Source organism: Erythrolamprus reginae, chromosome 11, assembly GCF_031021105.1.
Source record: "Erythrolamprus reginae isolate rEryReg1 chromosome 11, rEryReg1.hap1, whole genome shotgun sequence".
Lineage (NCBI taxonomy): Eukaryota > Metazoa > Chordata > Lepidosauria > Squamata > Dipsadidae > Erythrolamprus > Erythrolamprus reginae.
This window is the reverse complement of record NC_091960.1, coordinates 1,027,501-1,082,901: the sequence shown is the minus strand read 5'-3', so window position 1 is coordinate 1,082,901 and position 55,401 is coordinate 1,027,501. Positions and strand designations below refer to the sequence as shown.

General features: G+C 50.2%; 2 protein-coding genes across 4 annotated transcripts; both read right to left on the bottom strand.

Moving 5' to 3' along the window:
* Positions 1-2,206: 2,206 nt before the first annotated feature.
* On the bottom strand, positions 2,207-25,344 carry TIMM50 (translocase of inner mitochondrial membrane 50). The gene is made up of 11 exons (XM_070764488.1): positions 25,056-25,344; positions 24,041-24,182; positions 23,466-23,497; positions 13,474-13,495; positions 9,037-9,095; positions 8,550-8,669; positions 8,071-8,175; positions 6,692-6,790; positions 3,993-4,149; positions 3,425-3,531; positions 2,207-2,755 (listed from the first exon to the last, which is right to left on the bottom strand). The coding sequence occupies exons 1-11, from the start codon at positions 25,302-25,304 to the stop codon at positions 2,654-2,656; spliced, it is 1,194 nt and encodes a 397-aa protein (XP_070620589.1). The 5' UTR covers positions 25,305-25,344; the 3' UTR covers positions 2,207-2,653.
* Positions 25,345-26,381: 1,037 nt separating this feature from the next.
* On the bottom strand, positions 26,382-46,505 carry SUPT5H (SPT5 homolog, DSIF elongation factor subunit). 3 transcript variants are annotated; one of them, XM_070763934.1, is made up of 31 exons: positions 46,398-46,498; positions 44,865-45,060; positions 43,078-43,184; positions 42,804-42,957; positions 42,296-42,361; positions 41,541-41,552; positions 40,749-40,818; positions 40,189-40,257; positions 40,008-40,073; positions 39,812-39,842; positions 39,620-39,688; positions 38,750-39,001; positions 38,471-38,560; positions 38,210-38,280; positions 37,625-37,730; positions 36,113-36,206; positions 35,791-35,927; positions 34,893-35,048; positions 34,506-34,652; positions 34,016-34,162; positions 33,682-33,807; positions 32,687-32,771; positions 32,120-32,224; positions 31,549-31,651; positions 31,295-31,413; positions 30,582-30,678; positions 30,345-30,503; positions 29,925-30,093; positions 27,838-28,041; positions 27,413-27,508; positions 26,382-26,858 (listed from the first exon to the last, which is right to left on the bottom strand). In XM_070763934.1, exons 2-31 carry the CDS (start codon positions 44,866-44,868, stop codon positions 26,715-26,717), a joined length of 3,255 nt encoding a protein of 1,084 aa, XP_070620035.1. In that variant the 5' UTR covers positions 44,869-45,060; positions 46,398-46,498; the 3' UTR covers positions 26,382-26,714. The 3 variants fall into 3 exon arrangements, with proteins under 3 accessions (XP_070620035.1, XP_070620038.1, XP_070620037.1); XM_070763937.1 differs by lacking the exon at positions 44,865-45,060 and having other exon boundaries at positions 46,398-46,505; XM_070763936.1 differs by lacking the exon at positions 41,541-41,552.
* Positions 46,506-55,401: the final 8,896 nt, after the last annotated feature.

Here is a 55,401-nt window from a genome sequence, read left to right as displayed (position 1 = left end):
GATGTTTCCATACCCAACTCAGGAACAGCATCAGTTCACTGCACTCCTTAACTAGCCTGGATGTTGTTCCCTAGTTGGGTCATGAAACGTTTGCAAGGAAAGAAGCCAGCTCAGAGACCCCTGAGGGCCCCATAGCCCTCCTCCCCTCCTCCACAAGCCCATCTCCTCCAAACCTCGGGGTGATGTTAGCGAGTTGGGTCAGGAAACACCTGCAAGGAACACCCCCCCCCTTCTCTGAGCACCAAAGACCCCACGATTCAAGGCTCTCATTGGGCTGCTTTAAGGGACTTCGCCTGCACAGCTGGTCCTCGGACGTACGACCGTTGCTGAGCAAGCCAGTGGTTTTAAATGAGCTGCCCCTGACTTTGCAATGGTATTTAAGCAGTTGGCTGAAAGGACCTTTGGTCCTTCAGGCGTTGGGTGGCATAAAAGTCCACATAATCAATCAACCAAGGGGGCACAACCTGAGGTTAGTTGGGGGAAAGATCAGAAGCAACAAGAGAACATGTTATTTGGCTGAAAAAGTAGTAGATGCTTGGAACAAACCTCCAGCAGATGTGGTTGGTCAATCCACAGTCACTGAATTGAAACCTGCCTGGGATCAACACAGATCCATCCTGAGATAAAATACAGGAAATAGTATAAGGGCAGACTAGATGGACCAGGAGGTCTTTTTCTGCCATCAATCTTCTATGTTTTTATGTTTCTAATCAACCAATCAGTCTCTGAAGCTGGTCCAGCAAAGATCTGGTCAACTCAGTGGTGAAATCCATTTTTTTAAACTACTGGATCTAAGGCCGTGGGAGGCTTGGTGGCCGTGGCAGGGGAAGGACTTTGCAAAATCCCCACTCTCTCCGCACTGCTGGGCCCGGTCAGAGGTGGCATTGGCTGGACCTCCAAACTACTCAACATTTACGCTACGGGTTGTCCGGAACCTGCTGGATTTCACCAGAGTCAACTCCTCAGGCCTTGGCTACTTCGGAGACCTGGACTTTACAGGGTGGTCCAAATTCCTGAAGGGCAGCTGGGCTCCCAGTAGATCCCAAGAGAGCCATCTTCAGTGGCTGGACCTCTGGACGGTCCCCTCTTCTGGTGACTTATGCAGGGCAGCAACAGGGGACCTCCAGGGGATCTGGGAAGCTTGGAGAAGACCCAGTCCTGCCCCACCCAGGATAGGAACCGCCCCACACTCCAGCACAACCCCCCAGGCTCTGCTCGAAGGTCATTCCCAGCAGCTTGTATGACACCTGCCCAGCATCCGAGGGGGGAGAGGCCCCGGGTTTCGCCGTCCTTCTTTTGCAAAGGGGACTCTCTGCAGCAGCCCCTCACCCTGCCGCCCTCGGCCCCCTGGTCTCCGCTTCCTGGAGTGGAGGGGAAGGGTGAGGTCATGTCAAAAGGTCCAGGAAGCAGATCTGTTATCCAGGCCAAACAGGAAGCAATGAGACCAACCTTGGCAACCTTGGGATTGACTTGTTGACTCCAAGGGGGGAGGAGAAGGAGGAAGGAGAAGGGAAGAACAGAGAGGGGAAAAGAAGGAAAGAAGGCAGAAGGATGAGGAGGATGAGGGGGCCTCCCTCCCTCCCAATCTACTGCCAAGACCTCCCCACCCGAAACCGCTCCAAGCGAAAACTCTGCTGCAATGTTGATGCCCCCTTGGAAAACACGGCCCCCTCGGAGGCCTGGCCTTCTCCCCCCCCCCTCTGGGCAAGCACATTCCAGCTGCTGGCCTTTCCTGTTCACATCTGGTCTCCGTTTCCAGGCAAAGAGCTGCCACTGGGGTTACACTGGGGGGGATCTTGAGGATGGGGGGAGGGGGCAGGAAGGGAGGGGGAGCAGATACGGGCACTCAACTCACAGGGCAAGGAAATACAGCTGCCAGGCCAATGGTCCAGCCCTGCCTGCCGTGTTCCTCCTCCTCCTCCTCCTCCTCCTCTTCTTCCCCCCGGCTGGTGCAGAAACAAGGCCCCCACCCCCTTCTAGCACTGATGATGTTATCTAGCTGGGAAGGAAAATGTCTGCAAGAACGCAGCCCAGTGCAGAGAGTTCCAAGGACCCCACCACCGTTTCCTTCCTCCTCCTCTCCACAAGCCTCCCTCCCTTCTAGGACCAGGGATGTTCACAACGAATCATGAAGGGAAAACACACCCCCCCCCAGCTCAGGGAGCCCCCAGAGGCCCCACAGAAGACCGACGTGGCAGAAGCACCCTTCTTATAAAGATGGCCATTTATTTGGGGTGCACCCAACATTCCTTTCCGTTCACCCCAACAGGCTGACCAATGGCACCGTCTGTCGCCCGATGGGAACATGATAACAAGGGATGAGGGACACTGGAGTGGCCCCCTCTTCCTCCTCCTCTCCTGGCTGGAGTTCTTCCTCCTTTCCAGTGACGTCAGGCTCAGGAGGGGGGGCTTGGCTGCCCGTCCTTGAAGCGCCCCCCCCCAGGGTGGAGAGGCAGGCCCCCATTCACCCACCAAAGTCTGGGTCTGCTGGAGGGGCAGGCCGCAGCCCACGATCCGTGTCCGGGTCGACCCAAAGTCTGCCCCCCCCTCCTGCTGCAGCCTCCCCATCCGGCCGGGATTCCGAGGGGCAGGAGCGGCTGAGAAGTCCATCGGCAGATGGTGGGGGGGCGGCTGGTCCTGAGGGGGTCCGGGGTCACTGCTGCTTGGAGCGAGGCCACAGCCGGCTGGCCAGGGAGCCCAGGAAGAGCTGCTGCTTCTTGTGCTGGGTCAGGTCCGAGAGGCGCTGCTGCTCCTCCTGCCAAGGGCCACAGACACGGCCATCAGCCCCCGAGGCAGCCCCCTCCTCGGCCCAGAGGGACTCAGACAGAGGCGCCCAAGCGTGGCCCCTTTAAGACCCCGGCCAGTCCCCTCCGAGAATTCCCCCCCCTCTGGCAGGTTCCATACAGGGAGCCCTTCAGTGACCAACGTTTATTTAGTGACCATTCCAAGTTACAACGGGACAGGAAAAAGAGGCCCATGACTGTTTCTCAGAGTGGGGACCGCTGCAGTCGCCCCGGGGTCACAGGATCAAAATTTGGACGCCACAGGCACACCTGCATGTCCGCAGGCAATTTCACTACCTGCCCAGGTGCAGTGGCAAAATTGCGCTGGACTCCACGGTTCCTACACCGAACACATATGCACCTGCGTGTCCGCACACGATTTCACTACCTGCCTAGGTTCAGTAGCATAATTGCGCTGGACTCCACGGTTACCGCGCCAAAACACGGGCGCACCTGTGTGACTGCGCGCGATTTTGCTACCTGCCCAGGTGCAGGAGCAGGATTGCGCTGGACTCCGCTAGCACTCAGAGCCACAGGGGGCGAGCACATGTCACACTATCCCACCTGAGCAGCAGCCCCCCCCCCTGTCTGTGGGCCAAGGCCGTCCCGCCCCCCCTCCCGCCCCCCCCCCTCCCCCTCACCTGCTCCAGCTGGGACTGCCGGCGCTTGAAAGCCTCCAGCGGATCCTCCTCCAAGGAGTAGTTCTCCAGCACCGAGCGCACGTCCTCCACGCCACTCATGGCGATGGCTGTGGGCGAGAAGAGCCGGGCGTGATTCTTGGCCGGCCGACCCTCTCCCCACTCACACCCTCCGTCTCTGCCCTCAGCGCAGGGGATTCCCCAGGCCAAAGCCTGGCCAGACCAGGGCCCACAGCTCCCTCTGGACCTTCAGGGAAAAACAGCTGAGCAGGGAGGCAGCCAAGGGCGGCTCTCCTTGGAACTGGGGCCTCTGCCTGGTTTCTGAATATAAATGGGAATTAAGAAATAGGGAAATGGAGAAGGGGGGAGAAGGGAGGGGTTGGTGTAAGGGGGAAGAAAAAGGGTCCATTCCCCAATTTTTTCAGGGCAGTAAAACACAAAATAAAATACCCCCCCCCCCATTTTTTTGGTAAATTTCCCAACGTGACACATGCGAGACGTTGCTATAACCACAAATGGCGTTAACCATTGAAACCCAACGTCCAACGTTTGTGCCTTGCCCCGGGCTCACTTTTGAGGAAGGCGGACAGGTCGAAGAGGGTGCGGTCATCAGAGTTCCCGTCCCACTTCTTGAGGGCCAGGCCGTTGAAGGGCTGCAGGCGGAAGGCCTCCTTCTTGCAGTCCACCACCACCACCTTGGCCGCGTCCCGGTTCAGGCAGGAGATGTCCTGGGGGAGCAAGGAGACTGGCAGGTGGGACCTCTGGCCGTCTAGGCTCCATCCGTCCGATTCATCAACCTTTATGTCTTCTCCCTATGTCCATCCCTCATCCATCTATCAATCCATCCAATCAATCAATTAATGTCATCTGTCTGTCCAGCCATCGAACTTATGTCATCTGTCTGTCTGTCCATCTGCCCATCTATCTTTCTACATCCATCCATCCATTGAATCAATCAATCTGTCATCTATCTGTCCATTCGTCCATTCAACCTATGTCATCTGTCCATCTATCCATCTATCTTTCTATCATTTATTCAACCAACCAACCAACCAACCAACCAACCAACCAACCAACCAACCTATCATCTGTCTGTCTGTCCATCTATTCATCCATTTCTCCTTCCACCATCTTTCAAACAAACAACCTTGGTAACTATAAGATGAGTGGATTTCAACTCCCAGAATTACAAAACTGACCTCTCTCTCTCTCTCATCTGCCTCTCTCTCTACTTTTAAAACTGCCCACCTGCTTCCTAGGGGCCTCTTTTATCTCTGCACAGATAAAACATCAAAGCATAAACAGGCAATGCACAACTGAGAGTGGAAAGGACACATTAAACGGATTGGGAAAATTAACTAAAAAAGGCTCATAATCATCATAATAAATGACAGATTCTTCACAGTGGTCAGTAACTGAAAGTTAAGCAGTTCAATCAACTAGTTTTCTGTGGGGGTTCCCCCCCCCCTTTTCATTCACTCTGGCTTCCATGCTGGATTAGAGCAGCCGTCTTGTTTTCTAGACAAATCTTTCAGTACAAAGACAATCTGAAGGAATTGGGCAGAAACCTGCTCCCCCGGCACAGTTAAAAACACCTTCTTTAAGGGTTAGGTTTAATTGCCTGGACGGCTTCTCCCTTTTGTATTATTTATTGCTTTATTCATAAAAGATAAAATGCAAAACAGAAAAACAAACAGAGTGAAACAAAAGCAGGCCTTCAACATTAACAGCAGGAAATAAAAGAGGAAAAAACAGCATAAAAACCCAGAAAAAAAGTGATCAAACAAATTTAACATTTAGTGTGTAGGCTATACCCTGGCTGGGAGAAGAGGAGAGAAGAAAGGGGGGGGGGGGAAGAACAAGAGAAGACGTGTCTCCCCAGAGAGAGCCTTCCTTGAGGACTGGGGCTGAAGTGGGCCTGCGCTCTTTCCCCACCTCTAATGCAACGCCATGGGCCCCTCAAAATGCTTCCTTGGAGAAGGGGGAAGAATCCAAACAATTAAGGTAGGGAGAAGGCCCCCCACCAGGAGCAGATGGGAGGTGGGGGGGAGGCAGCGCAGAAGACAGACAGAAGGCAGCTCCCCCCCAGCTAAGCCATCCTCCCTCTATTGTGGACAGCTGGCCCAGGGGACTCGCCTGGTGGAGCGCGTGGCTAAGGCAGCTGCTGGCTTGTCCAGAGAGGCAACAGGTAGTGGAGGGGGCCGAGGAAGGAGACGTTCTGGGATGCCAAGAGAGGGCCCACGGGGGGGGGGGGGGGGGCGCTCCGAAGGGCAAAAGGCCAGGGGGGTCCTCAGGGAGCTTTGGGGTCCTGTACTCTTTTTCTTCAAGGACCCCACGGAAGCCAAATCCTCCAACTGTGCGTTTGGGAGACGGACCAGCTGAGCTCCTAGTCAAGCAGGCAGGTCTGGCGGTTCAGGTGCCAGGACAGAAAGTGGGAGGGGGCGAGTTCTAGTCCGGCCTTAGGCATGGAAGCCGGCTGGGTGTCCTTGTGCCAATGACCAAAAGCAGCCGAGAACCAATTAAATAACAGCAAAAGGCAAAGAAACGGGGAGAGCAGTGGGGGCTTGGGGGCCACAACAAAGCTTTGCCTCTCCTTGTTTCCCAGGCTTAATATTCTTTTCAAGGGGCACATCTGTCTCACAAGCATCCTTTGGGCCCCTAATCTGGAGGACAGAAGGGAAAGGGGGGACACGATCGAAGCATTTAAATACATCAAAGGGTTAAATAAGGTTCAGGAGGGAAGTGTTTTCAATAGGAAAGTGAACACGAGAAGAAGGGGGCACAATCTGAGAGGTGAGTTGGGGGAAAGATCAGAAGCAACATGAGAAAATATGATTTGACTGGAAGAGCAGTAGAGGCTTGGAACAAACCTGAACCTATGATTACAACACAGGAAGGAAGTGTTTTTAATAGGAAAGTGAACACGAGAACAAGGGGCCACAATCTGAGGTTAGTTGGGGGAAAGATCAGAAGCAATGTGAGTGAGACTGAAAGAGTCGTAGATGCTTGCAACAAACTTCCAGCAGACGTGGTTGGTCAATCCACAGTCACTGAATGTAAACCTGCCTGGGATAAACACAGATCCACCCTAAGATAAAACACAGGAAATAGTATAAGGGCAGACGAGATGGACCAGGAGGCCTTTTTCTGCCATCATCAATCGTCCACTTTCCTATTCCCCCCTTCAGGTGCCACTCTAAAGCCCCCCCCTACAAAGGACCCCTGAGCCCCTCCCACATGGGCCCCCTCCCGACCGCGCTGCAGCCCTACCTTAACGTGATGCCCATCCATGTAGCGAGTGGCGTCTCGGAAGAGCCGGTAGGAGATGAAGCCGTGGGGGTCCACGCTGTCGATGAGGGGGAAGGCTGTCTGGGAGAGGAGAGAGAAGGCGGGGGGAATTTCCCAGCCTGGAATAACTCTAAAAGGACTTTAAAAGGAGTGACGGCCTCACGAATCGGTGAAATTGATGGTCAATCAGTGTTGCTTCCTCAGTGGACAGTTTGATTTCACAGAGCTTTGACTTACTTGGAGTTATATTGTGTTGTTTAAGTGTTCCCTTTATTTTTTTGAGCAGTGTATTTTCTTGACTATGTACTTTTTCTTGAGGGGTCAACAGTCCTTAAACAAGGAGCTGTTGTGAATTGTGATGCTGCGTCTGCCCGTTTTAGGGCCACCGCTCTGGATTTGACCTAGCTGGACCCCACGAGTTAACTAAGTGCCCAGAAGGCAGAGGTGGATGGCCGCAGCCTCCGCTGACCTTTGGGGTGAAGGCTGGGGTGCTGCTTTCTCCCCAAAGACAGGCCCACTCAATTAGCACAGCAATGCTTCGGATTCAAGAGGCTGCAAGGCACCGGGAGGGGGCCATTCACATTCAAATGAGCCGTGGCACGCTCCCTGGGAGAGACCCCACGGCCACCACTCAAGCGTGAGGAAGGAGGAGCGTGGAAGGGAGGAGAGGGCCAGGGGCACGGGCTAGCCAGCTGGGCCAACCTTCCCCTCCACCCCCTCTCTCTGATTGATCTAAGGCAGTGTTTCCCAACCTTGGCAACTTGAAGATATCTGGACTTCAACTCCCAGAATTCCCCAGCCAGCGAATGCAAATGCTGGCTAGGGAATTCTGGGAGTTGAAGTCCAAATATCTTCAAGCTGCCAAGGTTGGGAAACACTGGTCTAAGGTTATCCCCTGCCATCCCAGGGCATCTGTGTGTCCAGCATGGGCATCGGACACAAAGTCCAGGACGGCTGGAGGAAAGCTGGATCGCCCTTTCCTTCCTCCTTTGCTGGAACACTCATTTCCAAAGCTCCCGGTCAAGGACAAAGCTCAGCTCAGCCACACCTGGAGCAGTGTTTGCTGGTCCCGAAACTATCAGGGAGTTTTAGCTAAAAGGGCTACTTTAAGACTTGGGGGCTTCAACTCCCAGAATCTCCCCACCGGCCAGGATTCTGGGGATATGAAGCCCACAAGTCTTGAAAGTTGCCCAGTGTGGAGGCTTCGGAGCTAAAAGAACCTCTTCAGGGCTCCCTAATGGGATTTAATTTCAACCGAAGGGGCCAGGCTCATTCTGCATAATCAAAGCCTCTTCCAAATGGGGGGGAAGAGAGGAGCCAAGCCCTCTGCCTCCTCCCAGGGCCCCCCCTGCACCACTCACCATGCCCGTCTCCGAGGTGAAAATGACAATTTCATAGAGAGGAGCCAACTGCTGGAAGAGGTTGTCGATGCCCGGCCTCTTTTTGAAGCGCCAGCCGGTCACTAACTGGGGACAGGATGCAGAGAGAGAGAGAGAGAGAGAAAGAAAGAGCGTCCATGAGAGAAAGCTAAGACCAGGGAGGCAGAAGGGACGATGACCCACTAACCCCCGTCGGTCCTGGTGGACATTCTGCTCCTTTCCTTGCAGACGTTCCATTATCCACAACTCGGACTAGGTGAAATCATCCTGCTCCCTTCCAACACTGATGATGTGACCCAGTCTGGTAATGAAACGTCTGCAAGAACAGCACCAAGCTCAGAGAGCACCAAGGACCCCACACGACTCAAGGGGGCAACTAAAGGCACATCCTGCCCCCTGGCTCTGACGGGGGGGGGGGGATCACGCTGCCCCCATCCCCAATTCTTGGAAAGGATACAGACCGACCATTCAGGGTGCAGCAGGACATCGGTCAGTTCGATGACCAGGGTGTAAGGGGGCTGGTAATACGGCTCCTTCAAGGGATCTGGCAGCAACTTAGGGCTGGTGGGCTCCATGATCATCTGGAAAAAGAAAGCGAGGCCATCAGAGTTTGGGGGGGGGGGAGTGGGAAGCAGGAGGGGAGATGCTATATTTTATCCCTAGTTTGAACGGGGGGGGGGGGGGATCATCTTGACTGGATGGGAAACCACAAAGTTTTAAAGCCAACTTGGTTATAAATTCATTATGGTGCAGTTCTTCATTTGGGAAAATATTCTAAAAACAGTGCTGTCCAATCTTGGCCATTTTAAGACCTGTGGACTTCCACTCCCAGAATTCCCTAGGCAGCACAGGCTGGCTGGGGGATTCTGGTAACTGAGGTCCACAAGTCTTAAAGTCCCCAGGCTTGGACACTCCTGTTCCCTAAAATAGATGAGAGAGGAGACTCACCTGGCTATAATCTTTGAAATACTTGTATGACCTTCGCAGCTGCTGAATGACCACCACATCTGTAAGCCAAATGGAAGACAACACGTTGCAGAACCCACTGCAGATGGGATCCAGGCCCCTGGACTCTGCAATGTCCAAGTATGACGTGACATGCACCCAGTCCGATAGGCCTTTCGCTCCTGGGCGCTGGCCATGGGCCACCAAAGCCGGTTCTTCCAATCCTGCGAAACTACAAGAAATCAAAAACCACAAGTCCAATTTCTACTTTTTCAGTGGGCATTGTTCTGGGCAGGGAATGAGGGAGTGGCTGTATTTAAGGTTACTTCCACCCATCAAACTTTATGCTTTGAGGTCTCAAGTGGAATAAATCCCCAGTGGTCGATGTTTAGTGGCCATTCATTTAGTGGCCACTCCAAGTTACAAGGGTGCTTAAAGAAGGGGGGGGGGACTTATGGCCAGTTCTGGCATTTAAGACTCTTGCAGCCCCCCAGAGGTCATGTGAACAGAATTCAGGAGCTTGGCAATTGATGCGTGTATTGATGCGCGTTTACAACTGTTGCAGCGTCCCAGGTTGTGCAATCACTATTTGTGACCATCCCTGAGAAGCAAAGCAGAGGCGGGAAGCTGGATTCGTTTAAGGACTGCTTGGCCCACTTAAACTGCAGCGATTCGCTTAACAACCATGGGGGAAAAGGTTGCAAAGTCAGGAGCAACTCACTTAACACCCTCCTCGCTTAGCAAAGGGAATAACGCTCCCAACGGTGGCTTATTTATTTTATTTAATTTGAAGGACTCAGGGCGGCTTACAACAGTGTAAATTACAAGTAAGAATAACAATAGCAAACTAATTTCTAAAACCCTAATTAAAATTCAGAATAACAGTTCAGTGACACACGTACTAGCCATTCATACCGATTCATACACACGGACAAGCTGGTGGTTGATTTAGGGCCCCCAGGCCTGCTGGCATAGCCAGGCCTTCGTGGGGATCTCGGGGGGGAGTTGATTCCATAAAGCCGGAGCAGCAACAGAAAAGGCCCTCCCCCATGGTTGCAGAGGACTGCCTGCGAGTCCCCAAAAGGAAGGAGGGGAAAAAGAAAGAGTATTGGATTGTAGTTTCTGAGCTGAACACGGACTCTAACCTGGCTTCATCGCTGGGCCTCCCCCCCCCCCCTCGACCCCTCCCCAACCACCTGATGTTGCTGGAACATATGTGGGGCTGCAGCGCTCTCCCCCCCCAACCCTAGAAGGGATTCTCGGAGGACCAGCTTGCTTAAGCAGAGGTCAGTCTGGGGAAGAAAGAGCGTGTGAGCGAGAGGGCCGCCTCCCCGCCCGCCCCGTTAACTGTCCCTCCGAGACCCCAGCCTCCGCGTTGTAGCCGCCAGGGTTATTCAAACAGAAGCTCTAAGTTAATCAATCAAAGGCAGGCCTGTTGAATGGGCTGTAATTTGGGGCACATTGTTATGGTAATGGGAGCGGAGCAGCTGGGCCAGGGAGGGTGAGGCAGGCCCAGGATTCCTGTCAACTGGAGGGGGCCACGGTGGAATCCCAGGAAGAGGCTCCCTGTGGCTGCCCCCCCTCCTCAAATGATGTTGATGATGAATCAATGGGAAGAGAGCAGGAAGGGGCCTTGGAGGTCTTCTAGTCCAACCCTCTGCTCAAGCAGGAGGCCCTGGACTCTCTCAAACAGGTGGCTGTCATAAAAACCTCCAGTCTTGGAGCACCCACAGCTTCTGGAGGCACGCAGTTCCACTGGTTCATTGTCCTCCCTGTTAGGACATTCCTCCTTAATTCCAGGTTTTTTCCTTGATTAGTTTCCATCCAATGTTTCTTGTCCTGCCTGCTGGTGCTTTGGAGAAGAGGTTGACCCCCTCTTTTTCTTTGGGGCGGCCCCTCAAACCCTCCTGGGAAGACTGCTGTCCTATCGCGGCCCATCCCTGGAGTCTTCGGAGAGGGGCGGCATACAAGTCTAATAAATTATTATTATTTAAAGACAGGCTTGGCAGCCCCCTGTCTGAAATGGTAGAGGTTCTCCTGGGCTGGACTAGAAGACCTCCAAGGTCCCTCCCAGCCCCATTCGGACGACATCTGACTTTTGCAGGCAAAGCGACATAACCTCCCGGCTAAGGGGCTCTTTCCTCCTCCCCTGCAAGCCTCCATAAATTAAACAACCCAGGAAGGAAGCGAGAGAGAGAGACAGAGAGAGAGTGAGTGTCTGTGTGTGTGTGTGTGAGAGAGAGAGGCTGGGCAGATACGGTGAAACAAACCAGGCTTCCCCACCACGTGTGCAGTTTTTTCCACCCAGGTGGGATGAGGTAGCTAGAAATCTGGAAGGAAGGGAAAAGGGGGGGGGGGGCAGAAGGAGGAATTTCTTTTGTGTGGGGTGGGTGGGACAATGGGGCTACTGCTTTTAATCTGTCAGCACATATGCCTGGGTGGCCCCTCCCTCCGGGGACTCCCCTCCCCACTCTTGTCCCAAGCGTTCCACCACAATCTGCTTTGGGGAAGCTGCGGCCAGGCCCCATCTGCCCCTCTGCCCCACATGGCAGCCCCCTCCTCCTCCTCCTCCCCCCTTTCCAAAGCTCAGATCCTCAAGAATGAAGGCCGGATCTACGTCTCCCAGGATAACGTTGCAGGATCGAAGCTGGGTCGCTCACTGGGACCAGGGCTTTTCTGTTCTGGACATTCGGGCCGGGTCCCCTGGGTCCTGATGACCAACCCAGATTGGAGTCTTCCATAAAGTTGGAATTCTCCAACGGGGGCTTTGGAATTATGAAAAGAGCCGTTGCCTTTATACTATTCATATAATTACAAGAAGAAATAACGGATGGAATCTGGAGGAGAAACTTTCAGACAGAACAATTAAACAGCGGAACGGCTTGCCACTGGAAGCTGTGGGTGCTCCGTCATTTGCAAGAATAGACTAGGCCACCGTTTGACTGAGATGGAATAAGGGCTGGACTGCCCAATACTGCCGAGGTCCTTTCCGGCTCTACAATTCCACCCTTCAACTTTGATACTGCTCCTCTCCCACCTTTTAGATGGCTGGACTCCAGCGGCCAGAATCCTTATCTAAGGGGGTCACCAGGTCAACCTGGCTTATAAAGCAGGGGTCTCCCAACATGTCCACTTTAAGACTTTATGGACGTCGATGTCAGAAATAAGATTATTTCTGGAGGTAATATTACAATGCAAGAAAATGGTCTGTAGCCATAGTTGTAATATTACTTGATGTGAGCCATAACCAGTATGTAATCATGGGTTGGCTAATTGTGCTGCAACCTGATTGGCTGTCACCTATATATAAGGAGTCGCAGCCTTGCATGGGTGTAGTTCCATGAGATAGTGGCTTGTTATAGAGTGGTTTGAGTTAGTGGTTTGTTATAGTGGTTGGTGGTTTCGTGGTTTGTGGGTGGTTGCAGTGGTGGATGTAATAGCAGTGTATGATAGTATCATGATAAGTTTATTTAGAGAAACATTTTGCTAAGAAGACTTCGACTAGGTATAGTTGGGGACTGTGGCTAGTTGTTGGGGTCCCCTTCCGCCTGCACAAAACTCTCCCCCATCATTCAACCCCCATGGCTGGCTGAGGAAGCCCACAAGTCTTGTGTTAAAGAACAACCCCACATGCAGGGGGGGGGAGCGATTGGGTCAAGCCATGGCAGAACCTGCTGCAAAAGCAGAGACTGGTCAACCTCAGAAGCAACCCAAAGATGTCAAGACCCCAAACCGGCTTCCACAGCTGCCTCGCTCGTCAGAGGGACATCTGGAATGCTCGTGACACGCTTGAGCCACCCTGGGGACGCGCCACCCTGCCCCCCCCCCAAAGCCTCCGTCCGTCCCTATTATGTGAGCACCAGGGACGTTGGCCTCCAGCTATGTGCAAGGGGGGAGGGAGGGGGGAGGCCCTAGAGGGTCCGAGGAAGGGAGCACGGTGGAGGCTGCCTTCCTGTCCTGCAAAGTCCTGCCCCCTCCCCCGCCTGCTTTTGAAAAAAACGTGCCTGGTGCTTTGGGGGAGGGGGACAGAAACCCCCCCCCCCCCGGCAGCCGACAGCCAAGGGGGGAAAGCGATTGGGGTTGGAACCTTCGCTTTTTGAAAAGGTGATTAAGAGCCGAGGAGGAGGAGGGCACCGGGTCACAGCTGTAGCAGCGTAATCCCTTCCCAGCTTCTAGGGCAGTTCAGCGGAGGCCGGACTCAGCCGAGGCCTGGACAGGGAAACGTATGGATGAGCTGAATCAATTCACTTCCCTTTTTGCTCTCAAGAAACGCAGAAAGAAGACCATGCAGTCAGCATTCCAGTGGGGGTTTCTGTGCACCAGGGGGCCAACTCCAGATTTGCTTTGGAAGCCCCCACGCTCCCATTCCTGACCCTCAAATCAACCTGCTGACCGGAGCCCATCAAGGACCTTTTCAAAACCCCGGTCTTGTCTACTTACCGTCATCAAATTCGTCAGGAATCTGGGGAAAAGAGAGAGAGAGAGAACAATATATCTGTGAGGATTCTCAGTCACCCAGGTCACAGCTGCCCCAAAGGGGCTTTTGAGAGGAAATGGGGTGTTTGTCTGGATTCCAAGGGACCCCTTCCTAATTCCAAATGGGGGCTGGGAGGGGGGGGCATCACGGACACACAGCAACACAAGTCTTGTCAATCTGTTTATTTGTATCCCACCTTTATTCTACAAATAATTATCCAAGGAGGTGAACATACCTTAATACTCCATCCTCCTCTTCCTTCCTCCAGTATAACTACCTTGGGAGGTGGGCTGGGCTGAGAGAACTGGCCAGATTACCCGGCTGGACTAGACCTCCCAGTCACCTGGAGACTAGCCCAAAGTCACCTTAGGTCAGTGTTTCCCAACCTTGGTAACTTGAAGATATTTGGACTTCCCCAGCCAGCATTCGCTGGGAGTTGAAGTCCAGATATCTTCAAGTGGCCAAAGTTGGGAAACACTGACCTAGGCGACCAAGGCAGGACTAGAACTCAATGTCTCCTGATAATTGACCCAAAGTCACCCAGCTGGCTTTCATGCCTATGATTGTTCTTTTCCCCACTTTCAGGTTTACAAAACATTTGTTTGTTTATTTATTTAATCGTTCATTCGTTCATTTATTTATTCATTCATTAGATTTGTATGTATTTGTTTCTTGGAGAAGCATCAGGCTGTAAGCCAGAGTTCAGGCTGGTCAGGTAAACAGGTCAGCGGAAGACCGGCCGGGTCAAAACAGATGGCAGGAAGGAAGGAGGGATGCGGAAGGACATGGTTAATTTGGGGATCGTATCATTCCCATGCTCGGCGCCATTCCAGGAGCAGAGACTTTTAATTGAAAGGAAAAGAAAGGAAACCCAGGATATGATGGAGACTCAGACACTGAGGGAAGAGAGGAGAACAAAGGCTTCATGAGAGAGAGGAGCTTTGGGGGGGGGGGTTTCTCCCCCAGACCTCCTTGGAAACAGATGAACGTGTGAATGCATCAAGAGAGGGGAATAACACTTTGAGGCAGAGGCATCCACGCTTGGCCACTTTAAGACTTCTGGACTTCAACTCCCAGAATTCCCCACAGCTTCTGGGAGTTGAAATCCACAGAGACCTTGCTGTGGTTCACTTAACATCGGTGGCAAGAAAGGGTGTGAAAAGGGGCAAAATTGACTGGACTAATGTTTCACTTAGAAACCGAAACTTTGGGTTCTCTTGTGGCCATAAGCCAAAGGCTACCTGAACTGAATGCTCTGGGGGAAAAGACAGTTTGTCCAGGTGAGTCCTGACCGGGGGCTCCTGAGTAGCCCCTCTTAGAGGCCTCCTGGTGAGCAAGCCGAGGAGGCCTGGGGCAGCTGGGAGTGTTGGGAGCTCGGAGCCTTGGGCGTCACCATCTGACAAAGGGAGAACATGGATTGAAACCTAGAAACATAGAAGGTGGACGGCAGAAAAATCCCTTTTGCGCCATTAAAAAACACACGCAGGCCACAACTTGGATGTTTGCACAAGCCCTGAGTTTTGGGGCACTAGCCAAATGGCCCTCACACCTCTGAGTTGGATGGTTGTGGCAAAGGGGTAGGAAGCGGCTCTCCCGTGTTCCCCGCCAGCAAGCGGAGACCCCGCAGGACCCTGGGCCCTAGACCCTCCAGAGCCAAAGCAGCTTTGGCAGGGGAAGAAGGCTCAATTCTGGGAGCCTCCTTCCATAGACTGCATCAACATCATCAGCCTAGAGAGGAACCGGGAGGGAAACTACTCAAGGAGAGGAGCCACCTGGAATTAAGGAGGAATTTCCTGGCAGGACAATTAACTGGTGGCACAGAGCGTGGCCACTCCATCCCTGGAGGTTTTTAAGAGGAGACCGGGCACTCACTTCCCTGAAGTGGTACAGGTTCTTCTACCTGGGCAGGAGGCTGGGCTAGAAGACCTCCACGGTCCCTTCCAGCTCTATTCTATTCAATATCACTTCTTTTTTCCTAGCCTGCCTTAAACGCAAGGCTGATTTTCAGTTCAGCTTAAAACCTAAGGCTAAGAATAAGAACCGCTCAGGAATTCCGGTCTCAAATCCCCAAAGGTCCAAAGGCTGCCGAAACAGAGGTCGTTTGTATTTCTCACCACCACAGCCTGAATGGTTAATGGCACCTATGTGGCCAATCACCAAACAATATACAGCTAAAAATGGCAAAATGAGAGCACGCAAGCAAGCAAACCACAGCCACCATAGTAAACGGGTGACATCATTCCATTCTTCCCAGGGCCTCCCAAACAATTCACGTTTTTAAAAAGGCTCAGGGGAAGCCAGGAGCAGGGAGCCAATCGTGTTTTTGCAGGGGGGTGGGGGTGGTCCCACTGTAGAGGACCCTTTCTAACGTTCAGCACCGCAAGCCCCAGTCCCACCAAAGTGGGGAACCAAAAGGAGCTTAAACCTTGGCAACTTTAGGACCTGTGGGCTTCAATTTCCAGAAGTCCATAAATCTTAAACGTTGCTGGCTGGGGAGTTCTGGGAGCTGAAGTCCACCAGTCTTAAAGTGATTAAGCTTGGAGACCCCTGCCCAAGAGGAATGAACAAGTGGGGGGAGCAGGAAGAAGAGACACAATATTTTTTTAAAAACTGGGCAGTCCTTTTTATAACAGGCCTGGGTCCCTCATTCCTCTTACTGATTTCCGCAGACAACTCAGCTAGAGCTGCATTTCAGGTTTGTATTTCTGTTTCTTATCTTTGGGTCAAAATAATTGCACTCTTAACATTCTGAAATAAGGCTGAACCAGCTCCCCCCACCCACCCACCGAAGCCTCTCTGGCCAAAGCAGCCCTGTTCCACTCTGCCTGTTTTTGAAAGCACCAGCTGTTTGAGCCCCAAAGAAACACCCACACAAAGTGACAATAGCTCTTAATAGATCTTAAAACAACAATGGTGTGTGCCCCCCCCCCCCGTCCCCCCCCACAAATACCCCATCTGACTGTGCATGAGTGCGTGAATACAGAGCCATCCTACCAGGACAGCAAGAAGTTTATTCTTTTCAGCTACAGGTGCAGAAGGGAAGCAGCTGTTGGCTTAAACTGCAAAACCCTTTCAAGAAATCCCGGTGGGTTCTACAACTCCTCCGCTCCAACCCCGGCGGCAGGGCTAGGATCAATCCCACGGCGGATAATTTTTACGAAAAGACAGACAGGGCAATGGTATGAATCCTCTGGGCTCTTCCTGGACCGAAGGCCACGTGAAACCGAGCTAATCCCTGGCGGAGGGGCACACGCCAGCTCACGAGCCATTGTTCTGTTTTACTTCTTTGGCTGAGAAATTTGGGATTATGTAAAGCGAGGCGGAAGGAAGAGGCCGAGTGAAGAGGCGGTAAAAGGCACCAGTAAGAACCCGAGGCCTGGTCTGCTTTGTTCCAGGCAACGGAGCAGCGTCAACTTGTCAGGGCAGGAAACTGAGGCTGACAATGGAGAACAGGCAGTGCCCTGCCTCACAATGGCAGCTGCCTGGGGGTCTTTCCCCTCCCACCCCCCTTAAGCAAATCCAGCCTCCGCTGCCAGATTTACCCAACTGACCGTGTCCAATGTTGGGTTTATCTGCAAACTTGTTAACCAGAGGAAATTTGCAGAGGGAAACCAAGGCCCTCGGTTGGGTGAGAATTTAAGATTTCCGATTTCTCTGCCGGTCTAAAGCCAGAAAGACTCGGGAAAGTTCCCTGCGGGGACTCGCTCGACTTACAACCATTTGTTTGGGCACTGAAAAAAGGGGCTTGGGACCGTGTTTCACACTTATGACCGTGGCAGCTTCCCTGTGGCCACATGATCTGGAACGCAGGGACAGTGCAGGGACAGTGGGCCACAGCCGGCAAGGGATTCCATGCAGCTGGGAGGAATTTCAACAGGGGGAAGGAAAAACGCCTCCCGTCTCTGCAAACACTGAGCCCTGGAAGCAAGGCCATGGTCTGCCCCCACTGCCCACCCCCCAATCCGGCACACAGGACCCAGCCGGAGAAAACGGTCTTCCGACGCCCGTGGACTGGGAAGCCCAGAGAGGCCTGCTTGGATCCAGGGGGGAGGCAGCCGTGTGGAAAGCCAACATCCCTGGCAAAACTGCTTTGATTTCAAGGGCAGGCAAGTCCCTGCTTTCTAACCAATGTTTCAGTCAGAATTTGGAAGGGCTGGGACATCTACACGCCTGAGATACCAAACAGACTCTGGAACACGGGGGTTTCTGAGAGGGCGGGAAAAGGATCACATGGGGATTGTGGCTAAGTCGTGTTCGACTCTTTGCAAGCCGTGGACCGCATGTCCCCGCCCCCCCCGGCCTCCCGGAGTTTGCCCAAATCCATGTTCATTGCGTGGATGGACACTATTCTGACGCCTCCTGCTCTATATAGAGTGCAGTACTGCAGGCCACTAAAGCTGACTGCTAGATCTGCAGATCAGCAGTTCAAATCTCACCACCGGCTCCAGGTTGACTCAGCCTTCCATCCTTCCGAGGTGGGTCAAATGAGGACCCGGATTGTGGGGGCAACAGGCTGGCTTTGTTAAAAAAAAGAAGTGCTATTGCTGACATGTTGTAAGTTGCCCTGAGTCCAAGGAAAAGGGTGGCCTAAAATCAATGGATACACACACACACACACTCCCCTTCACATTTTGCCTTCCAACTTTCCCAACCTCAGCAGGGTCCTTTCCAAGATGCCTTCTCTTCTCATTTGGTGGCAACGTATTTTGAGCTTTGGCCTTCGAAAGGACAGTCAGGGTTGACTTCTTTTTGGATGGACTGATTGGATCTCCTTGAAGATCAGGGGAGTTTTCTCCAACAACCAGAAAGGTTCCAAAACTCCAGCCCCAAATAAAAGAAAGTCAGCAACACACCACAAAACAGGATCTGAATAGAGCTGGAAGGGACCGGGGGGGTCTTCGAGTCCAGTCCCCTGATTAAAGCAGGAGATCCTGTACCCTTTCAGACAGGGCTCTCCAATCTCTTCTTAAAAACCTCCACTGATGAGGCACCTACAACTTCTAGAGGCAAGCTGTTCCACTGGTTATTATTTCACTGAAAGAGTAGTAGATCCTTGGAACAAACTTCCAGCAGACGTGGTTGGTAAATCCACAGTCACTGAATTTAAACATGCCTGGGATAAACATAGATCCATCCTAAGATAAAATACAGGAAATAGTATTAGGGCAGACTAGATGGACCACGAGGTCTTTTTCTGCCGTCAGTCTTCTATGTCCTCACTGTTTCTCCTTAATGGCTTCTCTCCTTGAGAACAATACCAAGGAGTTCTGCCCAAATGTCCAAGAGGCAACGAGGAGGGGACCCAGAAGCAGACGGCTCTTCAAGATTTTCCCAGGGTGGCTGCCCCAAGCACAGCTCTTCAGAAGTTTCCCAACATTTTGTGTCCGAGACGGAGGCTGGGAGGTTAATGCAGATGGGAAGAGTGAGGAAGGAAATTTGTAATAAAAAAAGATCAAGCAGCCCCTGTGAGGGGACCCACACTTCTCAGGCCACGGAGGCCGAAGGAAAGTGTGGGAAAGAAAGGAAGATCAAAGCCCGGGAGCCTCTTTCACAGCCACTTAGGCCGCGCGATGGGCCAGGCGATGCCAGGCGACTTGCAGGAAGTTGTCAAGTGTGCCAGCCGGTGGCTTCAGACCAGGCACATTTGCCCTCAGGCCTCACGAGGGTGGCCATTCGCATGAATGCGACAGGCAGCCTGGAAAAGGGTCATTAGCACAACCAAAGGGGTCTTTCTTATTATGGGCCCAGAGCAGGACGGAAAGAAAGGGGCAGGCGGGGAGAGGCAGGGAGCGACTTCAAAGCAAGGCCATTTGTAAGGGTCCTAGACATCCTGTGCCCCCCCCCCCGCTTTCCCCCCAAACAGGGGCTCAGGTTTGAGGCAAATGTATAGACACCCAACTTATACTATCTGAGATAACCTACCAATGGAAGGGAATATTGTTATTATTATTATATTATTATTTATTAGACTTGTATGGGGACCTGGGGCTGCATACAAGTCTATTCGACATCCCCTCCTATAACAGAGAACCTTAGGGAACTTCTTTGGTTACTCTAGCCACCACTCTAGGATAACTATCTCTCATATTAATAACATCATTCGAGGGCTATCGTACCATATAACTGCTAATTATCAAAGATATATGGGAGACACAGAAGCTGAAAAACAGAGGATTCACAAGAACAGGTTATGACACAGGTCTCCCTGCTTCAAATTTAATTTTTAAACTGGGTAGGTGGGGGAGGAGAACGTCCCCTTAAAAGACAAACATTTATGACTCTCATTGATAATGGTTTGGGCCACCACAGCATGAGAATATAAGGCCCCAGGCTGGAAAGTAGGAGAAAGCAAGACCAGGTCCTGTGCCTGAGCCAGGAATGTTAGCTGGTCAGTACTAATCCTGCCTTAAACATGACCTTGGTCCAGTCAGTGGGTGATGGTGAGTTTGAGTCCCACCTCAGCCACGAAAGCTGGCCGAATGACCCTAGACCAGTCCCTCACTCTCAGCCCAACCCACCTCACAAGCTTGTTGTGGTGGGGAAAATATTTTGGGGGCAAAATAGGAAAGGCCGATCCAAATAAACCAAACCAGCTCCCCTTTGCCTGCATTCAAGGGGAAAGAGCCCAGTCAGGGCCCCTGTGCTCCAACCTGCTTCCTCCCCACAGAACTTCTCAGACAGCTGCCAATTGTGCCGGAATTGTGCTTGTTAGTGCAAACAACCCAAAGCAGATGGCATGTGCCAGCCATAAGCTGAACGAAAGCCCATCACAGTGAGAAGAAACCAAGGCCCAGGAGGAGCATGAAAGGAACGTGTCCAGGTTGGGATGACCGATGGGGGCTGGGGGAGAAGAGGAGGGTCCTGCGCCCAGGGTGATTTAAGGAGCCTTCTCTTCCTCTTGGATAGGGCAGTATGAGGTCCTCCCCTCCGAGGATAATTCAGGTGGTTGTTTACAACAAGGTGAAGAATGGCAGCTTCCAACTTCAAAGCCGCCAGTATAGAGGAAGGCAATCAGGAAGCCAGGGCCTTAAAAGAGGTGTTGGGGATAGTGGGTGGGTGTGTTTTAAGTCTGCCTTTCAAAATGCCTCAGGGATGTGTAAGGCCACTAGCAATTCACACCTTCTTTCCTCCAGGGCACTTGGGACTTGTGCTACAGATCAAAAGAATCCTCCACCCTCTGCCTGGCTTGCAATTCACAGGAAGGGGGAGCATCTCTTTAGGAATCAACAATTTTAAAAAATGACCCCTGTAGGATAAGTGTGCCGGCTCTACAATCCAGAGGGTGTCACCCCAGACAAATTTAGAAAGCACCAACTTGGGGAAATAAATAGGGAAGGCAAATCACAACTTTAAAATGTAGAAACACTGTACAACTGCCTGCATTTCCCTGCTCAACAATACCTTTCGTAACCAAAATGATGCTTATTGATTTAGGTTGCAACGTTTTGTACATTAATTGTGGCTGAGGGCGTGGGGAAGACATTTATGCAGACATGCTGAATACTACTGTGAGATTTTGTTTGTGTGTGTGTGTGTGTGTGTGTGTATTTCAATAATATTGATAGGAAACTAGATCAGGTGAAAAAGGATAAAGGATAATGAATACAAAAATGCCAAGATCAGACCGTAGACTGAGCTACAGAGTCACTACTGACCTTTGATTTGGTTAGATTAAAAAATATATTGAAGACTCCAAACAAAGAAATGGTGATTAAAAAAATATTAGACTGCGCCAAATTTAGCAAATTAACATATGAGATACAAAACCAACAAAATAAGGACTATTATAGAGTGTGGGAGAAAATATACAACTGGGTGGAAATTAAGAAAAAGGTACAGCAAATAGAATTGTAAAAGATAAACTTTGTATATATATAAATCGTGAATGTTTAATGTCGTTTTGTATGGTGTTTAAATGTTTGTATGTCAAATAAAATAAAAATATATACTAAATATATATATATATATATATATATATATATATATATATATATATATATTGAACAATGCAGAATGTACAAGCATACTACAAACTTTAAGCACGCCCCCCCCCCCCCTTTCCATCTAGGATATTGTTTCCCTGAAATTCGCCAATGGAAGAACAAACCCCACATCTGGACAAAATGTTGGAAGCCTGAAAGAAACTTTCTCAAGCAACTGCATCCTCATTAGCAAATGTGTCGCACTCCCCTAAAGAGCCCCCCCTTCTCTCTTAGTCCCCCCCCCCCCCCTCGTGACAAGAGGTACCTCAATGGCCCATCAGCTGGGACTCCTTTCACACATCCTTGGCAACATGTGCCTGCTGTAATCAGGACCACAAAATATCTGTGGGAACTTGGCTTCCGACTTTCCCCCATGGCCTGTCCTGGGCTGAGTCATCGTGTCACAGGAAATCGCCACCCAAATATTGTCTCGGTGGCACAAAGGGGATTTGGGTGGAAGCTGCCCTGGATTACATTCTGTGCTCAGTGAAAGGGAAGCCTTTTTCCCTGGCTGCTCTGCAAGTTACACCTATTTTGTCTGGGATGAGGAGACACAGAGCATCCCTAGAGATATTTCGTAAAAGGAGCCATGGCTATTTGCTAGTGAGGGGAGTAAAAGTTACAAAAACGAGGAACAGGTCATAACACACTTCAGCAAAGTATAAGAACTGCAGTTTGGTTTGGTGGTTAAGGCAGGAGACGGTGAGTTCCAGTCCTGCCTTAGGCACAAAAGCCAGTTGGGTGACTTTGGGCCTGTCACTTTCTCAGCCCAACCCACCCTACAGGGTTGTTGTGGTGAGGAAAATAGGAGGAGCAAGGTGTACTGGATATGTTCACTGCCTTGAGTTAAGTTAGTAAAAATAAAGGTGGGATACAAATAAACAAAATAAAAACAATTAAGAGCCATTTTTCTTTTACAACAATGTATTAAGCAAGCATGTATGTATGTATGTTTGGTTTTTTATATTAATGGGTTTTTAATTGTTTCTAACATCAGACTACTATTTGTACACTGCTTTATTGTTGCTGTTAGCCGCTCCGAGTCTCCGGAGAGGGGCGGCATACAAATCAATCAATCAATCAATAAATAAAAACAAATTACAGGTAGTACTCAACTTACAAACACAACACTGGGACCAAAATTTCCAGTACTAAGCAAGACATTGAGTCAGGCTGTTTTGTTGGGGTTTTTTTGCCGTTGTTACACAAATCACAGCATTTGTTAACAAAAGATTGTAAGTCAACAAGTACCTGTAACAAAATTGGAACATTGCAAACCTGTCATTAAGAGGTCACTGTTCACACAACCTTCTCCTTTCTTTTTGCAACTGTGAAGTCCTGTGAAGTGGGCAATTTTGAGGCTGGGAGTTTGACTTGGTTATTTTTGGAGCTCAGCAATTTCTGCCGCCTCGTTGCAAAAGGCCGAAGCTAGAATGCTGCATGTCAACATAGAAGAAATAGGCTCAAGTCTAATCAAGGTCTCTTAGTGAACTTGAATAACGCCCATTCTCAGTCTAAGTGGCCTTTCAGGGCTGCTGCCATCTAAAGGGCCAACCACCACAATGAAAAAGTGAAGGGCTGCTATTTTTGAAGCTTGCGTGGAAAGGTGTTTTGCTCTACAGCATGGGTGTCCAACCTTGGCAGCTTCCAGAATTCCCCAGTGCATGCTGAGGAATTCTGGGTGTTGGGGTCCACAAGTCTTAAAAGTTACCAAGGTTGGATACCTCTGCTCTACAGGGATATATAATTCTTGGGATGTGGGCATTCATCACATTTCATAACTTGCTTTTCCTGGTCAGATTTTACCGACACTAAATTTATTTGGACCTCAAATTAATCTTTTCCGTGCTGCTGCTAAAACAGGCTACAACATCTAACTTTAGACTGGTCAGCACCTTTTGAACACCGAACGACCCCTAGTGGCAGCCACTTAGTTAACAAGAAAACTTTCTTTAGATGATAAAGCATCTTACCTTCGCACCATTTTCATCCAATGAATTTCGACCTGATGGAAAAAGAGGGTGTGAGTGAGCGTTAGAAAGAATGAAAAATATTTCTCAACAATGAAAAATATGGAACCATTTAATAGCCTGGGGAGAAAGCATACCTCATCTCATCACGCTTCCTAACGTAAGGAAACTAAATTTAGGATAAAGAAATAAAACTGCATACAATTCTTGCCATCAATCAATCTTCTGGAATGACTGAAGAATCACTAATGGCAACAAAGGGGGCCCAACCAGTATTTTAAAGATCTAAAATAACGGCAATAAACTATTCAACTCTTCACCTTCTGAGCACTGTAATGTATAGTTTGATTTCAGATGGAAACCTCCATCAACACAAACACTGTTCACTGGAAGATATTAGGCAGAGGCCTGGCCCTCCGGTACAACTGCAACAATTCAGATTGTAAGCAGACAAGAGAGCTTCAATACGATGCACTGGCAAGATTGTAAGCAGACAAGAGAGCTTCAATACGATGCACTGGCAGGTGCTGATTTTATCTTGGGCATACCATGAAATCACAGGCTGAAAGCGGACTTACCAAAAATATAAATAATTGCTATGCCATTGCCAGCTCCGAGAAGGCCTACTATCTGCAGCAGTCTCTTGGTATAGGCCGGGTTCTGCTTTTTCGTCTTCTCTTGTTGTTCATCGGAGCCTTTCCCATCTTCTTCTCCCGTTGACTGGATGGGGAGAGAGAGAAAATGCTGAATGGAAGTAGAGCACAACCATAGACACCATATACGGATAGTCCTCCACTTATGACCACAACTGAGACCAACGTTTCCGGTGGAGAGAGAATGGTTATGTGAATTTTGCCCCATTTTAGAATCTTTTTTGCCAGAGTTGTTACATGAATCCCCACAGTTGCTATGTTAGTAATACAGTTAAGAGATGAATCCGGTTAATCCATTGACTTTGCTTCACCGCTGTCACAAACAAAATGGGATCGTGTGATTTCAAGATCATTGCAAACATCATGAATATGAGCCAGCTGTAAAACATGAGCACTGTTTTTCACACTTACGGCCAAACAACAGTTGTGAGCGTGAAAACTGTTGATGTCATTTTTTCCCTGTTGGGTTATAAAGTGAACCTGGCTTCCCTATTGACTTTGCTTGTCAGGAGGTCAACCAAGGCAGCTTCTTTGTGACCTGGGATACCGCGACCATGGCCAAATGGCTGAACTTTGATCATATGTCCACGAGGATGCCGCAATGGCCACTAAGTGTGAAAAACGGTCCTCAGTCCCTTTTTAAAGTGCCAGGGTAGCTGTGACCCGCCATTAAAGGAACCGTCGTAAGTCGAGGACTACCTGCAATTTTTGAATGACAGGATGCCCAGGTCTGACGCTCAGTGAAGCTCCATCTCTGAGCTCCGGCTAAGGCCGGTGGGCGTTTGGGCCCCAACTTCTGGCTTGGCCTAACCTACTGCTAGCCCTCCGAGCTCCCAGGGGGCGAGGCCCGAGGCCCCAACACGGCTTCCCAGGCCTCTGGAGCCCGGCACTTGAGGAGGGGACGGTCGCGTTGGCCCCCGATGGCCTGGCCGGCCCTCACCTTCTGCTGCTGCTGCTGGGCCACCTCCCTCAGGACGGCTCCGGTCAGCCCCGGCCCCGCCGCCTTCGCCTGAGGAGGCACCCCCTGCGGAGCCCCCGAGCTCCACGTCCGGCTCGTCAGCGCCCAGGCAGCGCCCCGCTTCCACCGTCCCCGCCTGCAGCCAGCGCCGCCCCCGCACCGCAGCGCCCGCAGCCCGCCCGTCAGTGCCGCCTCAGACAGGACACGAGCAGCCGCTACCACCGCGGCCATCTTTGCTCGGGGGCGCCTCCCGCGCCTGCGCTGGCCCTTGCCCAATCAGGAGAGAAGGGGCGGGGCGATGTAAACGCGCGCCGCGGCTGGGGAAAAAGGAGGCGACCAATCAGATTTCGAAAAGCAGACGGATACCTCCCACCACCCCCACGCTACATCAATATCTCCGGAGCCGGGCTGCCCGCCCCTTCTAGCGCTTCGTCCAATAACAGAAGAATTTGTCATGTTACCCAATCCGCGAGCTACTCTATGCCTCCGAGTTCTTCGACCAATCGTGGTTCAAGGGGCGTGAAGACCCGCGAAGCTTTTTCTTATTAAACTAAGCGGCCGCAGCTCCCCCATTGGCTAGAACGCGAAGAGGCGGAACATATTCTTCCCGGAAAGTGACAAGGTTAAAGAGCCGAAGGGAAGGCCAGGCACGTGCTTTAAATTAAAAAAAGGAAAAACTGCGCCGCCCCGCTCGGTTTTCACAGGAAATGGAGCCAAAGCCTCCAGAGCGGTGTTTCCCAACCTTGGCAACTTGAAGATTTGCTGGCTGGGGAATTCTGGGAGTTGAAGTCCAAATATCTTCAAGTTGCCAAGGTTGGGAAACCCTGCTCCACAGTTAGCGCTCATTATACTTATTAATTTTACTTACATTCTTATTACTTACATAAATACTTAATAATTTTAATTACATTGCTTTGATTGCAAGTTGGCCAGAATTGAGATTGTTGAGATAGTTGAATTACAACAGTTCATTCAATGACTGTTGGAAGTTGCAAGTCACTTAAGACCTGTTTGTTGCAGCATCCCCACGGTGACATGATCACAACTTGGAAACTGACCCAGAGTTATGACACTTGCAATGACCGGCCACCTTCCGATAATGGGGAAGCCAGATGCATTGAACATTCATGTTATATGACAACTGCTGGGATTCGCTTAATAGATGTGGCAAGAAAAGTAGTAAAATGAGTCAAAACTCAGCAAGATAAAATTTTGGCCTGTGGTTTTAAGTTAAGCAATACCCGAATAAGGAAGGAAGGAAGACAGACAAATTCAAGGTTTCTGTAAGCAGGAACTCACAACATAACATATTTCTGAGATGATTTTATTAAAACAATCTACAGGTTGGATGTTGTGGTGCCGAAGAGGCCATAAAGTGCTGCGGAAGAGGGGGGAATGGCCAGGCACGGGGCTCCACTGGCGGCAGCTCTTCTTCATAACACGATTGCTAGATTGCCCCTCACCCACGCAGTCACCCATAGTGCTGGATAAACAGGCGGCCGGAAGGAACTCGTACACGCACCCAAAAAATATAAACCTTCCTCTGGAGCAAATCTGTTCAAACCTTGGCGGTGCTGTAAGTGAAAAAATTGGGAAGAAAACATCGCCAGCCGCTCTCTCTCGTTCTTGTTCTCCGCCCTGCTAAGCTTCCACGAGTTTGCCTATGAAACGCAAGTTGAGAATACGGATCTCCTCTTCCGACTTCAGGCGGATGATGCCGTCTTCCCCATCAATGCTCAGCAACATCCCCGTCGCTTCACGGTCTTCTCCCAAGAGGACTTTGACCTGCAAGGCAGGAGAAAACTCAGACAGGCTATAAAGCAAGGCTTCCTCTCAGGCCTTTTGCTCAAAGGCAGCTGCAGAGAGGAGCAGCCACACAGGTAGATTACATTAGGTAGACAGACAGACGGAGTCAAGTGGATGGATAGATGGTAAATATTAGAGTAGATAAATGAGAGATAAATAGTTCAGGCTGAGTGGATGGACGGAAGATTGGATTGATGATAGATAGATGATAGATAGACAGAGAGACAGACAGACAGAAGGGGGAGGAAGGAAGGGAGAGAATGTTGATTGGATGGATGATAAATTAGATAGCTAGATAAATAAATAGATGGATGGAAGATTAGATCGATAGACAGACAGACAGACAGAGTTGAGGGGATGGATGGATGATAAATTAGATAGATGACAGACAGATAAATAGACCAAGATGAATGGCTGGATGGATGGAAGATTAGATCGATAGATAAATAGACCGACAGACAGACAGAGTTGAGGGGATGGATGGGAAAGACAGGGACAGGGAAGGCTGCCTGGAGGCAAAAGCTTCGACCTACCTTATCATTCTTGGCTGGTGTCACAGGTTCCAGGTGTTCGCTTGAAATGCTGACCACCTTTTCACATTTCTTGACGTAGACCGAACATATCCCACCCTAGCAGGGCAAACAAGGGAGGGGAGGGGGGAAGAAAGAGAACCACCCAGGTGACAAGCTGGAAGCGCCAAGCACAGGAAAGCTCACCTGCTCTAACTCTGGTGACAAGAGGACCCTCTCGCTTCAGCTGACCAGCCTGAAACGGTAGCCATGAAGATGGACAAGAACGAGGAAGGACCCTATGAGGAGCCGTTGCTAAGATACCGCTGCAGGGGCAGCGTGGGGAGTTCGCCATCACTGCTCTAGGTTTTCCGCTTTCGACTCTTGCAGGAGAAAAAACTCAACCCCTTGTCCACACCCCTTTTCTACGTCCTGGTCCAGCCACTTACACTCACGCTGCGGATGACTCCGGTCTTCCCCACCACCTGGCTGTCCAGGTACGCGTCGTGCACTTTGACCTCGATATCGGTGGTGACCCAATCGCTGGAGCTCTGCTCAATCCCAGAGCCAGGGGTGTGAGGGTTGTAGCCTCCTGGGGAAGGAGCCCCCGGGGTCATAGGGCTGAAGCCCACCGGGCTGGGACTGGGGCTAGCCTGGAGAGAGAGAGAGAGAGAGAGAGAAAGGAAGAGAGAGAAAGAAAGAGAGAGAGAGAGAGAGAAAGAGACTCCATAAGAAAAATCAGGGCTGGTTCTAGGCAGGTGCTTGGCTGTGACAGGTGACATGAATGAGTGATTGCTTAGACATTTATTCCACCCATAGTCCATAGGGAGGCATACAAACTGAGCCAATAAACAAATAAATAAATTCAAACCATGTGTTATTTTATGTTCTTGGAGAAGCAGCAAAGATGCCTTTTCAAAAGATCTTGCTAAGACTTTGTCCAAACAGTTGGGTTGGCAATATATAAACAAGGGGATTATACGTTTGTATGTACAGTGATCCCTCGATTAGCGCGGGGGTTATGTTCCAAGACCTCCCGCACTAATCGATTTCCGCGTTATAGTGGTGCGGAAGTAAAAACACCATCTGCGCATGCGCGCCATTTTTTTCATGGCCGCACATGCACAGATGGTGGAGTTTGCGTGTGGGCGGCGGGGAAGACCAAGGGAAGGTTCCTTCGGCCGCCCAACAGCTGATCTGCTCCGCAGCGCGGAGCCGAAGATGGGGTTTCCCTGTTGCCCAGGCAAAGGGGAAACCCCATCTTCGGCTCCTCGCTGCTGCCGCGCTGCGGAGCGGATCAGGTGTTGGGCGGCTGAAGGAACCTTCCCTTGGTCTTCCCGCCGCCCAGGCAAAGGGGAAACCCCAAGATCGCTTGCCGCTTGCCGTATTGCAGCTTGGAGCCTTGCTTCGCCTCCTTCGCTGCAATACGGCAAGCGGCAAGCGATCTTGGGGTTTCCCCTTTGCCTGGGCGGCGCTGGGGCCATGCGGAGCCGCTCATCTAGGGGGGCTTGGACCGGCAAGGTGCCCTCCGCTCTCTCTCTTTCTCTCCCTGTTACCGGTGTGGTATAAGAGAGAGAGAGAGAAAGGAGGGCGACTTGCCAGTCCACGCCCCCCTGGATGAGCGGCCCCGCATGGCCCCAGCGCCGGACTCCGCCGTTGCCTCCGCCCTTGTTCGGCTCTGCAGCTGAGAGGCCACGTCCACCCCCTCCTCGGTGTCCCCGGCACCCAGCATCCCCACGCCGCCTCCACCTCCCGGTAATGCGCCCGACCTCTGCCTCTCTCTTTCTCTCTCATATACCACGCCGGCAACAGGGAGAGAAAGAGAGAGAGAAATGATAGAAAAAAGGGGAGAAAAAAAGAGAAATGAGAAAATGATTGAAGCAGAGAATGACAGGAAAAAAAGAGAAAGAGACAGAGAAGTGACTCTTGGTGATGACGTATGACGTCATCGGGTGGGAAAAACCGTGGTATAGCAAAAAAACCGTGGAGTATTTTTTAATTAATATTTTTTGAAAAACCGTGTTGTAGCGTTTCACACTAATCGAGACCGTGCTAATCGAGGGATCACTGTATTAAGTTAATATAGCTTTAAGTGTATTACTGAGTTCCGATTGAGTGTGCTACTGTAAGTTGCCATAAGAGGGCGATAGAGATTATGATCCTCTCTGCTGATTCATTTGCTATTGACACTTTGCCTGTGTTATTCTATAAGACAGTCTGATGTATTTGTAAGCTGTAATATATGTCTGATGTGTAGGGCAGGGAGAGGCTGATGAGAAGATTACTGTACTGAGAGATACTGAATGATCTGAATGTGGGTGACCTGGACTGTTTAGCTTGACTGTGCTATTTCTAAAAGTAAAAGCTGATTGCACTTTAATGTATCTGTTTGAATGACTGGGTAATTACTCACATCTCCGAGATATCTACTACAATCCCACGTTTTCTGCGTGCGTGAGAAAACAACAAATTTAGATGGGCCCCATGGGCTCCCGAGGGAGAGAACGTCCATTGTTTGGCTTTCTCAAGCGCGTACCTGGTAAGCCATTGGCGAAGGAGTCGGGTGGTAGCTGGCAGGCGAGTGGGTGTTCTGGTAGCCCACAGGACTAGGAGCCACTTGGTGGAAACTTTGAGGGCTGGGACTCGGTTGGTAGGAGCCCTGAGGAGACGGAACGGCGTACGGAGAGAACTGGTCGGTGTTATACCTGTGGCAAGACAAGAGGCTTTGTTCAGAGCAGGCAGGACATCAAACCCCCCCCCCTTCTAACACTGATACGCTGATCCACTCGGGTCATGAAACACCAAGAAGCCACAACTATCCTCTTCCACCCGTAGAATCCCAGGACAGCTGCAGGAGGCGGCTCCCCTAAGCCTCTGCACAGGCCCCTGTCCCGAGTTAGCCGACCAACCCGTGGGCCGCCCTCCAGCCAAGCGAGCTCAGCGCTGGTGCACTTACATGGCGGGGGTCCCAGGCGTCTGAGGGTTGTACGGAGGATTGACCTGCGGGGACGAAGGGTCTGGGTAGCCCGGTGTCTGGGGGTTGGGGGTGGTCCCATAGCCTTGGGGAGACGGCGTGGGCTCGTCGTCGAAACCGTAGTCAAATTCTTCCTCTGTCCTGTAGAAGAAGCATCCAGTTCAGCTCCCGTGCTGGCCCTCCCCCAGCCTGCCTCCTCCACCGGACCGGAAGTCCTACCTCGAGGGGGTGTTGGGATCCCAGGCGCCGCTCTGGGCAGGGGTCCGGCTGCCGTCATGTAAGGGTGTTTGGGAACCATAGTGCGGTGTCCGGTTTCCTGGAAAACAGACACTTGTTACTGCTATTGTGTTAAACGACTTACACTGCTACGTGCCACCTCCTACTGCTACTCCCACACAACAACCACAACATCCACCAACCCCAGCTGCTTTTCTGCTTGGCCTTTATAGTTGCTTGTTGCTGGGCAGGCAATTCCAGGAACAGCCTCCTTGTTCAAATATACAATAAGGGTGGACAATAAGGGTGGGAGAGGCCTTTGTGGGAGCCAACAGATCAGATGCTAAGAAGCCCACTGCTTTGGCCCAGCCCCCCAAACACCACAAGCCCCCTGAAGTTAACCCAAAGATCCCTTCATTAAGAGGGACAGCAACCCTAGCAGAATGCTTCTCTCTCACCCCCGTTTGTCCGGCAGGGAGACAAAAAGTTGCCTGCCACATCTTCTATCCATCTCCGCCCCACGCCTTTTATCCCCAGAGCTAGAGTGGGGCTTCGCTAGCAGCGGTGGCTCTTCTGCCCCAAGGCCTGGCCCATAGATTTCCATTGCTCTCCTTTGATTCAACTGCTTGAGGGGCAGATGGCCGACAGGCCACACAACACCCACTGACCTCTCCCGGCCAGAAAGATCAGTGTGCCACCCTCTTTCTCCTACTCACCATCGTGCTGGGTCCCATACATGGGTGTGCGGGAGCCTGAGCCATACATAGGCGTCTGGGAGCCGTACATGGGGGTCCGTCCATAGCCAGAGGGCATGCCGGACGGCTTCTTGGAATCTCTGCAGAAGGAGGAACGGGAATAAGTGAGTCCGAACATCTGGCACGTCCTCCACTTGGCTGGGCTGGGTCCTCAGTCTAGCCCAGAGGTGCTTGCCCCCCTCCCCATCTCAAATCTGACTCCCGGCGGCTCTTACACGATCGTCAGATGTTCCCGATCCACTGAGATGGTCTGGCACGTGGAGTGCAGCTCTACCCTGGCGGTGGATTCCGTGGCATCCTTGACCATCCCGATGTAGCCTGGGAAAAACGAGCACAGAGGTCATCGGACTTTAAATGAGGGCTCAGCCTGGAATCTCTACGTAGCCGCAAATGAGCTGAGTCCAATTCTGTAGATGCAGTTCTAACTCCCAGGAGACGGGTGGGCAGTTATGGACCCTTTGTACGACTTGTGAACTTCCGCTTTCAGCACAGCCGGCTCGGGAATTCTGGGAATTGAAGTCCACAGGGTGTAAAGGGGCCATACTGGCCTACCTGTCCTTCCAGGTGCTAACTTTGATCGAGAAGATTCCTCTAGGTGGGGACGAGTAGCAGCACATCCACCTAACTGGACCTTCACATTTGGACCTGATCTTTCACCCCTGGCTACAGGTGAGCAATCAGGGGGCACAGCCCTCCCAGCCAAGTCAATGTAGGGTGCTGGATTCGCTTAAGGACCATGCAATGCTCTTAACAATGGCAACGACAAAAAGACAAGTGACCTCTCACCTTTGTAAGACCCTCGGGAAATCCGCACCGTCTGCCCAATGAGTTCATTGTCCCTGCGCCCACGGCCTCGGTTCATTCCGCCCCCGCCAAAGCCGCCCCGTAGCCCTGCAGAAGGGTAAGAGGAGGTGAGAAAAGGGGCAGGGCCTCCCCAGGGGAAGCATGGTGGCCCCTGGATGAAGACAGGCACAGATGCCCCTGCTGGGCTAGTCCATCGGGTGCCCTTCCACCTGTCCTCTTGGGAGGGCATTGCCATTTGATGGGTCCTGCCAATCTCAGGACTCCTGGAGGAGGACTTGGGGGTAGAGGGCAGGCGCTGTTTCCATGCCCGGAACTGGACACTCGGTTCAAAGGGTGGGGAGGGGGATTGGGCTGTGGCGGCCTCCAAATCGGATTCAACAGATTTGAGGTCAGTTTCTTTACGAAGGATCATCTCCCCCCTCCCTTCTTTGGTCCACTGGCTTCTCCCCTTTCTTCTGGCTGCTGCAATTCCTGCCCTCCCAGCGAGGGAGAAGGATGGTGGGGGCCCCCCTCACACCCCCCCCGAGGGCCCCCCCTCCTCCTACCCACCTCCAGAGCTGGGGTGCATAGGGCTGTTCATCCGAGGACTCATGGGCATGAAGCCTCCAGCCGTGACGTTGGTGACATCCCGGGGCTGCGAAAAGGAAGGTGCAGTTTGGTCTAGTGGTGAAGGCACCAGGGCAGAAAGCAGGAGACGGTGAGTTCTAGTCCCGCCTCAGGCACGGAAGCTGGTTGGGGGACTTTGGGTCAGTCCCTCCCTCAGCCCAACCCACCTCACAGGCCTGTTCTTATGGGGCAAATAGGAGGAGGGGGAAGGTGTATTGGGTATGTTGGCCATCTTGGCAGTTGGCAGTCAATCAATAGGTGGACTTAACCGATAGTGTCCCTAGTCCCTCCTCTCCACCCCCATTCCTCCAAGCCCCTAAAGAAGGAGCAGGTATAGCCAGTTCCAGGCCAGGTTTGGGAAAGCTGACAGGGCTCGTCTGGGGTGAGGCTTTCTATTAGCACCATGTGCAAAACAGTGGGGTTTGCAGTATATAAACAAGCTAACGAGGGTTGCTTGAATGTACTGAAGGTAGCATAGATTTAAGCAGTGGTGCTGCAAATTCCCACGAGAGGGAGCCAGAGAGCATGAGCCTCTTTCTGCGCTGTTTTTCCTCCTGATTCACTGTGACTGATGTAGTAAGTTCTGTGTGTTCGATGATAGTTTGATGTATTTGTAAGCTGTAATCTATGTCTGATATGTAAGACAAAGACAGGCTTGTACTATTATTATTGTATTGAAAGATATTGATTGGTTTGAATGTGTATGACCGGACTGTTTGACTGTGCTATTTCTAAAGTAAAGACTAATCGAACTTTAATGTATCTGTGTTTGTATGACTGAATAATTACTCATATCTCCTGGAATCCCACGTTTTCCTCTCTGTGTGTCCTTGATAACTGGAGAGTTCTGCACCCTCCTAAACACTTCCCTCCCACGAGTTCCCTTTATGGACCCACAAAAGAACAGGCAGGGCCGGAGGGGGAAGGGGCTGCCTCACCTTGGAGCCCCCCGCCAGGATCAAATGCTTCGTCTTGCAGACAAACATCCCTCCGTTCTCCACCAGCTTCTTACAGTGCAGGAAAGCAAAGCCACGGAAGAGGTGCCGAATCTCCCCCTCGCGGCCCTGGAAGGAGGCAGAGGAGCCACAAATCACAACTCCTCCTTGACTTACAACCCATTCGCCCAGCAACCCCAGTTACATCAACCCTGAAGAAAATGGCCTAGGTCCTCAGACGTATAACCACTGCAGCCACCCCACAGTCAGGTGATCAGAATTCGGGCACCTGTGCCCCCCCCCAACGCCCGACCTGGTGGGTGGGTGGGTAGCTCACCGAATGAGACCCTTCGATGACCTTCACAATGTCCTTCACGTGGATGTTGTTCTGCTCAGAGTCCAGGGAGACAGCAAAGCGATTGTCCTTCTTTCGATTCACTGCCTGGTGCCTCACAGTCACCAGTTGGTTGTTCATGCTCAAGACCTGAATGAGGACGAGGAGAAGAGAGCCAGGCTGAGGGTCGGGCGGCAGGAGAGGTTGCCAGGGGGTGCTCGCCAAGCCCCTGCTGCCTCCCCTGGGTCCCTCAGGGCCATAGATTTGAGGAGGGGGCTCAGTTGATAGATTCGAGGCCAGCTGCTCCACCTTGCAAGAAATGCCCAAGCAGGAAAGGGAATTTGGACATCAGGCTCATGTCAAACTAGGCAGAGGGTCCAATCACCCAGCCCACTAACCAGGTTTCGGGATTCCTGACCATAGAAGTCGTATCAGTCTTAAACCAACAACAGCCAAAGGCTCAGGGGCTGCAATTTCTGAATCACCCACCCACCTGGAAGGTCTCGCGTTCCAGACGCACAATGACCCCGACGGTCTGGGGGTCCAGCAACACTAGTTCTCCCAGCTCGTGCTGGCCCCCCACGTCCACCCCAGAGGCGGTCTCGGAGCAGAGCTGAAGGTCTCGGGGGAGAACTTTGAGCTGTGGAGGTGGGAAGAAACAGGAGTAAGAGGACGACTGTGGGGTCCTTGCTGCTCTCTGTGCTTGGCAGTTTTCTTTCAGACATTTCGTGACCCAACTAGGGTACATCATCAGGGTTAGAAGGAAGTGAGGTTTACTCTCTGTTTCCCCTTCTCCACTCCGCACCACCCAGCCGGACCTGTAACTCTATAGCAGGTGCCTCGCAGACCCTGAATTCTCTGGTTCCCCTTGGCCACTCACCTCGTGCATTGTCAGGTCAGAGAAAAGGATGACAAAATTCTCCTCCACGCGGACAATCAGCCCCGTGTCGCCCTCAAAGCGCCCGGCGATGACCTTCACGTGGTCTCCCATTTTGAAGTATTTGCGCAGCTCCTGAGCTGGGAACTCCAGCATGTCCTGGAAGGGGGGGGGGGGGGGGGCAAAAGAGCAGAGGAAAAGAGCAAATAGGGGCTTTGTTTGCTGCATGGGAAGTGAGGCTCCGGCCTTGCACAGGAGAGGCCAGAGTTGGGGTTTGCAGCATCAATGTTCAGCCTTAGCAACTCTAAGATATGTGGACTTCAATTTCTGAAAATCAAGTCCATTCATCTGGGTGTGGAATTCCAGGTGAATTCACAAATGCTGGCTGTGGAACTCTGGGGGTTGAAGTCCACACATCTTAAAAGTTGCTAAGGGTAGGAAGCACTGACTTATAGGAAGCGTTCGTATAACACCCCAAGGCAAATGAGGCTTCCTCCAGCAGGGGGGCTGTAAGAATCAAGTTAAATGTCATTTATAGAGGGAAATAAATCAGCCACAGGAAAGCACAACATCTAAAGGAGCAGGTTTTTCTGCTCCAGAGCCTTGGAAGACAGCCCAGGTTACACAATCCTGGATGAGACAAACTTGGTTAACCCTGGTTTGCCTTCCTGGCCAGACAGGAACCCCTGTTGCTCGGAGCCAGGATGCAGCCCTTGGGGAGAGAGAGAGAGGTAGCTGGTTCTCTGCCCCAGACCTGAAGAAGGCCCCTCTCCTCCTGAGGACCCATAGACAGAATGGTGGATGGTTGCTTTCCGGGGGCCTTTTTGTAAAGGTGGGGGGAGAGAGAAGACACTGGCCGGCTGAAGCTGAGAGCCAGAGAAATGGCTCAAGAGGCCCTTACCTTGAGGTCTTCGTGCCTGGGCATGATGGTGATCTTGTTCCCGTCCACGCTCAGGATCTTCCCCTGCAGGTTGATCAACTCCCCTTCGCACACCTCCACGTTGTCTCCTGGCTGGAAGTTGTGTTCCCGTTCCTTCCCTGAAACCACAACAGGAAGGTGTGAAGATCCACTGTCCTTCGAGGGCCTTCCGACGGGCTCCCTTATCCAGGAGCCAGAAAAGGTGGCTGGTCATAGCTGAAGACATGGACACCCGGTGCCCTCTTCCCTGCCACATCAAGGCAGCGTCCCCTTGACAGGTGGGAGAAGGCGGCAGGGGGCACACCTGTGCTTTCAGTCACCACCTCCAAGTCGATCCCTTCGGGCTGGTCCTCAAATTTCTCCAGCTCGGACAAGGTGGGCTTCACTCCATCGGTGATCTGAGGTCAAAAAAGAGAGCCAGCGATTTGGGAGGGGGAGAAATTGACCCAGAAGAGTTAATTTAATCATAGTCTTCAGTAACAATGTGACAGCCATGTCAGTATCTTTTTTTAATATGAACCTTTGAACAACAATCCTAGCAATGCATCGTATATTTACTGAACACAAGGCAACCAACATTATAAATACAAATCTAATATTTAGTTTCAATGAGTAAATTTAACGAGTGCATTGCTTTACCAAATACAACTTGCTGTGATAATTTATCTTAAATATTTTTTTCCTTTAAAAACTGCTTCATCTTGGTCTCCACTTAATATCCTTGACACCATGAAAATGTCTTTTCAAGACCTGAGTATCAGCCTAGGTAACATTGCTAGAAGGGAGGATTGTCTGTGTGTAGGGAGGAAGAGGACTGTGGGGTCCTTCTTATTCTCTCAGCTTGGTGGTTTACTTGCACACGTTTCATTATCCAACTAGGTAACATCATCAGTGCTAGAAGAAAGGGGGGATTTGTGGAGAAGAGAAGGAGGAGGAGGAAAAAGACTGTGTGGTCTTTGAAGCTCTCTGTTGATATAGTAGTGGCTATTAACAGCCGCTAGGATAGTTTATGCACAAAATTGGAAAGGGGAAGATATCCCCCCAAAAGAGGATGTAGTTAAAAATATTCTGGATTGTGCAGAGATGGATATGACGACGAGAAGGCTGAATGATCACGAAGAATCTGATTTTTATATTATTTGGGATAAAGTTTATACATGGATAGATAAGAATAAAGTTGAAAATAAGGTAATGAAAACGGTATGAATATAGTTAAATGTTATTGATATTTTTTGTTGTTGTTAGTGTTGTTGGCTTTTTTAAAAAATCAATTTAACTTTATGTTTATTAGAATATGTAAACAAAGTTCTTCTTTTCGATTAGAATATTAGTTTGATTTAAAGATTTAAGATTTTATCCTTTTTTCTGTATTAAAAATTGACTTCAAGAAAAGAGGGGTAATTGTAACCCCTAATATGTGTTTAAATGTTTGTAAGTTTATATGTCTTTTTTTACTGAAAATTAATAAAGTTTATTTTTTAAAAAAAGATATAGTAGTGACTAGTATTCTCAGTAGTGGCAATGTTGATGTGATCGAGTTTGGTATTGCAACGTTGGGAATATAAACCCATCCAAGTCCGGGGAGCACCAAGAAGCCCGGGGTCCCCCCCCCCTTCTCTTCTGCCTCCGTTCCAGAACCTCCACCCCCTTCTAGCAGTGATGACGCCCCCTAGTATTAAAAACATTTGGCATTGAAAGATTAAGCATTAACAAGAGCCCGGATGAAAAGGGACAAGGAGTAAAATATTGGTCCACAAACTCTGAACACCCATCTCCCTCCCCCCCCTCCCCCCAAGCAAGCAGCCCCCATCCTCACCACAGCCGTCATGGCGAAGCTCTTGAAGAGGAACCCTTTCCGGCTGTAGCGATTCCCTTCAAAGATGAGGAAATCCCCATCGGAGGCCACGTCACCCCCCAAAGACCTGGAGAGGAGGGGAGGAAGAGAGGCTTGGTGGGAAAGCCCCCACTACTCAAAACTCCTGCTATCGGTTCTCCAGGACTGGTCAGCACCGACTGAGTACCACCTCCGTGTGAACCAGTTGCCCAGCATCTGAATTTGGAGCACATGTAACGGGGCGGGTGAATCTTTTCCGCACCAAATGCCGAAACAGCAGCACATGGACGCCAGAACCCAGGAGAGCAGCCGCCCGGTACAGGCACCGTCTACCTGGTCTTCTGGCACATATGCTAATGCAGAGGCCAGGTAGTCGGTGTGCATGCTGCTCTCCTGGTTTCCATGCTCCCTTGCACGTGAAGACCAGCTGGTTGATGCACCAGAATCCGGGAGAGCAATGGGTGAGAGATGACTCTGTGTGTCACTTCCAGCACACATGTGATAGGTTCGCAATCACGGGCATCTAACCATGGCAATGCACAGAGGCCCTGCGTGTAACTCACTCACCGGATCTTTTCCGCATCAAAGAGACGTTGGGGGGCCCGCTTGAATTTCTTACATTTCGCCACCCAATCTTTCTGCAAATGGAAAAAGACTTGGATGAACCGTTGGTCAAATACTTACTGTCTTACAAAAGAGAAGACCGGGCAACTGCTGCAACCCCAAACAATGATTAAGGGAGGAAAAATGAAGGCTCAAGCAGAATATCAGAAAAGCTTCAAGACATTTAAGCCCAGAGTTCTTCCTGTCAGGCCACACGTCACCTACCTGGCTCATTCGAGCTTTGATGCGATCGAAATCAACGCGCGGAATCATCTTGAGCGAGATCTGGTTCTGGCTGGGCTCCACGTAATCGACCTAGCAACGAAAGAAGGAAGTGGCTTCGGTCAGTGCGGAGAACTTCTGAGGGGTCTTGGACTTACGGCCAGGTGAACCGGGCTTCCCCATTGACCTGTCTTGGAGGTCCTGAAAGGGGATCGTGTGAAATATCTTCTGCAAACAGTTAAACCTTCTCCCTGAAAAACGCCCCCTCTGAACTGGGCTCACCTGAGCGATGTCCGTTTTGTAGATCCCCCTCTTGAGCCGCACCCAAGACTTGGGCTTGAGGTTGGTCATCTCTTTCACCACCTTCAGGACGTCGGTCATTTCCTTGATGGGCACCATCTGCTGGTTCCAGTAGCCCATCCGGAGGTTGCCCACCCCTTCGATGGCCTGCTTCACGTGGGTCTGCTTGTAGGCCTCCACGTAGATGTAGCCCTTCACGTGCTCAGGGGCCACCACCGATTTGATCTGCAAGGGCTGCGGAGACACAACAGCAGGCAGGAGGGGAGGCTACACAACGCACGGGCCAGGGCAGGAGAAGCCTTCCCTGTTGTTGTCGGCAGAAACACGCAAAAGGTACCATGCATAAGAGGGCAGGTTCAAGAGACCTTAGGTCAATCACCAGGAGATCTAGTGACTTGTAGTCCTGCTTTAGGCATGAAAGCTGGCTGGGCAATTTTGGACCAGTTTCCCTCCCTCTCTGCCAATCCACCTGACAGGGTTGTTGTGAGAAAAAGCTGAGGAAGGAGCATTGTGTTTGTTTGCTGCTTTGAATTGTCCATATCAATAAAACAAGGCACCAGGGGAGTCAAAGGGTTTTGTGTACAAGAAAGGACCTTTCTTATTTTTCTCCATAGATCTTTTACGAAAGGACCAGGCCTTCTTCTACCACACTCCCAAAGTCTTAGCCACGACCCCACACGTGGGCAGGGAAAGATTCCTAACTTTATGGCCGAGCGGCCAGGCCAAGAGAGGCCCAAGTCTCGGGAGGATTTAGGAATGGACATAGGTCTCCCGTACCCAGGGGCCCAAGGGCACAAAGCCAAAGGAGACCCATGAAATCTTCCTCCTTTCCCCGCTTTCCACCCCACTCACTGTGTCCGTGAACTGGTAGGCGATGAACTTCCTCATCAGGGCAATCGCGGTGGAACGCTCCTCCCCAATCTGTGATGTGGACACAAGAGAAGCAGCAGTGGCAATAGGGCTCCAAGTGGAGGGCCACCTGACCCCTTCCATTGCTGTTCCCCTACTGTGGGGCCCGGCTAATCTTGACCCACAAAGACTTACCTTACATTTCACCGTCCAAAGATTGGGATCCCTGAATAGGAGGGGAAACAAAGCCTGTAAGGTTGGTTTGCCCCACCCAACAAGCTGACTCCAGACGCCTTGGCTGAGCCCCTTCAGCCACCACCACCACTGCTGCCCTGTGCCCCCTACAAACGTTCCTCGCAACACCCCGCAGGTAAAGTCCATCGTCTCTTACTTGACTCCCGGAAGTAGCTGCTGCTGTGTAATGTCATCAGAAAGCTCGTCGGAGCCGCCATACACACTGGAGAGAGCAAAGGAAAAAGAGATCCTGGCTGAAAGGCCGGGAGAACCCAGGAAACGGGGCTGCTGGTCAGGAACCGAAGGGGACTTTTGGCAGAGGAGATGCCCCTACTCACGTCTCGCCCACGGAAGACTTGGCGTATTTCTTCATGTAATACTCGCCCAGCTCCTCTTCTCTCTGGTCCCTGAAGAAAGTGGGAGAGACAGAGAGCAGGGAAGTAGGGGGGAAAGAAAGAGGAAACGTTGGAATGCATTTTTCTAATTAGAACTTGTTTCCTGTTACAGTAAAACAGTTGAGCAGTAAAGCACATGGTGACTGTACTCTTTGCTCTGCGGTGCTATATAGAAGCAGAATTTCTAAAAAGGAATGAACCATGTGGTTGCAACCATGAGTCTTCAGAGAAGGGCGGCATACAAATCTAATTAATAATAATAATAATAAGTGTCCCTATGACCGGGGGCTATGCATGTTATTGTATTTTATTAAATCATTTGCCACCCAGCTCTCTTTCACACGACTCTGGGTGGCTTCTAATCTGCTAAACGAATATTATAGATTAAAAGTAAGACAATAGGTGGGAGTTAATAAAAAATAGCTAAGATAATAGGGTCCTCTATGTAACTCAGGGTTCCCCAGAAGACACCCCCCCCCCCAAGTATGTCCCTTTCCCATTACCTCCACAAGTTCTGCAGTCTTCGGGCTCCAGAGCGGTCTTCGTCCAGCACCACATTGTCGATGTTGGAGGCTAAGAAGAAAGAAAAAAGTTGGCAAAGGGCAGGAGAAAAAGAAGGAGAAGCAGAGAGGCAGTGGGCAAATTTCAGGAGAAATCCATGTAGGAAGGACCAGCAGCTTCCACTCATAAGGTTTTCTGGCTGGGGAAGTCCACTGCTCTCTGCAAAGTCTAGAACGCTTACCAAAAAAGCCCAGAAAAAGGAGAAAGGAAGGAAGGAAAGTAGGAAAAAAGAGAGAGGCTTTTTCAGCTCTTGCAGTCCCCAGAAAGCTACTGATAACTGCAGCCAGGCTGCCCTGATTCTGCACACTGATGCTCCAAGGGGCTTATGGGACATTCAGGAGAGACAGAGGCAGAGAAGCAACAGCAGCAGGCTTCCATAATTGCTTGCGTGGGCGTGTTTGCACACCTACAGTCCCTGCACATAGAAAAGAAGCATTCAAAGAGAAGCAACTGGGTTGAAAATGGACTCTTTTTTCTATGCACAGGGATTTATTGACATGAGCCAAGAACCTCAGCTGCAGATCTTGCAGAGGGCTTTTGAAGGCCTGGACCACTGGGCACCCTGACCTAGAAGATCCCTGCGCTACCTGCAGCAGCTACGCCCTCTTCCCTGCCCCTTCAGGTCCCCCATTCATTCCGTCCCACCTGGCAGAAACGAAGCAGAGAAGGAAGGCAGCTGGTGGAGAGGAGAGGAGCTGGAATGGAGAGGAGAAAAACAAAAAACACTGTCTTACCTTCGATTTCTTCTGCTCGGGAGGAGGAAGAGGTGGTGGTGGTGGTGGTGGTGGTGGAAAGGCGGACAGTATGAGCCAAATAATACCATCAAAACCAACCAGAGGATGGAGGTGAATGGGGAACAGAAAAGCGGAAGGAACAAAATTAAGATGAAGCACAAACCAAGCAGAAGCGAATGAGATGCACGGAAACGCAAAGGAGAAGCCATCAGGAAAAGGGTGGAGGGGAAGCGCTGGGGATGGGGGAGGGACAGCCTTGGGAAGGGGAAGGGCTGGGACCCAGGTGGGGGAGCAGCCCTTAGGCGCTCAGTTCCTGCCTCTGACGTTCTGTCAGCTACGGCACAAAATAGACCCTTGTGCATTTCCTCAACCAAGGACTTTGGGGCTTCATAGAAGCTTTTGGTTTTATAGGTTGGGAAGAGGGTGATGGACCAACAGACTTTAAGAAGTGCATTGAATAAATGTTCCTCAATCCTAATAGGAGAGAAAGAGAAACCTATTCAACAGACAGGCAGTCAATTTTCTTTTAGCCAGTGGGAGAAATTCACAGACGCTCCGCAAGATGCTGAGATTGTGTTTTGATCCCGCCTGTCCAGGCAGTGCCCGGTGGGGAAGGTAGGTGGAGGGGAGCAGGAACCCCATCAGCACAGGAACCTCAGAGGAAAAGGTATGCTGGACCTGTAGGCTTTGCAAGGTCTTGACCGATCTTGACATCTAGAGCTCTCTGGTGCTCAGATTTCAGCAGACGGCCCTACCTTTCTCCAGGATGTCCTCTGCTCCGTCCTCCCACTGATCTTCATCTTCATACTCATCATCCACATCTGGAAAGAGAGAAGAAAGAGAAAGGGGAAGAAAGAGAAAGAACTTGGTTATTTCCTGCATATGGATAGTCCTCCTCCTATGACAAAATTTATGTTGCTATGCAGGTCAGCTAAGTGAATTTTGCCCCATTTTATTTATGGCCTTCCTTGCCACAGCCGTTAAGCCAATGATTGCAGCAACACAGTCATTAAGTGAATTTGGCTTCCCCAATGACTTTGCTTGTCAAAAGGGGATCATGTAAATCTGAGACACTGCACCGTCATGAGTAAATTGCCCAGCGTCCACATCTGTGACCACGCTGCATTGGTCATAAGCGTTTCATAAGTCACTTTTTTCAGTGCCGTTGCAACTTTGAATGGTTACTAAGCAAACTGTTGGAAGTTTGAGGAGTTCCTTATTCTGTACTATCCAGCCCCAACCATTAAAGTAGAGCGTTTTTACCTGCTTCGTCCAAAATAAAACCTCCGTGTCTGGGTTTTTTTGCAGGCCGATCATCATCTTCGTCTTCTTCCTCATCATATTCTTCTTCTTCCTCTTCCTCCTCCTCTTCCTCCACTTCTTTCTCGCTTCCTACAGGACTGGCCCGCCCTTCTGCCTGCAGGGACGAGGGAGAACCCGTCTGGCTAAACTAAAGCTCAACAGAAGCAGCTTTCCTGGGAAGACAAGGATCAGTCCCCCTGGACGCCAATTCCCAGCCCTCACCGGGCTGGCTCACCTCGTTCTCCTCCACTTCCTCAGGCTCGCTGCTGCGTTCGCTCTCATCTTCGGAGAAGTTGCTGTCTTCACTGTCAGACATTATGACTGTTCTTATGATTGCTCTCTCTGACCACGGAGAAAGAGAAGCACAGAGGGAAAATTCTGAAATAATTTTTAATTTTTTTTTACCATCTTTACAAAGACATCCATACCTATACCATAATATCAAAACATATACCGTATTTTTCGCTCCATAAGACGCAGTTTTTTTCCTCCCAAAGTAGGATGAAAAATCAGCCACGTCTTATGGAGCGAAGATGCAGGCAGGGAGGGGGGGGGAGGCGCTGGAGCAGAGGGGGGGCCGGCGATATACTCATCTGGAGACCGCCGCCTCTGTCGCCGCCTCTCCTCTTCCCAACCCCGAAGAGAGCCGCACCTTTTGGCCTCCGGAAGTGCTGGGCCGGGGGACGCCTCCACCCCGCAGGTTTAGGAGGCGGAGCAGCACCGGAGGAGCGTTGGCAGTTCCGAGCCTTTGGGAAGGCTACGGGAATCGCTTCAGGAGGCGGGGAGGTCTTGAAGACACAAAACCCAGCCAGTCGCTCGCAGCCGGCCGCCGCCTGTGCAAAGTTTGGCTGCGAACTCGGCTGGCTAGCTGCTGCCTGGCCCCCTCCCTCCCGGAGGAGGATCTCCCTTCGCACCACCAGCGGCGCTCCCCCCGCCAGCCAGCCAAGCCCCGCGCCCGCCGAAGCCGGCTCCTTGCTCTCCCCCCGCTGCCCGCCGCGTTTGCAGGAGGTGAGGAGGATCGGGCGGCCCGCCAAGGCCAGGAGGGACGCCGCTGCCCCTCTCCCTCTCTCCGCCCGCCGCTGCGCCTCCTGCTGAGCCCCCTCGGCCCCGCGCGGCGCCTGTCAGAGGAAGCTGCCCTGTCCCGGCCAGGATCCGGGGGCGAGGTCGTCGGGGTTTGAGGGGCCCTAAACCGCCCACAGCAGAAAAACAGAAAAAATAAGGGAGAGAGAAAGAGAGAGAAAGGAAGAGGAGTGATAGAAAGGGGGAGAGATAGAGAAGGAGAAAGAGAAAGAGAGAGATACAAAGAGAGTGAGTGAGAGAAGGAGAGATAAGAGAGAGAAAGAAAGAGGGACAGAGAGAAAGAAAGAGAGGGACAGAGAGAAAGAAAGAGGGACAGAGAAAGAAAGAGAAGAACAGAGAGAAAGAAATAGAGGGACAGAGAAAGGGAGAGGAGAGATAGAAAGGGGGAGAGAGAAAGAGGGAGAGATAGAGAAGGAGAGAGAGAAAGAGAGAGATACAAAGAGAGTGAGTGAGAGGAGAGATAAGAGAGAGAAAGAAAGAGGGACAGAGAGAAAGAAAGAGAGGGACAGAGAGAAAGAAAGAGGGACAGAGAGAAAGAAAGAGAGGGACAGAGAGAAGGAAAGAGAGGGACAGAGAGAAAGAAAGAGAGGGACAGAGAGAAAGAAAGAGAGGGACAGAGAGAAGGAAAGAGAGGGACAGAGAGAAAGAGAGGGACAGAGAAAGGGAGAGAAAGAGAAAGAAAGGTAGAGAGAAAGAAGGAGAGATAGAAAGAAAGAGAGAGGGGGGCTTGTTTGTATATTTTCCCAATTCCCCTAGGGCAGTGTTATTGTAATAAATATTTTAGCCTACTTTTTGGCTCAAAATATTTTTTTTCTATTTTCCTCCTCTAAAAACTAGGTGCGTCTTATCAGCAGGTGCGTCTTATAGAGCGAAAAATACGGTATACTTATACTGTACATTTAAACATGCCTGGGATGAACATATATCCATATAAAGATATACCCATTGTAAGATAGACTGGATTTCTGACAGTCTCAAAATGGGTGAGCAGTGTGGTCAGGCGGTAGGAAAGGCAGGTAGAATGCTTGGCTGCATAGCTAGAGGTATAACAAGCAGGAAGAGGGAGATTGTGATCCCCTTATATAGAGTGCTGGTGAGACCACATTTGGAGTACTGTGTTCAGTTCTGGAGACCTCACCTACAAAAAGATATTGACAAAATTGAAGGGGTCCAAAGACGGGCTACAAGAATGGTGGAAGGTCCTAAGCATAAAACGTATCAGGAAAGACTTAATGGACTCAATCTGTATAGTCTGGGAGACAGAAGGAAAAGGGGGGACATGATCGAAACATTTAAATATGTTAAAGGGTTAAATAGGGTTCAGGAGAGAAGTGTTTTTAATAGGAAAGTGAACACAAGAACAAGGGGACACAATCTGAAGTTAGTTGGGGGAAAGATCAAAGGCAACATGAGGAAATATTATTTTACTGAAAGAGTAGTAGATGCTTGGAACAAACTTCCAGCAGACGTGGTTGGTAAATCCACAGTAACTGAATGTAAACATGCCTGGGATAAACATATATCCATTGTAAGATAAAATACAGGAAATAGTATCAGGGCAGACTAGATGGACCATGAGGTCTTTTTCTGCCGTCAGTCTTCTATGTTTCTATTTCTGGCCAAAATGGTATCCCTTATCCATATTTATATATATATTTATATTCTTCAAGGTATATTTACTGTTATTCTAATGCAGCCTCCTTACTCCTATTTTTGTCACTTGGGTCTACCACCTTTAACTTTAAATTTTCTTCCAAATTAATCGTTATAGCTTATTTTCCAGACATTCTCATTATCTTAGAAACATAGAAGACTGACGGCATAAAAAGACCTCCTGGTCCATCTAGTCTGCCCTTGTACTATTTCCTGTATTTTATCTTAGGATGGATCTATGTTTATCCCCGGCACGTTTCAATTCAGTGACTGTGGATTGACCAACCACGTCTGCTGGAAGTTTGTTCCAAGGATCTACTACTCTTTCAGTCAAATAATATTTTCTCACGTTGCTTTTGATCTTTCCCCCAACTAACTTCAAATTGTGTCCCCTTGTTCTTGTGTTCACTTTCCTATTAAAAACACTTCCCATCTTCTATGTTTCTATGTAGGGGGAATATTAGAGAGGTTCACCCCCCTGAGTTATTGACAGAAACAATCTAGGTGGGAGGCAAAGAAACCATGAAATGGATGCCCGTTGGGGGAGGGGCGGGCCCACCGTCGGCTGACGGGAAGGAGGCTCCCGTTGGGAATGATGGGCCTGCGGGGCCGTCCCGCCGGGGAGGGAGGGGCTGGTGGTTCGGAGAGGAGACCGGGGAGGATGGGGACTGTAGTCCAGGGCCCCTATAGAGCCCCGGGCGAGCGGCCGGGGAGGATGGGAGCTGTAATCCCAGAGTTCCGCCACGCGGGAGGGGGATTCCCCGGGCGGGAGGGGCTCCCGAGGGGTCAAAGGTCGCCCCGGTTCCCCTGGGCGCTGCTTACCAGGCCGTCGCTCGCCCGGCTTCCTCCTTCCGGTGAGGGGCGAACTGAGGCGCCTCGAAGCAAAACAGACAACCCCGCCTCCTAACGCGGAGATTCCGCGAAGTCTCGCGAGACCCCGGGAAAGAACGCGTCATGGGGGAGCCTAGACGTTGATTCGACAGACTCCCGCGAGTCTGGGACGGATGACATCACAGTGGGCCGCTCTAGGCCGCGCCTGTCGCCTTGCTCCCTTCTCAGAACCCAACCCCCGAAACAGGCGGAAATTCTGTTTTCCGGCCGGCGGGCCGTTGACGTAAAGTGAAGCTGATTGGCTGGCTTGGAGAAAGGTCCCAGCCAATGGCAGAGCTCGGATGCAGCGGCTGGATGCCACCTGGACCGGGATGAGCATCCCTCGTGCCGAGGGGAGAGTGGCAGGCGGCCGTTCCCATCAGCCGCAGCCGCTTCTCTTGGTGGCTGGGGAGGATGGGAGTCAGGGTCCAATATGGGATCAATAATTGAAATTTATTCTTTTATTTTTTTAAAAAAATAATCTTTATTAAGTTTCTACATATAAAAACAAAGAAAAAAACAATTTAAATAAACAGAACATACAAAAAATGTAATAAATTTAATAAAAATAAAATGAATAAAGGAATAACATGTGATTAATACGATGAATGCATAAATGCAAGAAATAAACGATTTCGATCTTTCTTTGGATCAGCCTTCCTCAAGAAATGTCCTCCCGAAGTGAGATCGCAGGACACATCATTTTTTCCTCCGTTCTTTTCAGCCCACTTATACCTGGTAAAATAGAGAAGGGAAATTCTCAGGAATGCAAGAATACAATGGGTTTCCTCCCCTCCCGCCTGCCTTGGACCGATCAAACACAGCTACCTGGAGGATGAGTTTTCTTGGGGGTGTAAACTTTTGAAGCCCATAAAGTCCTTCATCGATTCTTTAGGGGATGAACTGAAACCAGAGACATTTTGGCTAGGAATATTGCCAGAAAGTTATCGAAAAGCAGATAGATGCTTGATGAAGGAGTGGGTTGGGATGGGAGGGGAGGGAAGATAATACTTTATTGGCCAAGTGTGATTGGACACACAAGGAATTTGCCTTGGTGTATATGCTCTCAGTATACATAAAAGAAAATATACATTGTCAAGAATCATGAGGAACAACACTTAATGATTGTCATGATACATGATGGATCATGTATTAACTGCAGCTAGAATATTATATTATTTTTACAGATTAAAAGAATTGGAAAAGGACCCTGTAGGTCATCTAGTCCAACACCACAACCCCCCATTTAAGCAGGAGAACCTACACCACGTCTGAGAAATGTCAGTCAAATTTCTTCTTCAAAGCTGCCAGTGACAAAGCTCCCACAGCCTCCGAAGGTAACTTCTGTTCATTGGGTTGATTCTGACAGTTCTCATTGTCAGAAAATTCCTCCTGCCATGGAAAAAGATTTAACAGGGATGAAAAGAAAGGAGGAGAAAGACGGAGATCATGAGACAAACGTAAGTCTCCTAAAAGCTGAAAATGACACAGGGGATGTAGTGCTTGGTTTTACTGTGACTGCGGTGGGAGACGAGGAAACACCAGTGTGTTTACTGGGTCTAAAAATGTTGGCAGAGGACAGCATGAAGTGATATAAATTAAGGCGTCACATAAACACATTACACCCCAATCACGCTGATAAGCCGCTTGAGCTTTTTCAACGAAAACATGCCGAATGTCACAAACAATCGTCCCAGAGAGAGTTGGGGGGCATGCAAAATGTTGACTTCCTCCCGAGGGGAGCATAATAGAAAATAATTAAGAAGCACTGATTTAAATACAGAGGGTTTTTCGTGTTTGGGGACCTGTGGGTCAGAACAGAAACCTGGGCTCTGAAGAAACCCAACCCACCCAAAACCCCTAGCTAGGGTGCTACTTATCAACCTTCTATGTTAGGATGAAAATACTCACCTGTTTCATTCATTTATTTCCCAGCCCTGGGCTCCTCGGCTTCTTCATTCTCGTACCGAGGCAAAGAAGATGCTGTCGGAAGAATAAGGCTGGGTTCCAACTTGAACTGCGCCTGCACAAGAATAAATAAAAAGGAGATCCAGACAGATGTCTGAAAAGAAGAAATATTTCCCCCCAAAACAAAACAGGTTGCCTTTAGGGGCAGCTACAGAGAAATGGAGTCTACGGAGAGGGGCGGCATACAAATCTAATAAATAATAATTAATTTTTTTTTTTAAAAAAGTACAGCAGACTTCTATAGGGGGAGCTTGTATGGAATTGTACACCTGCTGATTCTATGGTGATACTTGAGGTGTGTGTGTGTGTGTGTGAACATGCAATACTCATGAACATACAATTCTATTGGGAGACCTAATTAATTAACTCTAATTGCGTTTGCACACTTTCTCCTTTGATATGTGTCTGAGTAACTTATTTGGGGGTTTGAGGAAGTTTGAGTAAAGGATTTTCATCTCTGTTTGCTATTTCAACTTGACTGATTTATTTTCAGTTTGACTATCAATTAATTTAATTTTATTGATTTAATTTATAAGTTGCCCAACTCCTTCCGGACAATAATCTGGTGGAGGTGCTGATGCTCAGATTCCCATATTGTGGATTCTGTTAAGGGAAGATGGGAACAATGTAAAGAATAAAATATATTTGGGGATGGAATTTCACACAATGCCCAGCAGCTCTTGTGCCAGGGCACAGTGGCCAGAGTTCCTGGCTCTCTTTCCTCCATTCACCTGGATGGTCGAGAGGTTCAAGATGCCTTCGTTGGTCATCCCTGATCGGGCACCAGCCTGGGGGAGACCCTGCTCCCTGTACTTTGGAGGCAACCTCCAAGGGTGGCACCGGCTCATTTAGCTAGACCTGGTGGTCCTTCACCGCAGATGTGGGAGAAGAAGAGACGGTCTGGAGGGCGAGGGTGGTGTTTCCAGGCCCCGGACCTGGGCAGAAGTCGTTTGTGCTACACCCCCACTGAAACATCTCCAGAAGCCTCCTTAGGAAAGCCGTGGCGGGCTTTTCTGGGTGATCGTGGCACGGTGGGTAGGTGGCACAACCGCAGGCTTGGCCGCTCCTTTGCAGCTTCCTTCTCAGCAGCTCCAGGCGCCGGATGAGCCGGGGGAGGGTCTCGGAGGGCTCCTCCTGCTCCTCCCGGATGACCTTCAGTTCCAGGTAGAAGCAGTCCAGGTTGTTGGCGTAGCAAACCTACAAGACAGACATCGGGTGGCAAGAGTGAAAGGGCAGGAAGAGCTTTGGGGCTGAAGTGTGTGGGGTAGGGGAGTCAGAGCCTCATCTCCCGGGGGGGTTAATAGCCTAATCCTCCCCCTCCCAATCAAAGGAGCCAAACAGTGCAAAGTGGTACACAGACAAATCAGCCATCAACAGACAAGCCTAGATAAAGAACAGCTACACACCAATGGGGGCTGCTACAGGTTCACCCAGTGATGACCTGCTACCGGAATGGTAAGGTGCTACGTTCTGGTAGTAATTTTTGGGATGCATGTGCAGCTGTGTGCCCCCTGACTTGTGGGTGTGTGAGATTTGGCTTCTGCGCATGAACAGCAAGAGAGATCTTGTGGGAAAACGCTCTCGCCCGAGTGAGATTTCAGCAATCTGCGCATGTGCAGAAATAAAAATATCAGGGAAAATCGCCAAAATCTTGCTTATGCACATGACCTCTGTTATGCCTTTGGCAATGAACCCCCAGTGAGTTTGGAATGAATGTCAAACACACACACAGTCACAAAGAAGTTAAAGCAAGTTTATCAAGCAATCTTGAAATTAAACTCTGAAGAGGAGTCAAATTACTCTCACCCGAAAAAGTCCTTGAATGCGGCAGCTTGTGCCAAAACAAAAGAGCAGATAAGACGGCTGTAAATCTCCACAGCCACCCACGCCAAAAAATCCTCAAGAGTTCTTTAACTATGAAGTGTCCAAAGTTCAGTAGAAGTCCTTGAATAATACGAGCTGTAGCAATGTTCTTTGAGGAGTCTCTTTCTCAAACAGATAAACGCCCACATCTCACACTTCTCAACGCTCGTAATTTATCACAAAACACATTAACATAATTACCCCTTGAACAAGTGTGCTCCCTTATCTTTTGAAACACCTGCGCAACTGCTCCCTTCTTGCCATAAGCCTGCGCACACGGGCATCCACAAGTGGGTCCTCCTCGGATTCTGATGACTCACTAATTGACTGGTGGGCTGGCTGCACCCATCTCCCAGTCTGATTCCTCCCCCCCCCACTGTCTGTCCCTGTCTGTGAGTCAACTTCACTGTCTGACTCTGCTGGCAATAAAACAGGTCTCTGATAACCCAAGGATTCCCCCAAATCAACATCCAAATTCCCCGCTGCAGGAGCTGGCCCAGAGCCAACCACAACAACCTCACACAAGATTTTGCTTGTTGCACACACACAGAATTCCAATCTCGTGCCAACAGGGATGCCCGCGCGCCTGCAACGGCCTGGATACCCTTCATACGTCCAAGAAGTACGTACCGTGATGTCTTCTGGGGTGTAGAGAGTCCCGATGCTGCTGGAATTGCCCTGGAGAGGAAAGGAACAGGATGTTGGGGTGATGATGGGCGGCTTTCGAATCCGGTGCTGCAGTGGACACACCCCAAGTTCTTTCTGACAACCCCAGATCTTGTTTGGATTCCTCCTGCTGAAAATGGGTCACATGGCTGCCCCCACCCCATTTTAAAGCAATGCAGAAGCCACAACCTTCATCCTAATGACCTCACCTCCCTGAGACCAATGGAGCTCACAGAGTTGGCCTCCTCCAGGTCCCCTCGACTAAGCAATGCAGGTTGGCGGGACCATGGGGGAGGGACTTCTCTGTGGCTGCCCAGGCTCTTTGGAACCAGCTTCCACCCGATGTCTGCACCGCCCCCACCCTGCTGGCCTTTCGTAAGGCCACGAAGACCTGGTGGTGCCGGCAGGCTTGAAGGCCATAAATTTTACGAAACCCCATAAAGATTTTAAAACCAGTCAGCATCATACACATGCACACCAGTCATAAAATTGACCATCTAGGGCAGTGTTTCCCAACCTTGGCAACTTGAAGATATCTGGACTTCAACTGGCTGGGGAATTCTGGGACTTGAAGTCCAGATATCTTCAAGTTGCCAAGGTTGGGAAACACTGCTCCAGATGGCCAATTTTATGAATGGTGTGCATGTGTATGATGCTGACTGGTTTTAAATCTTTATGGGGTTTCGTTTTACAATGTTTTAGTTTAGAAATGTTCGACTTCTTTTATCTTTGTATCTATTTTATTGTATTTTTATCACTGTTGTAAGCCGCCCTTTCGGGATTGGGCGGCAAAGAAGTCGAATAAATAAATAATAAATAGTTGCACAGAATTTTATTTTTTTAAAAAAAAATTAAAGAAAATAAACAAACCGACATCCCCAAATCCAGGAAAAATGAAAATCTCAGCCTTGCTAATGTGTCCCTCACACCCAAAATCCTTGTTAGACAGAAGGTCAACTCGAAAGCCCTTTAAAGAAACGGAGGCAGCTCTGGCTACGGATGATCCCAAGTGAGGATCTCGCCCGTTGCGCTCTCCAGAGAGATGAGCAAAAATGTTGGAACAGCATCAAAGAAGGAAAAGAAGAACAGGCTGTCCTCCCTCTGTCGGTTATGGGACGGAGAGAAAGAGTATGTGCCCTTGTAAATCATCTCATCTCCACTCTGGTGGGCTGAAGAGGCTGGATGGAGACGTTGGAGGGCCTTCAAAGATGCAAGAATCATTTTCTCTTGGGGACAATTGAGTGCTTTCGGCCTGCGCGGTCCTTGGCGCTCTCTGAGCTGGGTGGTTTCTGTGCAGGCGTTTCATGACCCAACTAAACAACATCATCAGTGTTGTAGCCTTGAAGGTGTTACCTAATTGGGTGATAAAACGTCTGGAAAAATATCCAGCTCAGAGAGCACCAAAGACCCCCAAATCCTCCTCCTCCTCCTGCTCAAATCCATTCTTTTCTATGTAGCACTGATGACATTCCCTAGTTCAGGGGTAGGAAAGTTGGCTCTTCTAGGACTTGTGGACTTCAACTCCCAGAATTCCTGAGCTAGCATGATTGGCTCAGGAATTTTGGGAGTTGAGGTCCACAAGTCATAGAAGAGCCAACTTTGCCTATCCCACCCTAGTTGGTTATATATTTTTATATATTATATATTTTTCTTATATATCTAATACAGTATTAGATTTGTTTACTGTTATATTGTTTTTATTATTGTTGTGAGCCGCCCAGAGTCTTCGGAGAGGGGTGGCATACAAATCTAATCAATTGAATTGAATTGAATTGGTTCACATTTGGACACCCCCCCCCAATTCAATCCCGAGTTACAAATATTCTCTTCTATTACCTTGTAAATAGCCACGGCCACCAGAACCTCGCACGCTGCTAAGATGCTACAAAGAGCAGTTCACCCTTCAGTCTAGCTGCCCATGCAAACTCAACCATGGTGATACCTACGCCTTGGTTTAAGGTTTAGGGCAGGGATGGCACGCGGAACCATATCTGCTTGCATGCGAGCCGTTGCCCTAGCTCAGCTCCAACGTGCATGTGTGTGCCGGCCAGCTGATTTTTAGCTCGCACAGAGGCTCTGGGAGGGCGTTTTTGGTTTCCAAAGGGCATCCTGGGGGCTGGGAGGGCATTTCTACCCCCCTTTGGCTCCAGGGAAGCCTTTGGAGCCTGGGGAGGGCAAAACACGAGCCTACTTGGCCCACCAGAAGTTGGGAAACAGGCCGTTTACGGTCTCTGGGGATGGGGGGGGGGTAGGGGAAGCTGTTTTTGCCCTCCCCAGACATTAAATTATGTGTGTGGGCACTCACGATTTTTTGGCATCCAAAGAAAAACAACTTTGCCATCACTGGTTTAGGGTTTATAGAATATTATTTATTTATTAGAGTTGGAAGGGACCTGTAGATCATCCAGTCCAACCCCCTGCTCAAGTAAGAGACCCTATACCATTTCGGACAAATGGACGTCCAATCTCCCCTTGAAAGTTTCCATTGTTTGCATCATCTTTCTTTGGCCGTTTCAATGTCGCTTTTTTAAACATCTCAGGCCCCTGCGGTGCATTCAATAACCCACAATTAAACAAGCCAGGACTTCAAGGTAACTCCCAAACTCAGTTAGTGTTGCAGTTAGGCTTGGCACCCTTTGGTTGTCTTCTGGGTTGTGGGAGGATGCTGGATGTCCACTCACCATCTCCTTGATGAAGGTGTCCAGCAGCCTGATCGACTCCTGCTGGCACAAGAGAGGTCTACCGGTGGAGAGGCTCATGGTAGCCATGGCCCAGAAGACTTGGTAGAGACGAGGTGGGGAGGAAGACCTAGGGGCATGAACCATCCTGGGCTTGATCTCAGGTGACCACAGCTCTGCAATGGATACAGCCACATGGTTAGAGGGAATCTGGATGAATCGCCTGGATGAATAAGTGGAAATGGCCAAGGCCAAATAAAGCTACGTGGCCCATCATTTCTCCTTCCAACTCTTCCTCCTTTGAGGTTGAGATGGCTGAACCAACAACCTGGTCAATTGGAGTGGATCATGCAACAGTTCCTTCATAAATTGTGGATACCATCTTTTGGAGTAGGTGGGTATAGGCTATTGTCAATTATTGCAATGATACGGAAAGCCTATCTTGTCAATAAAGCACCTCATCCTTCTGTCTTATTTAAGTCTAAATGTTATTTGTGGGTTAACTATCCATGTCTATAAGAATGTGGAATGTATAATTTGTGATATAATTTCATCTGTGAAAATCCCAACGTTTTTCAATTACAGTGATACCTTGTCTTACAAACTTAATTGGTTCCGGGATGAGGTTCTTAAGGTGAAAAGTTTGTAAGACGAAACAATGTTTCCCATAGGAATCAATGGAAAAGCAATTAATGCATGCAAGCCCAAAATTCGCCCCTTTTGCCAGCCGAAGCGCCCGTTTTTGCACTGCTGGGAATCCCCTGAGGCTCCCCTCCATGGGAAACCCCACTTCCGGACTTCTGTGTTTTTGCGATGCTGCAGGGGAATCCCAGCAGGGAAATCCCAGCATCGCAAAAACGAGCGCTTCGCTGGCAACGGAAGTCTGGAGGTGGAGTTTCCCAGCGAAGGGAGCCTCAGTGAAATCGCAGCATCACAAAAACACCGAAGTCCTCGAAACCCCACCTCCGGACCTCTGTTTTTGCGATGCTGCAATTTCACTGAGGCTCCCCTCGTTGGGAAACCCCACCTCTGGACTTCCGTTGCCAGCGAAGCGCCCGTTCCCAGTGGCGGCGGTGGGTTTGTAAGGTGAAAATAGTTTATAAGAAGAGGCAAAAAAATCTTAAACCCCGGGTTTGTATCTCGAAAAGTTTGTATGACGAGGCGTTTGTAAGACGAGGTATCACTGTATTAGGTTTTGACCGCTCTGCCTTCCTCCTTTCCCACCACTGTTAAACTCCTATGTTGCTTTTCTAGCTTGGCTGTGGAGAGATTTCTACTGGATCCTTCCTCGAAGCACTCCAGATATTCCTGTCATCTCTGATACCGAGTTAATAAAAGTTAATAATGAAATAAAATCAATTTAATAAAAAAATAAAATCAAGCTTTTTATGTAGTGTTACTAACTTATTTTCCAAGGTAGGAGAAGAAACAATGAATGAAAACTAATTAAGGGGAGAAGCAACCAGGAATTAAGGATAAACTTCCTAACAGTGAGGGCAATTAATCAGTGGAACAACCTGCCACCAGAAGTTGTGGGTGCTTCATCACTGAGGGTTTTTAAGAGGAGACTGGGCAGTCATTTGTCTGAAATGGTACCAAGTCTCCCACTTAGGAAGAGGGTTGGTCTAGGTCCCTTCCAGCACTGTTATGATTGATTGACTGATTGACTGACAGAAAATGTAGGTTAAAAAAGCAAAACAGGAAAAAAACAGTTTTTTGCAATATGACGTGTTTGCTTCCAGTGCCATGCTAGGGGAGGGTGATAGAAAGAGTTGAGTTTG

Coding starts and splice junctions, on each gene's coding strand:
- SUPT5H (XM_070763934.1), bottom strand. Junction 36,207..37,624: donor GCTTCGCCATGACGGCTGTG/GTGAGGATGGGG, acceptor TTTTGACCTCAG/ATCACCGATGGAGTGAAGCC. Junction 28,042..29,924: donor CTTCGCCAATGGCTTACCAG/GTACGCGCTTGA, acceptor CTCTCTCTCCAG/GCTAGCCCCAGTCCCAGCCC.
- TIMM50 (XM_070764488.1), bottom strand. CDS start 25,304: ATGGCCGCGGTGGTAGCGGCTGCTCGTGTCCTGTCTGAGGCGGCACTG. Junction 23,498..24,040: donor AGCAATTATTTATATTTTTG/GTAAGTCCGCTT, acceptor TTTTTCCATCAG/GTCGAAATTCATTGGATGAA. Junction 4,150..6,691: donor TGGATGGGCATCACGTTAAG/GTAGGGCTGCAG, acceptor TTGCTCCCCCAG/GACATCTCCTGCCTGAACCG.